Source organism: Dipteris shenzhenensis, chromosome 24 (assembly GCF_047967505.1).
Source record: "Dipteris shenzhenensis isolate YYH24624 ecotype China chromosome 24, Dip_SZ_1.0, whole genome shotgun sequence".
In the NCBI taxonomy this organism is placed as follows: Eukaryota; Viridiplantae; Streptophyta; class Polypodiopsida; order Gleicheniales; family Dipteridaceae; genus Dipteris; species Dipteris shenzhenensis.
In genome coordinates this window covers 21218843-21279790 of record NC_141619.1, presented here as the reverse complement: position 1 = coordinate 21279790, position 60948 = coordinate 21218843, and the positions used below count along the sequence as shown (strand labels likewise).

The 60948-nt window shown below is 45.0% G+C and overlaps 1 protein-coding gene across 2 annotated transcripts; it reads right to left on the bottom strand.

Moving 5' to 3' along the window:
• Positions 1–1460: 1460 nt before the first annotated feature.
• PI-4KBETA1 (phosphatidylinositol 4-OH kinase beta1) lies at positions 1461–52581 on the bottom strand. Of its 2 annotated transcripts, XR_015543363.1 has the most exons (18): positions 50202–52581; positions 26866–27057; positions 26665–26713; positions 26240–26372; positions 24592–25261; positions 23859–23939; positions 17490–17612; positions 17247–17316; positions 12468–12565; positions 12169–12273; positions 3530–3583; positions 3251–3394; positions 3108–3161; positions 2942–3016; positions 2357–2440; positions 2062–2142; positions 1677–1955; positions 1461–1630 (listed from the first exon to the last, which is right to left on the bottom strand). XR_015543363.1 is itself a non-coding variant. In XM_087395996.1 (16 exons), the coding sequence occupies exons 1-16, from the start codon at positions 51756–51758 to the stop codon at positions 2041–2043; spliced, it is 3591 nt and encodes a 1196-aa protein (XP_087252122.1). In that variant the 5' UTR covers positions 51759–52581; the 3' UTR covers positions 1461–2040. The 2 variants fall into 2 exon arrangements, 1 of the variants encoding a protein (XP_087252122.1); XM_087395996.1 differs by having other exon boundaries at positions 1461–2142.
• Positions 52582–60948: the final 8367 nt, after the last annotated feature.

Sequence of the window (60948 nt, the reverse complement as noted above, 5' to 3'; positions counted from 1 at the left end):
AAAACATTACCAACAGCCTTTCAGACCCCCAACCAGACCTCTAATAAACTCCGAGCCAACAATTTTCATAGGGAATTTTCATAGCCAACAATTTTCATAGGAAAGGAAGAAAGGATTCTGTCGTAAAATCCAAGCAAATCCATACCATGACTTGAGAGCTATTCTTTTTTCTTTTCAAAGGACAATGTGGAGGATTCTGTAGGAGGTGAGGCTATGAAGCGGCCGGGGAGACAATGAGGGCATCTAAAAAAGGCAACGAGAGCTTCTTGTGAAGCACTGTGAAGATAAGGATACCACTTGCAATGAACTACAAACATTGCAGTAACACGCAATCAATTCATGATATCTCATTGAATTTCATCCTCTCCCAAATAAAGCCTCAAAAACGTGTAAAGCGGATGCTTGAAAGACAACCAAAGAAGCATAGCAAAAGCACAATTCATTCAAATATATGAGCATTAATTCCTTGTGATATCATAACAAATGTGAACCCCTTGAGACTTATGCGTCACTATAAGAGCATCTTTCGTGCAAGCTTATTATTAGAAAGGAACAGAGCCTTCTCATGGTGGGATAGAATATGCATTGAAGCACAAACATTCCGAGAAGACTCTCAGTTATGATCTTTGATCAAGCTTCAAGACTTGTCCCCTACATGAAGTTCACAAGAATTTAGGCCTAATTTCATCCTCTAAATGAAGTTCACAAGAATTTAGACCTAATTTCATACAGAAAGTATCTAACAAACAAAGTATAGCACTAAGAAGAAAAAAAACCACAATTCAAACAAGAATGTGACCATTTACTCCTTGTATCACTATGAGAACATCGACCCACTAAAACTTTGTGCATCCATATAAGCTGCTTTTACCAGCAGAGAGGGAAATTTGTATACCAAAAAGCGGCCCTTAATCTTCTTTGCAACTAGTTTTAAGCAAACTCCCAACTATTTATGTATTCAACTATATTAGATGATGCCTGAATATATAACGTACACCAAATATTACAAGTTTCAAAAAATTGTTTCATATTCAGTTATCACAAATGCAACCCAAATGCCATATCGCAAAGTGGGCTCAGCCTTGTACTGAAAAAGTATAGTGAATTTAAAAAACTTCAGGCGAATCCCATTAAACCCTTCTACACACAGAAAACTTCACAATAGTTTCCACATTAGGCCATAGATATAAACAATTTGTTCAGGGACTCAGTAAGATTATTCAGCTCATACAAATCCCATGTAGAAGGCCCCAAAAATTTGAGATCACAACAATCCTGCAGTCCATGCTTTTTCAACGACCAAAGAGCTTAACAGCACCGTAACGATGAGTACAATTATTCATTATGAAGGTTTGTTTCTCCTTTCCCAACGGGTATTTGGATCTTCCATTGAAACGACATATTTTTGAGCTTCTATATCATGTAACATTCGGAACATTGAAAATTTACATTACGCCTGCAACCAAATTTTTAAAAAAATGCTTAACTTTCGAATGGCACCAATGCCTTTTAATACAACTATCCCCATGAGTGGGTAAAGGGCAAGAAATCAAAGATGCAAAATGGCAAAGCTCTTATGCATTCATCTTCAGCGATGCCCCATCTTGTGGCCAACACTCAATCTGAGCATCTCATATTGCTGACAATTTACAACAATCAAAACTGATGTTCTACACCATGAACAGGATACAAGGATTGGTGGGGTGGAGTTGCCGGTGATTATACCAGACCTTTCTGGAGCACCGATATTAACAAAAGCAGGCTGCTATTCTCTCACAAAATGATGAACAAATCATCACCTGCCTTTCTAGAACCCATGCTGTGTGGAATTCCACACGTTCCCCTTCCTATTTACCACATACCCAATCACCAAACAATCAGACCTGCCAGGATGTGTCAAATAGCTTCTTTGACAGAGCTCATAGAATACAACTTAGCTCAGATACATTTGGCACCTGAGAATCAGAAAAAGAGCCTTCAGAGCTCTCAAGAAGAGAACCAAGACTGGGAAAGAATGATGGAGAAGATCTACATGGAGCATTAAAGAATGCCATTGAGTACGCGCTGGTAATAGTCATATTGTCGAGTTCTCCAGGAATCCAGACTGCTGCTAATGAGGGATAGCACCAATGACACGCATTGCTGTTTCACCAAAAGTACAATGATTCTTCCATGTTAAATGGTAACTTCCTGTGAATTTATCAACCTTTCAACTACGTAAAAAGATACCAAACATAACGTCCTAAGGATTTTCCTGTCTTGGTCCAGTTCTCAAACAATATTCATCCATAAGCACTGAAGTTATTTGTAAAGCACTGCAATGAATTCATTATTTCAATGATGTATATCAATTCACCTCTTCAGTCAATGTCAAATGAAACCGTTTGCGCAGATTCTGAATCGTCTTTGCTCCACCTTTGAAGCAAGGAAAGCCAGAATCCTGGAAAAAGAGAAGAAATGAGGCAAGTTCCTTTGCTTCTTTCAAGCTAGCTTTGGGAAGATAATGGTCACTTTTAAGCTAAATTTAGCAAACTTTCAAAATAAAATCTATTTCCATTTCAAACAACAGTTCAAAGATGAAAGAAAGGACCATGCGGAAGAAAAGAACCATTAAACCTAAACACGTTTTGCTTCTTGGTAGAGCCATTGATCAAATCGGTCATATGAAACACAAGCCACGGTTCCCTGAGCAGAGTATTCAATCCTAAAGATACTTCGAACTTTCAAAAGCATCGCCAATGTAGCACATCAGAAAGAGTGTGGTTGTCTGACCAAGACCCATCCTACCATAGATACATCAATGCACAAAGAATTTGTAACCTTTCTTGAAGTCACCCATACACATTCTGATCGTAATTAATGGACACTGATATAATTTACACACTTTATAAAGCAAGACCATATTAAAACTCATAGCAAAAAGTTTCCTTAGCACACGCACCTGCATCATTTCCACCAAAAGAATTATGCGCTCAGCATGTTTTCTGCAGGTCAAAAACCCTTGTATGCACAAGACCTGCAAAAGATAAGGCTCTCACTGAGCAAACTAGACACAGATCAACAGCCATGAACTCTCCAAAACAAGCAGAGGCTTTGGACTAAATAACCTTGAAATAGTCAAAGAATTCACTAGCGTTTCCTTCTGCATCTGAATCCATGATCTGCATTTGCAAATGAAATATCCAAGAAGTAAGATTCAGGTGACATGGTTAAACTATTCCAGCAACTGACGTGCTGCAGTAAAAGTTACCTCTAGAAGTTCGCGAGTTAGCTTGAAAGGAGCACTTTCAAAATTCACTCCTCCTGGAGAATTGGAAAGCATAAAGCCAAAATCAATGTGTATGATGTGACCCTCTTCATCAATAAGCAAGTTTCCATTGTGCCGATCCTTGACCTGAGCAATCCATGTCATGACACCTATGAGGGGGAAAAACCATTGAAAGTATGTCCTAAAAACTAAGTCACCATGTTGTCAGAAATGAAGGGGTGATCGAAATGAATATTTTGTTCTCCTCTTAGTTGAATTTACCTGAAGGAAATAGCAAAGGATAGAATAACCAGCCATGCTCTCGACAAAATTTCTCTGCAAAAATCCCAAAACAAAAAGGGGGGGAAAGCAAATAAAAACTCGACCTCTTGTACCAACAATATTGCTCAATTCCACTAGCCAATAAAAGCGGGAGAAAGCAACTGAAAACTTGGCGTCTTCTACCAACAATATTGCTGAATCTCCCTCTCTCTCTCTCTCTCTCTCTCTCTCTCTCTCATTTAGCTATCTATCTCTAAACAGGTATGATACCACTGGAAGGTGAAACACTGCTATTATCTGGGATACCTCAACAAGATTAAGAAGATGGATGCACACCGGATACCACACAAAGCAATGGAGGCCCCTAAGACCACAGGCTGGTACAGAGATGGGGAGGAATGGATGGAATTATGGGGAATAAATCCGGCTGGAAGAATCAAGTGAAATCACAGACTTAGTCACGCTGATGGTACAACTCAAGGAACAAAATTGCAGTTTTACAAATGCGAAACCAACCCGATGGAGAGCTATGCAATGCAGAAATATCTTGGGGAGGACACAAAATGCATTTAATCTGCACGCTAAGGACCAGCTCACATGATCTAGATTCTAAAAGTGGAGAAGAGTAGATGGATGCGGCCCAGGATTCCAAGAGAGGCAATGTTATGCAAAATATGCCCTACAAGGGGGCTAGAAGATGAGCAGCATGTGCTCTTTAAATGTCGAACATGCGCATGTATCAGGGAGAATGGTGGGAAATCTGAAGAATCCAATCCACTGGAGCAGCCAGCCCACAAGTTTGGAAGCTACCTAAAAGAGACCTTGGAGCACCACAGCAAAGTTCTCGGCCTAGCACAAAAATAGCCCAGCAAATACTCACACTGTAGAAAGATTTGTGAGAGTTTTATTTCAACGGTTGTGATTGACCACTATTTAGTTTAATAGTGGTCACCTTGTTGGGATTGTGATCATCCGAGGTGATTACTACCATGACAATTTATGTAGTATTTGTCATTTTCATATGACTAAGGTTTGTGAGGGGTGGAAAGATCTTGCGGTTGCTTTGGATGGCTCTTGGAGTCAATATGAGGACGTTCGACGTGGCTACTTCATGGAGATTTGTCATGAGCACGTGTTTCATGGCATCAACCAATCAGCTTCGAGTGTTCTTGACGTTTCTAGAGATTTGGTGTCGCTTGGAAATCCTTAGAGGTCTCAAGGCGGTGAGCAGGAGAATATAACTACGGTACTCGGCTGAGTGGACATCTCTCTTCAAGCATCTCCTATGAGAGTCGTTCTAGTGTGCTTTGAGATCTTTTCTTTAGGTGCCAGGCCTTCACAGCTGGCTGTCAGTACAAAATAAGAGTCATCTCATGTGCGTCAATGGTTTTTAGTGTCAAGCTGTCTAGAGTGTTGTAAACAGCAAAAATCTTTGGGGTAGAGGTGAGCTGCTGTCCATGGTCTTTGAGTCAATAATCATACGAGTCTTCTGGATCTATTGCAGTGTCGTCTATGTTTGGTTTTAGTGTGTACTTCATGTCAAAAGTGTTTTGGGTTTTGGTCTTGGATTGCGCAAGTTAATTAAAGAGAAAGAGGCAGTGTTGTCTTAAGCATATCTTCTTTTCCTACAACCAGTCCCATAGATCCTGAGCATCTCAAGAGGACTTTGTCCTCTCTCAGTCTCAAAGAAGGAGTTAATTCTGATGCCTTAGAGGAAGACGAGAGATGGGTAGCAAGGCCCTGACTGTCCTAGTTAGAGGGCTAACAGTAGGAGATACTCTTATGGCAGATGCTGCAGCACTATTAACTTAATATGACGTGTGAGACAGCTTGGAGGATGGGCAAGGAGGATGCACCAACCACGCCATTGATTGTGAGGCTCCAGATCAACAACAGATAGGTCCACCCTCATGAGCATGAGGACAACACTGGAGGGCACTAGGACTTTCTTGGATGATAATCTCAGCACCGACGGGAGGGGATGGTACATGGCATAGCAGCAAGACAGGAGGAGAAGTGGGCTGTGTACCCTTTTCTTTTGCTTCAGCCCCATGAGGCTTATATGAGCTATCTTTTTCTCGTGTACTTTGTCTCATAGGCTCGCAAGGCCCTCTCTCTCTCTCTCTCTCTCTCTCTCTCTCTCCCCCCCCCCCTCCCCCCCCAAAAAGCAAACACCCAACCCACCTATGCCCTCAACCCAATCACCTTCAATGCGAAGTCGATTGATATCCACAAAAAATTGTGTGTTTGTGTGTGTGTGTGTGTGTGTGTGTGTGTGTGTGTGTGTGAGAGAGAGAGAGAGAGTGCTCTCCAGCCTCGCCAAGGATCCCGTACAGGCTCCCCTTTCGTCCGTACATCTGTACGGTCGCCGTACAGTTTCCGTACGACCGTACAGATCTGTACTTGTCTGCATCGCCGTACTCTTCTGGCGTCTGAGTTCCGTGCATCCATACAACCTTGTTGGTACTTCCGTACAATACAGTCCTTTCCGTGCCCTTTTGCATTTCCATACAATCCAAGCCTTTCCGTACAGTCCCGTTGGTATAATCCCCGTACAGTCTCCGTACAATCTCCGTGCAGTCCAGGCTTTCCGTACAGTCCATACAATCCCGTACCCTTTTCGTACAATTTTTGGGTTTTTGCTCCTGTGCATTACCGTACATTTCTCTTCCGTACAATCCAAGCTTTCCGTACAGTTCGTACAATCCCGTATCCTTTTCGTACGATTTCGGGGTTTTGCTCCTGTGCATTACCGTACAGTTCTCTATCTCCTTTTCTTTCCCTCTATACTTCTCCGTACAGTCTTTCTTGCCTTGCCGTATTTCAATCATGGCTTCAGCTTCGGATGTTTGTACATATGCTCGAAAAGAAAGACCCTCAGATGCCAAGCGCCGTCCTTCACAGCCTGCATCACAAGATGATGAACTCACTATGGAAGCTCAATATGTGTTTGATACACTCAAGGACGACTTTCAGCAGTCACGACAGGAATGAGGCAAATCAGTTCTAGAGATCACATACAAATTGAAATTGCCATCCCTCGTGAATCCTCTCACGAAGCAATCTCAAACTGCGGTAATAATTTTCTTTCCAGGAAGAATCCCAGCAGCCAGTGATGTTGCAAAGTGGATTAAGTCCATCCTTGGAGGATGCTTTGTAGAGGGAGTATATTTTGCATCTAGAGGCTTTTATGAGGTACATTTATCAGATGCTTTGTGCAAGCAGAGGCTACTTGAACTTTCTCCCCTCTTTTACGGGAAGCAGATGGTACATGCTATGCCCTGATCCCCAAACAAGGATTATCAAAGTCTTATACGACATCATTGTCCTGTATGCATTGAGGTTCTTAGCTTCCCGGATTATATGCATGAAGAATTGCCTGGCCTGGTTGCTTCCTTGGGACAGGTCATTTGCCCTCCACGCCCTATGGGAAACCGTAACAGGTTCTGCATTCTCTGAAACACTGATACACCTACCCCTCCTATTGCAATGGAAGTTAAGGGAGTGCAATTGGGAAAAAAGTATTTTGAATTGAAATGGGGTGTGTTTGAAGGAGCTTGTTTTGCTTGCCATAAGTTTGGGCATCTAGTCTCTGAATGCCCAATGGTTCTGCATCAACCCCCTCCCAATGCCTTGCCGCCCCAGACACCGGAAAAGAATGAGAATTTGCAAGCTAAGACAGCAAATAGAAATGGAGCAAAGAATGCCAAACCAATTAATCAGGTGCAATCACTTGCTGGAAAAGGAAAAGATAAAGAAAAAGAGAAGATGAAGGAATCTGCAGGAACTGATCGGGATGGTTTTCAACAGCCTAAGAAGGTAGTTGTATTGAAGCAACGCCCCTTTCAACCTCGTCAATGGGATGCTTCTTCTCCCTCACCAGGACAGACTTCTACTTCAGCTCCTGCTGTCCTTCAAAATTGGGTGGGGGTTTTGAAGAAGGGCATCCCCATATGTGATTCTGAAGAAGGGGAGAATGTTATTTCTTTCATGGATCATGAGAGAATGCAGCCCATGCAAGCAGAGTCTTTCCTCTCTGACATCTTGTTCTATCCTTATACTTTACTGTATATACCTCTTTCATGCATCAAACACTTAAGTGCTTTACATACAATGTACAGAGCCTCTGCAATGTCTCAAAGTGGAGGCTTTTATGGAATTATGTACATAAAATGCAGCGAGATATTGTTTGTTTGCAAGAGCATAATCAACACTCTAAGGTTGGTCATCATGATTATTTTGGCGGTTATGACATATACTATGCTGGTATCACCACCTACTCAGGTGTATGCATACTGGTTAGACATGAGCTGGAGCCTCAGTTAGCCTTCAATGACAGCAGTGGCAGATGGATGGTCATACAATGTAATGTCAATGGTGATATTCTTGAGTTTGCATCAGTCTATGCCTCCCAGACCTCTGCCATGAGAACTTCTTTATGGGATTCTTTAAGCAAATATCCATCGAGATCTAATGCATTCATCTGTGGAGATTTTAATAATTCCCCTCTGCAAAGAGACAACACCACTTCAAGATCTCATATGCTATCATTGGAAAGGCAGAAATGGGATAGCATGCTTCTTTCTGTGCAGGCTGAAGATTTATGTGCTCCTCCAAGGGTCAGTGCCTGGCTATACTTTTCATCACAATGCACTTACTACATAATGGGCAAGGCTTGACAGATGGTATTTGTTCTACCCACAACAATATGCAGATTTTAGCCCTCATCTCCTCGTAGATTTCTCATTGGGCTTGTCAGATCATGCCCCATTATGGATGAATCTGCACCTTGGTATGCCACTGGATGATTTGCCACCCCTTTCCAATAGATTATTACATGTTAATCAGGCTTATTTCCGACATCGCTATTTTCAGCAAATGATCAAACTAGCAATTCATCCCTTACCTTTGCATGCCCACGAGGACATGGATTATGCTTGGGACAGCCTTGTCTCTCGTATACAGAATGTCATTAGGGAGTATGGAAACTGGCATATGACTAAATGGAGGAATGAGGTTAAATGGGCAAAAAGGACAGCACAACAATTGACTGAATTTTCACATTTGAGGCCTCTCTCTGAATCAGAAAATGATTCCCTTTCACATGCTCGGATTAAATTGACTGCTAATGATCAGAGGAAATTGCACAAATGGCAGATTAGAGCAAGAATGAAGCCCCTCATGGATAAGGGCTGCTCATCAAAAGCCTTTTTCCAAGGCCTGCATGCGACTCGAAAGAAAAACTCATGTCTAAGGGTAAGGAAGCTGGATGGCTCTTGGACGCACTCTTTCTCTGATCTCCAAGATGAATGCCAAAATTATTTCCAGAAACTGTTCTCTGCTCCTGGTTCCCCATCAAATCAAATGACTGATGCGAGGACTGAATTCCTCCAATATGTTTCTGAAATAGTGGAAATGGAGGATGCTCTTACCTTGGAGAGGCCTTTTACTGATACAGAACTTGATAATGCATTGTTCCACCTCAGCAAATACAAGTCCCCTGGCTGGGATGGCCTTACGGTGGAATTTTATATTTCTTTTTGAGATGATTTGGAAGATATCCTCTTGCAAACGATCAATGTTGCCTGGCAAGAGAATCAGTTACCGCACTCTTGGAAGCATGGCATAGTCAAACTTGTGCCCAAAAAACATATGTGTGACCATATGTCAGATTGGAGGCCTATTACTTTGATGTCTGTAGTTTACAAACTCATTGCCAAAATGATTGTGTATAGGCTTCACGGGATACTGAATGCGAGCCTTCATCCTCATCAATATGGGTTCGTGCCGCGAAGACAAATCCATGACAATATCTCCAATGTATTGACTGCAATCGAATATGCCAAGTACTCGCATCAAGATGTGCTCATATTGCAGGTAGATATTGCTAAGGCATTTGACATTGTTCAATGGGATTTTATCTCTCAAATCATGACAAAGTTGGGCTTTGGTCCAAAGATAGCAAATGCAGTTTACTGGCTTTATTCTGGCTCTACTTCTCAGTGCATTCTTGGGGGTCATCTATCTCGGTCATGGACATTGGGTAGATCAGTTAGACAGGGCTGCCCTCTTAGCGCTCTCTTTTATGCCATTGCGACCCATCCCCTCTTAATGTATCTTGATCATCTTACAAACACAAGACAGATGACTGGTCTTGAAATCCCTGGGGCTGCATCTTTTTTGGCACAAGCATATGCTGATGATTCCTTCTTTATGCCACAGAATTCTCCCCGGGAAGTTCACATGCTTATGACCACTCTATCATTGTAAGGATTGGCAGCGGGATTACATGTCAATTTTGACAAATCCAAATTGCTTCCCCTGAAACAATGTGACTGGCATTCTATTCTTTGGCCAGGTCAGGTGGTGCATTCCAAAGATGTAGTCAGACATTTGGGATATCCTATAGGATGGCATATCACCAGGAGGCAGCAATTAAAATGGATCTTCCAAAGACTTCAACATAAACTGGAATACTAGAAAATTTATACTTGGCCACTTCATGTCAGGCTCAGAATAGTACAGTCCATTGTAATGTCCTCTGTTCAGTTCTTTTTGCCTTTGCTACATTGGTCATCCAGAGATATTTCAGCCTTTATGTCTCAAGCTATGGAGATGTTATGGAGGACAAAAACTGCTGTGAAAGCATTGAGACTGATGAAGATGGAAATGGTGTGCTCTCCTAGGATGCATGGTGGACTTAATATCCTCAATATAAGATATCATGTACTTGCAAGGAAGGCGACTATGCTCCATACTTTTTTATGCCAACAACAACCATGGACTTGTATGATAGCATCCATGTGTGTCAACATGAGGACTTCTCCTTATGGTCATTGGACTACAGATCATTGGGAAGTACCTGTTCCCCCTGTGGCTGACACAGACAGGCTTATGGATTGGCAATTGCAACCCTCTGCTACATGCTCTCATCCTGTTCCTCTACCTGCCTTGACCTCCATCAAAGCCTACAGGCTTCTTCAGCCTGCTCCATGGATTCAGCAATATGCTAATACTCTGTGGCATATCAGGAAGCCCCTCTCATGGTGGCGGAAGAATCTCCAGATATTATGAAAGTGTAAAATGCCTTTGAAACAAAGACTTTTTCTTTGGGGATGCATGACAGGCACATTGTCAGTGGGAGTCACACTTGCCAAACGTCGCATTACACCATCCACATGTTTACGATGTCAGGCTCCTTCAGAGACTGTCCCTCATATGCTTTGGCACTGCCAGTGTTCTAGAAACCTCCTCGGAAGAATTTCAGATCAACTTCGACTCCGTTTCCTGAGTCACAGATTTGGGAAACATTTCTGGCTGTTTGGCAGATTTATGAGGTCTTTGTCTCAATACTCACTATTTCTCTCTTGGGTGAGATATTGGGCTCTTTCGACAATCTGGAGTGAGCATAATTTGGCATACTTGGGTCGGCAGATTCACAAGTCATATGAATCTTTCCGAGCCTCATTGCGGCAATCCTTATATGATGCCTGCCATGAGGGTGATATAGATGCTTCTTGCATAGAGCTTTTCTTTTTATGTTTCTAATCTTTGGGATACTCTCTATTTTGGAGACTTCCCATCTTGTAAATTTATGAGCATATAAATACAGCACTGGATATTACCCAAAAAAAAGTGTGTGTGTGTGTGTGTGTGTGTCTTTGGTGATCCCATATTTTCCTTGTTTGGTTTTTTTAAGTGTTCTCTGCAGCAATCCTTCTTTGATTGCTTGCAAACGCACTACATAGATCATGATGTATATTTAGCACACATTGAGATTTTCAGTTGATGTACTTTTGGCTGCCTCGTTTTGAGGTTGCTACTCTTGTAATATAATCAATCAAAAGTTTTTACTTTTTTTATTTTATTTTATTTTTAAATGTGTGTGTGGGGACGGGGGGCGGGCGCAATCTCTTTATCTCCTCATGGGACAATGAAGGCCTCCTTTGAGATTCGCACTCAGTGGTCCCTATAGAAGTTGAGCTTCATAGGATATTAGGATGCTCAATGGGTGCCAACCAAGTCCTAAATGTGTGCAGCTATAAGAGATACTGTCAAGAAACTTGGTGATCTCGTGATATGTGAGCAGGAGAGAGCGGGCCTAAATGCTATACTGAAAGGCATGTGGAGCCCCAGACTCTCAAATCAACTCCATGTATGTGCATACCAATACCTCTAGTCGCCCTAAACATTCATGGTCTAGCCATGGTAACTTACGTTGGCTTGAGGAATAAGCGCCATAATCCATGACTTAGTAGAGGTACGTGATAACCTAGAATGTTGCATCAAGCTCTAATGGGGATGCTCCAAACTCAGTCAAATCTATCTGGTGTAATAAGCAAAAGGTTCATCATGTGACTGTGATGCATTTGCCCTCTCTTGTATTATGTGAAAGTTTGTTGAAATTATATATCATAACCATTTGTTCCCAATAATGGCATGCTTCTCTTCTCATCCCGCTCTCCCCCCCCCTGAAAAAAAAAGTATTTCAAAATATTAAATAGGACTTTCCAAGTTTTGAAAAAGATTGCTTCTCATTGGAAAAGACATATACCACAAAGCATACCAAACCAATCACTAAACCTACAAATCAACGTGCTCGATGGAGATGACATAAAAAAGAGTAAAAAACTACTAACCTGTGCAAGCTTAAAAGCCGGTGAATCTTCCTGATATTTGTTGCAAAAAAATTCACGCATGCTAGATAAATTCGGATTCCTACTCTTGATGGCATGAATAGAAGCCTGTAAATCAAAGAAACTATCATCACATCACTTACAGACACAACTCCTCCCTCACCCATCGTCTAAGCGGATGAAACACCAACAAACTACTCACATAGAGAAAAGGGATTCCCAACAGAGAGAAAGAAAAGAGAGAGAGAGAGAGAGAGAGAGTAGGACAAGCAAGATGCAATCGATAACCATTCGTCACTTACAGTGTCTGGAATTGTCTCAATCAAAGCTGTATAGGATGATGTCACAAGAACCTCATAAGGTCGTAGCCAAAGAGGCAATCCAGCTTCCTGAAATATATCTGCAAGTACATGTTCAAAAAGAAATGTGCTTATGAAAGAACTACAAAAGGCAATTAAACCATGACCATTTCCACCCAACAAAATGCAAAAACATCGAAGCTTTAAAAATCCCAATCAACCATATCAGAAATCTTGTTTTGAGAGGAGAGTTAAAAACAAGGTTTGTGTGCATTGTCAACTTCAATTCCTTTACATTCTTGCATCCACAAATCAATTTATTTCTTTTAAGCGTATAGGCTCAAAACTCCACATGTCAATACCTCAACAAAATGAAGCACACATACATATGTACATATGTAGGTACATGTGTGTGTACCGACGTTATCAATGCCCAACTGTGAGTGTAGACCATAGTATACATAAATGCTCACACATTTAGCAAGGGCCACATGGGACAGCCAGCATAGAACGAGAAGAGCATGAGGAGCAAGAGAGAGCAAAGGACAGCAACGAAAAGTGACCAAGGGCAGCAAGATGCAAAGTAGAGTAGGTCTAACTTGAAGGCAAATGGAGGCAAGTATGCAAGGATGTAAGGAGCTGAAGAGAAACTCGTCAGATTTAGAATTGTTCAGAATGAGAGAGTAGTACAAAAGGGTGCCAGCATGACCAAAGTTTAACTCAACCCTTAACTATGGCTTAAAGTGTACACACGGGCGCGCACACACGTCCTAACTCAACCATAGATTAAGAAAAAATTATAGTAAAGACACTCACATTATGAAGCGGTTAGGGACAAAAATACTTTGCAAGACAAAAGTATCCCCAAACTTCCTAATATTTCCAACATCCCCCTGTAGCGACAGTGACGTGATATACAACGTGTGAAGTCGATCACCAAACCGAAATAAGCCTGAAGCTTTTCTGACAGTTCCAAAAACTTTTCTCTGGAATGTGCTTTCATGAAAAGATCTGCCATTCTGGTATGTAGGACAATAGATCAAGCTGATCTCTTGCATGCAATCTCTCTCTGACAAAATGATTCTGTACTTCAATGTGTTCATGTGAACATGAAACACAAAATTCTGTGTTGCGAAACCCATGAAGCTGTCATGATCCATACGCACTCAATAGTAATTGTGAAGAGGTGGCTACCATGATAGAAAGAAACAATTCCCACTGGTGGACTGTTCTATCATCACAGTTACCTGCCGCATAGAACAATCCAAGATGCGAGTGGCCTTCAGGCTGTCCACATATCTACTCTGTGACAGCCCAAACTGTATAGATAAATCAGGCACCTGATTGTATAGAGTGACATAGAATCATGCAACATCATCATTCTAAGAGAGTTTAAGCCCTGGTTCAACAGGAGTTAAAATTGGCTTACAATTCTGGATGTTGAACCTGTGTGACATGCCTTGTATATGTTTCATGACAATGCCCTCTCATAATCTAAATTCCCAAATAATACTGCAACAGGCCCAAATCCGACATTTCAAATAAAGCTTCAACGTTTTTCTTCAATACTACACGTTCGTCTTCATTGGTGTATGTGAGCAACATATCATCCACATAAAGGATCACTATCAACAAATTCCCTCTGTCCTTCTAGAGTACTTTCAGTTGCACAACCTGTGGAGCTCATTTGAGTCCATAAAGTGGCTTAAGTAGCTTACTTTATTTTCCTGACCAAGCATCTTGAAACCAATAGGTCAACTCACATATAATTCCTCATGAAAGTTCCCATTCAACAAGGCTATTTAAAAGTCCCACTAATGTACTTTCCCTCCATGATGAGCAGCCTGATCGTGGTCATCCTGGAAGTGGGTGCAAAGGCTTCATCATAATTGATCCCCTTTTGCTGAGAATAGCCTTTGGCAACTAACCTTGTCTTGTATTTGTCAATGGTACGCCCAATAGCCTTTTGTCAATGGGCAGATCCGCTAAATCCCATGTGTTGGATTGAATCCAACTTTGCCTTCATGGCTCTCATCCAATGCTCATTGTCTTGAGCATCCTCAAGCTGTCAGGTTCTTCTGCATCAGAAATCTTCTGCTGAATCAGCACATTGTGCTCTTTCTAAAGCTCTTAAACGAGCCCTTGTTCTACTAGAAAGAGGAGCTGCAACTTATTGTCTTGCAATGTTTGCATAAGCCAGCCCGAATTGATATAGCTTCTTGTACAGCTGTTCTCATGGGAACACACGTATGAGCTGCAATTTTCTAACATCTCTAATTGATCCATCCCTTGGAAAGGCATTCCTGTGTTCCAAAATGTATCATTTAAAGAACAATGGAAAAAAGGGAATTGACAAGCGACTTTAGATAACATGAGTAAATGAGAAAATTAAAGACTAAAAATAACTTAGGCAACAAAGCAATGCTTACGTTCTCATCAGTACACAAGCATATGCTATAATGATGTTTTCTAGCAAATGAAGATAATAAAGAACCGATTTGTAAACATTCTATTTTGTTGTTGATAATGAATGAGAATACTGTCCTCCGTCTTCACACGAATGTCATGATGCAATTGGGCTAGCGTACATCACTGTCCTATTGAGATTACACTTATCAATATTCCATCTTGATAGACCGAATACTTTGTTTTCAGGGCCAAACAAGTTAAGGTCTTGGTCCATTGGGAGTGCTCTCTTAGGTCTTGGATCTTAGTCAAATGCTCTAACAAACTGTCACCCTCATACATATTCAAATTCTCAAGCTCATCCCTAAGAGATGAAACCCTTGCGTCATTCGTTGCCTGATACATGGTTTGTAAGACATGTCGTGCACACAAAGAAGTCTGGCAAGACCTAATGTGTGAGCCTTTGATTGAGAAAAAATCAAGGCAAGAGCCTCAGCATCACAGGCATCTCATCATCTTTGATCAGCTGCAATTGCTGCAGGTGTCGGTCGATTGCAGCCATATACTACCAGATTTGGCTGGTACATTAGGTACAGCATCTGCAGGACGGGGTTCATCCCCCTTTATAGTCACAATAAACCTATGGCAACCAATACAACTTTAACCATAAGACTTTATAAAGAGTAATCAGTGCCGTCAAGTTTGTCCTCCTGGGACAAAGCTCCACCAAACTGATTGTCATTCTGAGCCATTATCTTAAAAAAGCATAAACTGTCCATAAATTTCACTTGCTGTGAATGGTTTCTGAACCAAAAATGCACTTACCCAACAAGCCAATGCTTAGCTAAACAATTGTCAACTGACTATACTTGCAAATAACTAGACTATACTTGCAAATAACTATCCCGTTGGCACGAAGACCAACAAAGCAAGCAAAGGAGCAAAAGCCCCAAATTTCATAGGGCAAAGGGACACTCCAAAACCGTAACTGTTGTCCTGTTTTGCAGAAGCTATTCTGAACAGCAATGGCAGAAGCTTTAGGGTTTCCCATAGCTTACAACAGCAACCCCTCTTCAAAAGATTGTAGACAGCAAGGGTGACCTTAAACTGGTCATATTCGTGAAATAAACAGTAAAATCACAACATGGGCGGCACCATGTACTTTACTGAATTTCAGCCTGTGTTTGCTTAAAAACAACCTGCAGCAGATTGTTTCTTGACTGAAACTAGCCTAGGCAATGAAAGAACAAATGCTTGACTAACAATGTGCGCGGACAGGTTCCAAAATTGGCCCGAGTACAAAAATAATGGTGGCCTGATGAAAAACAGTCAAACTGAACTGGACCAGGTTCAAACTGAAGCAACCGAGCTGGAAACGATAGTGGCCAGGCCTAATACAGAGGCGTCGAGGTCCAAAACTGAGGCAACAAGGCCAGACCAGGTAGTGGCTGAACCAAACTTGCGGACCAGCAAACGTTCTCGAGTAGTGTGTTCCAAAGACTAGAAACCAAGGCAGCTGATCAAAACTGAGTCAAACCGCACCTTCCTTCACGAGACAAAACAGTTACACGAGACTGGAGATGGTGCGGCCAGGTGCGGGAGAGCAAGGTGCAACCTTTTCCAATACCAAATGAAGGCAAATGGAGGCAAGTATGCAAGGATGCAAGAAGCGAAGAGAAAACTAGATTAAAAACTGTCCACAATGAGAGAGAGTACTACAAAAGAGTGTCAACAAGACAACTCAAACCCCCTCACCCTACTAACTCAGCCAGTAACCATGGTTAAAAGGTTATACAAGGGCTTTTTGCCCCCACCTTTCTAACACTGACACTGCCTTTATATTTTTATATTTCCAACAAGACTCACAAAGACCAAGGACCACACAGGACACAACACGGAGAGCAAGAGAAGCAAGAGGGAGAAAGGACACAGCAACAAAAAGCAACCAAGGGAAGCAAGATGCGACACAGACCCACAGATCAAAAGGACTACTTGAAATTCAGTCAGCCATGAAACACCACTGAACAGGCAAGAACTTGTGTTGCATGAATTAAATATATCCTCTAAAATAACCATTCATGGAACATCCCACGCTGAAACATTCTGCACAGTTGCTCATCTCCAGCATGCATACAGTTGGACTAGCCTTCAACGATGTTACTACACCAATCAAGGTGAATGCATCAAAAACTACATAGTTCCAGCTAATAAGATTTAATTTCACTATAATCTTCTGCATGACTACCATTTCATGCAACAGATCCTGGTCAGGCTATTTAGAAGTCAAGAAAGTATGATTGATCTTGCAATCAGCCTCAAAAGAGCAGGAACGGTCTCACAAATATGATGTCATGAAAAGAAGACATGGACACTAACCATAAAAGTGAGAAATCAGCTGCACTGCCAGATGTTCCTGTCTGCAATCATCACCACTTTTGACAATTACCTGTGTCATTGTTTGAAAGGACTCATCAGCTCAGCCTATTGTTTTGGAAGTAAGATCTAAAACTTTTGCACAAAATGCTTTGACTTCATGAGCACATGATGAAGGGAGCTAGCAAGTCACCATTGGCATACAAAATGCAGTAAAAAATCTGACAAAAAAGTTCTAGTCCTTACAGAACAAAGGTCCCAACCAGGAATGTGCCCAAACTTGGATGTCCTTTGTATTCGTTCCTTTTTAACCTCCCACAGCTCTCCGGCAAGTGCATCCGTGGCTTTCCCATTTCTACCACCAACATCCTGTAATCCATCAAGCATTTTAGCAATAAATACTGAAGGCATATATAATCTCTAATATGCAACCTGATAAAGTTGCATTTTGAGCCACTCTGCAGGAAGCATGACGCACCGCTTACATGCGAAGGAGCCAGGTAGACTGTTAGATGCTAGCAAAGTAGCTTATAAACAGCCGACCCCACACAAAAAAAGACTCAATCAATAACAAATAAAATATGAACACTACCCAATGGGCATCCTAATTTGACAATCATCTTTGACCACCAACTATTTTAAGCACACAAGCAACCCTTTGAGACCCTCCTCTCCAACACAAGAGTATGCTTTGATGGAGTAAAGAAATAATAATAATTTGGCTTCACAAATCCATTGAGAAAAATTGACCAATAATCCTCTACTCCGTGAGATTTAAAATTAGAAAGTTCAAAAAGAAGTATTGGAGTGTTGGTAAAGTATCTTAGAGAAGTACTTGAACTCCAGACTAAACACTTTCCGAAATTTATCTCTAATAGCACGCATGCGTGCGATCGCGCACACACACACACATGTATGTATAAAACCAAAACCTCATCCAAAAAGCAGCCATTCAACAATTGGAAACGGAACAAGTTTTGTAAACGTAGGCAAATGACCTCAGCATTCACACCCCACCCCTATTTGTTTCAAAACACCACAGTTGCCATCTCCAAATGTTCAAGACTGAAGCATTGGGAGGGAATATGGGAGAGAAGATGGCTACCTCTATCTGTACTAAACTATTAAAAATTATTCATCCCATTGGATACTACATGTCCTTGAAATGGCCCTCTCATCAAGGATGACAAAAAAGGTGGAGTCATCGTATTTAGAGCCATATTAGATTAGTACTGAGCCTAGAGCCTAATCTAGTCATACCTTTGTAGAAACAACTTTAAGGAGGAGATCGATATGGATAGCTTTGTGTACAAAATATACCATTAGAGCCTTTTTTCGAACGCCGTCTATGGGATGAACAGTTGGTATTAGCATATGAAGGCCCAGGCTCTTGGACGTACAGCTAATTTGGTAGACAACCAGTGGCCTTCCATCATCTCCTTTTACAACGGACAACATGATGTATCTATTTTATTGTTTCAAACACTAACCTTGGGGTATGAGTGCTTGGTTTTAGTGGCCCACCCCTTAGCTCTCATTGTATCTGGGTTTTTTTAAGTCTCACAGGCCCTACAGTCTCTTGTAGATGTTGATAAAATCTCTCTCTCTCTCTCTCTCTCTCTCTCTCTCTCTCTCTCTCCCCCCCCCTTGACAACACCAATACAATGTGGTCAGTGGTCCACATATAAGTCGCTCTATGCTTTCACGTGGATTGAAAACTTCAGTCCAAAGTTGTGTCTTCAATCGGCTTGTTTATCCTTCAATAAATATTATTAAGAGCCTGCATCAAGCTGCACTTTGCTGATTATAAATACATGATTATTCAGAATCTGAGTCTATAGCTGATTACAAATACATGTGCTTCATCATTCCCCCCTCGTCGCTCAGCCCATATAACATTTCCCAATAAAGCATTCCATCCTTAAACGTCAGAGGAAGGATGCAAGATCATTGATGTGGTGAAATCACAGAATGTCAAAAAGGAAATGGAAGCTTTGCAAACAACGGGACAAGGGAAACATGCTGAGTTCATACAGCAAATCATGAAGGGGAAGGCAGATATGCTTGCATGGAAAGATGTACTAAAGAAAGATACAACACCAAAGAAAAGGGAGCTCTTCTGGATGAAGATCTGATACTCCTACAGCAGGAGCATAGAAGGGAAGGAATGGTGCGGGTGATCGCTGCAAGACGAGGGGAAATGGGCAGTTTACAGAGATGGCAAGGTGATCATTCGAGAGAGGGCAGAAAAAGAAGTACAAGATGCAGGAGCAGCGGACATGGCGGTGTCTGAACAATGGGACGAGTATGCAAAACAAATTGAGGATGGCAGGGGAATTGTAATGGCACCCTCTGGTCCGACCCGGGCCCCGGCAGGGGGGGGGGGGTTCTTGGAGACATACAGTAACAGAGACATGATCTTCTACACCGAGACCCATGAGAGCCAGGAGAGAGAGAGGGCTAGGGCTACCCACAGTGGCAGCATACACCTGAGGAGGGATAGTGGGGTACGAGGATATGGAGGTATGGCTGTTCTCTTTAGATCACATCTGAGGCCACTCCTCTCTGTGATACGAAGGGAGGAGCATGCATGGCATATGTGGATTCGACTTCAGCTACCATATGCACAGCCGATCTTCATTGAAGTGTGTTACTTTCCCCCAGACACATCATCTTATGGTGGTTTGGTAGTCACAACATTCAGATGGACAGACTTCCCTCCTTTCAGTACAATTTGGATGCACCTCCCGAGATGATCCCACGAGATGAGATCAACCATATCATACAGTTGGGCAGCCTTCGACTCCATACATCTAGGGCTTGGTGGGGAGAGGAGTTCTCCACCAAGATCCAATTCTACCATGACCACTTCCTGAGGATCTCAGAGCACAATCTTGTCATCAACCCTCAGTACCTCGAGGACAGGACATGCACTGAGGGTCGCCATCGGTCAATAGCGAGTCTCATCACATCAATTGCAGATTGAGGCACGGAGAGCTACAGGTATACCCAAAGAGCAGAGGACTTGCACACTATGCCAGATGGAGGAGATCAAGATAGAGGAGCATTTTCTATGTGTCTACCCAGTCTATTATGAGATCCGAGGACGATATCACTGCCTCTTTCAGGAGGGGCATGGCTTTGGTCCACTTACACGGCTGATCCATTCACGATTAGGTTTGTGTTGAGATGCGATGACAAAGAGACATATTGATGTGACATACCAGAGACCAGCAAGGACTCATGCCACAGGTCACCGAGATCAATAGATCACATACTTTTGTTACTGACTTCTATGCATCTGAGTCAGTTGCCAGTAAGACTGAGGAAGAGGAGCTTGGTGAGATGAGAGCATCATGGATTAGTAGTGGGAGTGTCCACCACAATGCTGCCAGAGGAGGGACACACACTCCACGTGCGACACAGAGAGGGACCAGAGCACGCAAGATCGAGGTTCGGTCTATGTCAACCCTCTTCAGAGGTGACCGCCAAAGACAAGGCATCACCCTTGACAAAGATTTGAGAGACTAGCGGAGATTTGAGAGGCTACAGGTGAATATGGGATCCAAGATGATTCAAAGTAAACCCTCAGTCCCCCATCAAATTATTCAAGCAGAGTTCACCATAACCCCTCTCTAGGATGATGCCATCTTTCAGACAATGACGTTCCTCCACAGAGTCTGGGCCTTCCCCCAATGGAGATTACCGAGGTTAGCATTAGAGTCCTCCAGGCGAATAGCAGAGAGCGATGTTGATACGGCATGGTATGCACGGATATCCACGTGGTTTGGTAGTCACGGCATTTAGATGGGCAGACTTCCCCCCTTTCAATATAGTCTGGATATAGCACCCGAGATGATCGCACAAGATGAGATCCACCGGATCATACGGTTGGACCTCCTCCAGCTCCATACATCTAGGGCTTGGGGGGGAGACGAGTTCTCCACCAAGATCTAGTTCTACCATCACCACTTCCTGAGGGTCTCAGAGCACAATCGTGTCATCAGACCTCAGTATCTCGAGGACAGGAGAGTCTCACATGCACTGAGGGTCGCCATCGGTCAGTTGCGAGTCTCATCACATCAGCTACGGATTGAGGCAAGGAGAGCTGCAAGCATACCCAGAGAGCAAAGGACTTACACACTATGCCAAATGGAGGAGATCGAGATGGAGAAGCATTTTCTATGTGTCTGCCTAGTCTATTATGAGATCCGATGACGATACCACTACCTCTTTCAGGAGAGGCATGGCTTTGATCCATTTACACAGCTCATCCATTTTCACAATCAGGTTTGTGTTGAGGTCTATCTGATTGAGATGCAACGATGGAAAGACACATTGATGCCACAGACCAGAGAGCAGCAGAGACTGATGCCACAGGTCACCGAGATCGATAGATCACAAACTTTTATTACAGACTTCTATGCATCGGAGTTAGCTACCGGTGAGACTGAGGAATAGGCGCTTGGTGAGATGTAATGATGGGATCTAGGATGATTCGCAGGAAGCCCTCAATCCCTCATCAGCTAGTACAGGCAGAGTTTGCTATGATCCCTCTCCAGATCGATGCCACCTTTCAGACAGTGACATTCCTCCATAGAGTTTGGGACCTACCTCATGAGAGACTACCGAGACTGGCATTGGAGTCCTCTATTCGACTTGCAGAGAGTGGATTTGATACAGCATGGTATGCACGTGTCTCCGTATGGTTTGCCAACCATGGCCTTCAGATGGACAGGCTCCCCCCCTTTTCAATACAGCATGGATGCACCTCCTAAGCTGATTCCACAAGATGAGATTAACCGCATCATACGGTTAGACCTCCTCCAGCTTCACACATTTCGGACTTGGGGGGGTACCAGGAGTTCCCCACCAAGACCCAGCTCTACTATGACCATTTCATGAGAGTATCAGAGGATGGTCTCATCATCAAACCCCAGTATCTTGAGGACAGAGGAGTCTCACACGCACTGAGGATTGCCATTGGACAGATGCGAGTCTCCTCCCATCAGCTGAGGATTGAGGTAGGGAGAGCTACAGACATACCCAGAGATCAACGGACTTGTAGGTTATGCATGATGGGTCAGGTCGAGACCAAGGAGCACTTTCTCTGTGTGTGCCCACCTTACTATGAGACCCGAGGGCGCTACCATTGCTTCTTTCAAGAGGAACACGGTTTTGAACCACTCTCACGACTGATCCACTTTCAGGACCAGGTCTGTGTTGGACTCTACTTGATGAAGATGCAGCGACACAGGGAGACACTACTGCGGCAGATCAGAGAGTAGCAAGGTGTGACCACCACCACGCCACAGGACACTAAGATAGACCGAGCGCAGAGACAGGTCACTCACTTCTACGCATCGAAGTCAACTCCAAGGCACTCAAGGATGGAGGAGGAGGAGCTAGCTGACATAAGAGATAGATGGATCAGTAGAGGGAGCAAGCATGACACCACTACTAGATCTCACATACGATTAGGAGACCAGAGCATGCACGATTGAGGTTCGACCTATCTCAGCTCTCCTCAAAGGCGACCGACAAAGACGTGGCATCATAGTTGACATAGCCCATCGGATCCAGAGATCGAGGAGACCACGCCCTCCACCACAGCATCAGACATCTCGACATATGCAGATACGTGAGCTCTTTGCGTCACATCAGAGAGCTATCACGGAGCCTAGATACATGGAGCCGGATCACGTTCTTGGAGCATTAGCTTTGAGCGCCTAACGCCCTCATGCCTCACTCCTATAGCACACTACTTGGCTATTCTGACTTGATATGTTGTACTACATTAGTATTTCAGTTTGTGGGTTTTTCTAGAACTCAGCGAGGGCCTTAGCGAGACCTTCGCTCCACCCCACAGTGGCTTGTATGAGTTTACATTGCTTTCCGCACTTTTGTTTCATAGGCCCGCGAGGCCTGCCACGGATCTCACGCTCTCTCTCTCTCTCTCTCTCTCTCTCTCTCTCTCTCTCTCTCTCCCTCCTCCCCCCAAATGCGACCCCCACAGGCGACATAAGGAGGGACCAAAGCACACACGATCGAGGTCCGTTCTACCCACATGCGACACGGAGAGGGACCAGAGCACACACGAAGAGGGACCAAAGAATGCACAATCGAGGTCAGCCCTCCTCAAAGATGACCGTCAGAGACGAGGCGTCACCCTTGACGTAGCCCATCAGATACAGAGATCCAGGAGACCATGCCCTCCACCACGTCAAGAGACAGCTCGACAAACACAGATACGAGAGCTCCTCACATCTCATCAAAGAGCCACCAAGTTACCTGGATATATGGAACCTGGACATGTACTAGGAGCGTTAGCTCTGAACACCTGTAACTCTTCTGATATTTTGCTACTCTACCCTTTTTGTTCACTAGCTTAGTACTTTAGCTTTCAGCAAGCACACAAACAAACACACACACACACACACACATATAGATAGAGAGAGAGAGAGAGAGAGAGAGTATAAAACTAGTTTAAAAGACTTTAAAAGATAATGGTCTGTAGACTACTGAGAAAGCTCACAATTCATTCCAAAATCATTTACTCCTTTAAGCGGATCGTAGCCCCGATTGTGAAATCATACTCTGATGGTAAGATGATACCTCTGATTGTGCTAGGGTAGTTCCTGTCGAGCTTTTCTTCACATGAAGACCAAGAGGAGACTCTCCTTTAGCAGCAGCAGCCTGCACAAAAGCACATACGACATTTCAGCAAAAACTTTCCTTAAACTGCACAACCACCATGGATTTTGATGTCCAACTCACCATTATTGGCAAGAGGAAACTATAGGCAAAAATACTGCCTCAATATTGAGTGCACTGTCCAACTAAGCTCGTACATCAATACATGACTGAAGCAACGCACAATTACCCATCATTATAATCCTCTAGTGTTTTCTTTCAGTTTGATGTTTAATAAGCAGTCATCCTTCGTGTAAATAATTAAATAAGGAAAACACAAAGTTCTCCAAGGTCCAACATAGTGGAGGTTTTCTACACTGGAATACTGAAGACCGGCTAAGAAATTTAATCCCTGTAATACTTCTACAGCATCAAAACTTAGCAAGATTTAGCACCGCTTAATGTTCACATCTCTGTAGACAGTGAGCTTTTGTAAGCTGGCACAGTTCTGTTCGGGAAAACAAAGATACAGTTGGGCAGCTATCATTTCAAAATATCTCAACTCATAAGCTCTTGAAACTGCTCTGGCTGTTTTCCACAAGACATAAGGGTGTGAAGGCACCTTTACTAAAACAATCATACATATCTTGAACAAATTTCATGAGCAGCATGAGGCTGCAACAACAGGTTAAACAATGTCCCTTCATCACGGTACCTTGACTTGAGCCATTGCAATAGTGCTAGGCACGCGCCGATGATCTTTCCTTTTGACAGGCTCCTCATCTTCTATATCCTCCATATTCACACCCGGCACAGCTGTCAATAGCACGCTCACCCATTCTTCCTCACAGGGCTGCTGTGCAGCTCCATCCTTTCCACCTATCAGAACTGCATTGGCATCTGCAATGCCCTCTCCTTTCCCAGCACAAACCATTAGGCTTGCACCTCCATTGTCTCCAACTTGACAGCATTCAGTAGACATCAAATCAGGATCCCCTGATTCAGACAAGCCCCTGCCATTGCATTTGCAACCTGAGTCCTCTGTGGCATGCATACGTTCTGCTCCAGAAACAGCAGACCTAGTACTGCATGTATTCTGGGGCTGTCCACTAGCCTGATCCATAACAACTGTCAATCTCTGTGTTACAGAGAGACTCACATGCACAAACTTCACTTTTGTCTCCCACAAATGGGTCATTGCCCGATCAATAGCCTGAGAGGCTGCCCTTAGCATGTCATCAGTATTCTTATGTTGCAATTTAGATTGATTCCAAACAGGATAGGCCCAAGGGGGTGGACGTTGCAATTGTACATCTCCATTGGCAAGCGGAATCCCTCCATGAGATAATTTCTGTAGACCTGCATCTTTGGTGTCTTTATTGATGCTGCAATAACATATGCTTCTGAGTCAGACAATAGTATAATTGTAGTAAAAGTAATGGGAATCCATCTAAACCAGTTTTTGTACTCTAAACTCATCAAAACCAGCTTTAATTTTCATCACCTTCGCAAAGCAAATCATTACACTAAATTAGGTTTTCAACAAATTAACATTTTGTCAACTTATTGTATGTAAGCCTTATTAGCATAAGAGCATGGGCGACTGGGAGACCTTTGTAAAGCACACAGTGCACAACATGCGTGCACACACACTTTTTATCTCCATACGTGACCCAAAAAGCCATTAAGACAGCCAAAAAATCAACAATACAAATTACTACCTTCAGCTCCATATGGCCAATGCTTTTCACATACACCACTCACCAATCCATAAAAGACTTGCTAATACTAATTGATGTGATGATTAAATTCAAACCCTAGTACCCTTAGAGTACGTACTATCAACCTCATCCAGAAGAGTTTCCCTAAACACAAAGATATTATTTAGAAAATTACAAACTTGATCGCTACCCTTCATCACAAAAAAATGGTATTCCAATGGTAAGACTTTACACATTGTGTATTATCTCGTGATGAACATTGAATGAATTAGACATGTTGCTTATCACGACATCTTTCTTGACCTCAGCTAGGTGACAGTAGATCCTTTATTGCTGCAGATTCCACTCTTATATGAGCCACAAATCAAAAACTTCCAATCAATGAACCAATCTTACGCAATAAGGTATAAGCCAACGACTCATCAGCATTCACTTATGAACTCACGCTTAGAAGCTTGGGCATGAAAGGCAACACACGATAAAGATATCTACGGAACAACTGATTAACTTTGCCTTAAGAGAGACACAGAGAGAGAGAGGGAGAGAGAGTGCGTGCATGCGTGTGTGCGTGTGTGGAGAGAGAGAGAGAGAGAGAGAGAGAGAGACTATCCCTCTTACAAGGAGTTGCTTAAGTAAGCCCACCTTTGTTGATCACATTTGAGAACCTCTATGCAGATTAGGTAAGGTGCCTTTTCTCTTGAATTTAAAAGAGTGGCCTCATCCTCAGGAATATGCACTACTCGATACAGCCCCTTTCCCAAAGGAAAGCATACACCTGCTCCACAAACGAACCGAACATGAAGGCACACACTATGACATGCATGCTCTAGCAATCTAATGGGTAGGTCTTAGACAATAAATAAGTCTCAAAATTATTTATTAACTACTGAAGAGCACAGAGCAGCAGAAGTTATTAGGGGTATGCATTCGAATTAAAATTATTTCATTAAAAACAGCTGAGAAGAGCAAATACTAGATTCCACTGTATGGAGTATCATGTTAAGAAAGTAACAAAGTAAAAGCATAATATGAGGCTGTAGCCTGTAACAGCAACCACTGAATCATACCTCCATCATTTTGAGCAATAACAAGATGTGTATTAAGCTCCACAAGACACTGTAAAACATGCCATTTAAAAAAGTGCAGGAAAAGATATCAGTCAATAATAAATTCACAACTTGAAATCACAAAAATTAAATAGGCCAGGAATACAACTACTGTAATGACAACTATGATAAACAAGAGGAAAATATTTTTAGAAAATTGACCTCATGCAAAGATTTCCGTCTATCCTCCATTGGATAAACATCAATAAGTCCAGTAGACGTGTCACACAATGACTGAACAAAGTCCAAAGTTGCATGATATGTCCCTTTCCTCAAATGAAAGGATGAGTACTTAGGAAGAGGAGGCTTTGCAGCTGATTTCTCAGTTCTTTGCTTCGGTGAACCTGGTCGCTTCTGTAAAAAACGTGCATTGTCTTCATATGACGCAAAAACAAGCTTTGCTCAGAGCTGCTGCAACAAGAAACACATTGAAAACCGAGCACTTTCGAAAGGTAACACATATTCAGTGGGTCTATGAGACATGGGGTCCAAGTAAACCATTTATAGATTGATAAACAAACATATAACAAGATAGAGCAACATTGCCCACCCAGAAGACATGCATGAATATCATCAACGCTAGAGCATAAGCTTCCCTATTTGTTTCGAGATGAACACATCAACGATTACCCTAAGGTTAAGTCCCAAACTGAGCACAATGACTACAAACTAGGAAAGCACTGATGATGGAGAGAATAATATCAGCTATATTAAAAAGTCCCACACAGAGATGCAAGTGACCAAACAGAACACCTAAAGATGTACGAGCAAATTTTTAGGGTGTCTTAACCTCCTCGGAATCCCTAACTTTAGCCTTAGACTGCCACAGACACAATGCTGTGGCAAGAAGTCATCTGTAGACACACATTTCCAATCTAAAGATAGTTCAACACACTATCATCATTTACCCCCTGTAATACTATTTGATAGGAAGTTATACATAAAATGATCACATGATTCAGTGACACCAACAGATTGACATGACAGTGTCCTATTGGCTTCAGAAAGATGACCCATTTGGATCATAGAACATTCTAGTCACCCCAATAACAATAAGAATGCACCATAATGAAACAAAAAATTCAACAAGGCATATCCCCATATTCCTAATCTCCACTTTTATTTCTGTCTTGCCTTCTTGACTACTTTGCTTTTCCTCTGCTGGATATATTTAACTGCTATTTGTCAGAAAGTCAGAGAGGAAAAGTTGGTCTCTGGGATCCTGAATGCAGTATCATCTGCAAATGACGAAGATGTCACCTCCCCACCAACTAAGGACGCTATAGGCATGAAGGAGTTGGAAATTTTATTTAGAAGTAGAAATGGTGACAAACAAGGACGAGCAGATAAGCAAGAGGCTCAAAGAGAGAGGGAGACAGGACACTTTGATAGACATTCCAGGGATGCAGCAAGCAAGAGGCTCAACAAGAGGAGATACGACAAGAGGTCTAGACATTCAATGGATTCCAGCAAGTGTACATGGAGAAAGATAAAGAGAGGAGCTCGGATGTTAGGAAAAGCTTCTGTTGGAATCTATCTTATTGTAGAGTGCCTTGCCCCCTCCCCCCCCCAAAAAGAAACCCCAAAAATATATGATAAGCTGGCAGCCAGTAAGCATGATATTTGTTTTTAAAAAGTGGCCTGAAAAAGTAAAATGAGTAGTGTCTTGGTGCAAAGGCAATCAAATTCAAAAGCCTGAATAGGATACCTTTTATGAGGTCTATGTTGGAGTTTGGTAGGTGACCTCCCCAACTGTGAGCCCCCGAATGAGGAGAGCATGGGGGAGTTCCACCATGAGGGTCTCAGAGATGCCACAGGCAAAACTGAGAGGGCTTGCAGGGCTGCCAGATGGCAGCCTAGGGAACATGAAAAACAGGCTGACACTGGAGGGATGGGCACACCCTCATGAATGGACTCATCTATCTTCCGCCGCGGGGAGCGTTGGCTGCAGCAAGCAACCTCCAAAACTCTTATCTTTTCTAGCAGTCCCACATGGCAACAAGCTGAGACATGCAATCCACCCCTCCATGGAATTTCCAATCTTACCTATGATGTGGAAGTTGAAATCTTGTAAAAAAAGAATCCAATGCACAAGGTGTCCGTTGATGATAGTTTTGTTAATAAGATATAATAAATCCTGGTAATGAACAGAGCAATTAAAGGGATTCCCAAGTAAGTAGTGGCAAAAGTTTTGCACAGGAATCCAGGATACATGATCCTTTGACTTATGATGCTATACTTGCACTTTGGTGGGGTCATCATTTGGCTTGTTACATATATAGGGTAGTCAAGTTGCGCATCTAGTTTTACCAATTGCATAGCCAGAGGCACCAATTGCAAATGAAAAATTACATCTTACCATAGCTGCTAAAGGATGTAAGCTATTGTTGCTCATTCTTTTAACGCCTTGAAGGTTACAGCACAATATTCATCCGAGTGGACTCTCTCTTGGCAGACGCCTGCATCTAGTTCCTTCCCCCTACTTCTTGCTACAGGCCATCCCACCCCACGGCCTCCTCATTTAGGGTCTCACAAGTGTGGAGCTAACTGCTAAATCCCAACACACGGAATGTATTGTCTCATGCAAAGTTGTGTGATCTCAGGGAAGTCTTCGTCTGCGGGAGTTGACTATAGCAAGCAAGCTCTCATGTTTTGACTTGGTATCCAAACCTTGCATGGTAGTGGATGCATGGTCTTGTAATCCCTGAGAAATGCACCTTATACTAAATGGATATAAAGATAGCAATGCTACTATCTTATTAGCAGATTGATATCAAGATGTAGAGAATGGAGTCCTCCGAACTTTAACTGATTTAGTAAATCCACTTGGTGCCAATGACCGCACTTCGGTGGCTCCACCAATTCCCAAATAAGTTTTATTGTAGATGGAATCGTGCTCCTCCTACAGAGCAAATTCTCTTGGAGTCGACATGACCTACATATAGCGCCCATACTAGGACTTGAGCATCCCTTAAGTCATGCATCCTCCAAGACCTTTATGTGGCATACAAGCATTCTTTCTACTCGTTGGAGATATTGGGTTAATGCCCCCCTATGAGCCCCCAAATGAGGAGAGCTCAGGGGGTTGAAACCTCAGTATGCATGAGGGTAAACAAGGAGAGGGGATAGAAGGGGAAAGGCTGGTAATATTGCTGCCACATGGGCAAAAGATCAGGATCTGACGCGTGAAGTACTGTGTATCCCCAACTCCAACCCAATCTGAATCACAAAACCATTGAGGTCACTTCTACTGCAGCAAATGATCCCATGACTGTATGTACCTTTCAGATTAGAACCCTAAATCTCACCTTCATGTGATTCTTTCTTGGCTTCTATGAGAAACTGACATAGTAACCCCACTGCCAAAACTATACCTGGCCAAGTATTAGTCAGATACAACAAGATTCCAACCAACCTTCGATACAATGCTGCATCAATCAACTAAGACATGTCCTCATTACTCAGCTTTGTCTCAAACTCCACTGCAGTTCGTGCTTCCTTACATTCCTCCATCTGGAATCTTGTCAGCACCTTCTGACAATACTTCTCTTGACAGATGAAGATGCTGTCGCTTTTCTGCTTGACTTCTATTCCAAGAATATAGTGAAGGAGCCCTAAATCTGTCATCTTGAACTCCTTTATCAAGAACCTTTGACTTCCTCAATCTTCCTCCTATGATCACCTGTGACAGAATTATAATTGTAGTCTTACCTTCTTATGTAAAGAGGTAGAGGTTTGCATCAAATAGACTGCAAGATAAGCCTATCTCAAAGAAGTAGTCATCTATCCTCCGGTACCACGCTCTTGGGCCCTGTGTCAGCCACCGATAAACAACTCCCTTGGCCTATGCACAACCTTTGATGGCAAGAATCCGTTGTACTTACCCAAATTTGCTCTTCTAAGGGTCCATCAACCCATCCCATTTATGTTCAGAATGGCCTCCATTTTTGCTTTCATGGCAGCCCTCAGCCCACCACTCTGGAATTCCCTTTGCTGCCTCAAAGTGTTCCTCCGTTCCTCATGCCTTCATCCTATCCTTGATTATACCCCTAATAGAAAGCAGATTCTTGCATGGATCAAGTACATAGAGAACATTTGTAAGTATAGTTTTCTCATCTAAATCTGTGGTGATTTGAATGCTCCCAATCCATTCAACTGAGCACTTCCTGCTGTCTCTAACAGTCACCAACCACTCCAGATATGCACCGTTCTTGTTGTTGGATATGTCTCAAGGCACCGCTATCAGAAAGAGCTCTTCTTTTGCAACATTTGTTGAATCTAACTTCTTTGGATATGCTGTCTTCCTTCCTCTTTTGATCTTCTTTCTGCAGTCGTTAGCAATGTGGCTTGGCTTGTCGTAGTAGAGACACTTTCAATCCCGATTCCTATTTTTCTTGTCCCCAGTATCCTCTGACTTGTTTTCCTTCATGTCCTTGTCATCATTGGGGTTGCCTTTTCTGGGCTTACCATTTCCCTTTGCAAGGAAGGCCTTATCCGCATCATACTGCTTCTCTCAAGCTTCCTCGAGCAATAAAGGCCCAAGCTCCTCAAACGTCATTGGAGTAGACCGTGGTCTTTCTGTCACTGGCATGAGACACCCTCTGAAGCTTCTGAGGAGAGAGCCTAGCACAAGCATGGTGAGCTGACTTGCATCCATGTTGTAGCCAATTGCAGCCAACTGGTCCCTCACAACCTTCACCTTCGCGAGATGGTCATGGATCTAGTCCCTATCCTCCATCCTCATAGTGAAAATTGAATTTGGAGGCAAAAGATGAGTGGTACGTCATTTATTTCCTGACTGGTTTGTGAAAGATGCCGACCTGCTTGCTGGATACCAACCTCTTGCCAAGCCTATAAATAGGCCCGGGCACTCCTGTCAGCGTTGCACTGCTCTGCCACAATGCTGCCACATTTATGCCCATCAGGGACATCCTCAGCCTGTCGCATACCAGCCTGCCACTCAGGCAACCACATCAGCAGCTGTGCAAGCAGCCATGTGAACTACACGCAGATAGCAACAGGTACAAGCATGTGGAATGCCATGCAAGCAGCCATGTGGACTGCCACGCAGATAGCAGCAGGTACAGGCATCAGGCGCAACGCCGCACCACATCAGCAATAGAGCAGCGCTGCCACATTAGCACACCACCACCACATCAGCACATCAAGGACTGCCACATGGCAGTCAGGGTTCCAGCAGCCCCAACCTAATCAGGGCAGGGCAAGGAGTTGGTTGGTGAAGAACCAGCCCTAGTCAGCCATTTCTAGGGCCCAAGGGGCCTATAAAAGGCAGCCCTTGGCCCTCATTTCTCATCCAATTGCAGAGCTACTAGCCTTCAGCCACCAGCAGTTCTAAAGGCCAGCATCAGGGCAGGAGAGTCTGCAGCAGTCCAGCAGCCTCTTCCAGGCCCTCCTCAATTAGTCCTAAGCCTGCTTCAGTCCCGTACAGCAGCAGATAGGGACTGCATCACAGCAGCCCTCAGTTCCGTCTCTTCCGTGAGGGTTTCCCCCTCTTCACAGTACAGTTTGATTTCCTTTAGTAGTAGTGAGGATTTGTTCCCTTCATACAGTTCTTAATCATTCATTGTATTCAGCCCTATTGGGCAGACAGATATTCAGTTATTTATTCCCTCTTCGGAGGCTCCTTTTATTTTCCTCCCTCAGAGTCTCACACTTACTCCACAGTCCCACATGTGTTTGAGTGCATACTTCATCTCAGTTCAGTTATTGAGAGGAGAGAGAGAGTGAGATTATGCTCTCCCTACTACATGTTGAGACTGGCATCTCCAGGGGTGGCTGGCTGACCAGCTCCCACGCAGCAAGGGAAGCCAGAGGGGGTAGGCTGGCCGACCAGCCCCTGGCCGACCAGCTGGTCAGCCCAGTTGGCTGACCGACCAGGCTGGTCGGTCTAGGCCATCTGGCCGACCCCCCCCTGGCCTTCCCTATAAAAGGGACTCCCTCCCTTTCACATCCCTCACTTCTCCCTGCACCTCCTCAAGGCTCATGTATACAGCCTGCTCCTGACCATCCCCATCAGAGCCTCCTCTCAGCTGCTCAGTTGGCTGCCCACGCTCCCGCAGCAGATCTTCCCTCTTCGGGGCTCCTGCCTCCTCGCTCCAGGCCTCTACAGTTCCCTTTGTTCCAAGGTTCCTGCCTCTTCGCCCAGGCTCCTTCAGCCTCCTCTTTTCTAGGCTCCTGCCTCCTCGGTTCAGGCTCCTCTAGCCTCTTCGCTCCCAGGCCCCTGCCTCTTCGCTTCAGGCTTCTCCTACCTCCGTGCTCTCAGGCTGCAGCCTTCCTGTGCCCCTTTCTTCTGCTTCAGCTCAGCCCCTTCTGCAGCCTCCTTGTGCTCCCTTTCCTCTCCTTCAGTACAGCCTCTCCTGCAGCTCCTGTATCTTATTCAAGATACCTTGTATTTCAGTTGCTGCCCTGGTTTGGGGGCTGAGTTACAGCAGATCAGTTGCAGATCAGTTGTGGCACATTTTGTTATCTCTTGTTCTCTGTGTGGTTCTATAGCTTCAGTTTATTTGCATCTTCCGCTGCCATTTTTAATATGGTATCAGAGCACCAGAATACTCTCTGATCTTGGAACTCCTGTATTGATGAAGTTGAAGAAGCTTGTCCTCGTCAGCAACTCTCTTTCCCACTGACTACAGAGCTCTCTTCTTCCCCCCTATATTTTTTTTTTTGCTGCCTGTCGGCAGCCCTGTTCTAGACTTTGATCTGTTCACCAGCCCCGTTCTCTTCAGCCCTTGGTTGCTGTCCACTCCCTGGTTTCAGTTATGGCTGATGAAACAAAGGATTCTACTCCGGATCTTCGCGTTCCCCCTATGTCCAGTTTCTAAGTCCCACAAGCTCTTGTTCGTAGGCTACAACTCCGTCTCCACTGGATATCGCCTATATGATCCTCGCCGCCGCATTATCTCCGTGAGCAGGGATGTCCTTTTCGACGAGCAGGTCCTTCCGCCATCCTCCGACTCTCCTCCTGTTCTTGGAGATCCGTCCGATGCCCCGGAGCCCTCTCTCCCTCCACCTGCCTCGTCCCCCGTTACATCACCTCCCATTCTCTCTCCTCCGCCTCCTTCTCCGGCTCCACCCTCGTCTGCTCCTCCTTTGGAACCCCGCTCGGTACGTGTTCCGCGATGGCTCATTGATACTCTCCGCTCCTCCGGTCTTGAGGATCCCTACTCCGAACCACACCCTGATGATGGGCCTCGTCGCTCTCATCGCCATCCCCCACCGTCCTCTTCTGATCCCCTCCATGTCAATTACGCCCTTATGTCTCGCATCCTCGCCACTCGCGAGCCCACTACCGTTCCTCAGGCTCTGGCCCAGCCTCATTGGAAACAGGCTATGGAAGCGGAAATTCATGCTCTTCTTCGGAACCACACCTGGGACCTTGTTCCTCGTCCCTCACACCGTTCCGTAATTGGTGTCCGGTGGATATTCAAAACAAAATACGCCTCTGATGGTTCTGTCGACAAGTATAAAGCTCGGCTGGTGGTGGCTAAAGGCCATGCCCAACGACCCGGCATCGACTATGGGGAGACCTTTGCACCTACCACCCGGATGAGCACACACCCGGATGAGCACCATCCGAACGATCCTTGCTCTTGCAGCCCACCATCAGTGGCCCATCTTTCAAATGGGCGTCAAATTTGCATTTTTGAATGGTGATCTTCATGAAGAGGTATATGTGGATCAGCCACCCGGCTTCATTAATTCTCGTTCTCCTTCCATGGTCTGTCGCCTTCGCAAGGCCCTCTACGGTCTCAAGCAAGCTCCTAGGGCCAGGAATCAACGTATTGATACCTTCTTCTGCCGCCAAGGACTTCATCGCTCTCTGGCTAATCCCAATCTTTATCTTTTTCATGAAGGACAGCTTCATACCTTCATCATTCTTTATGTGGATGATCTAATCCTTACTGGGAGTCATACCAATCATATCCTTGCCATTAAAGTTGCTCTTCAGACTGAATTTGACGGATATGGGCCTTCTCCATTTTTTCTTGGGTCTTGAGATTTGGCAGACTAAGAGGGGGTATTTTGTCTCTCAGCAACGCTATGTTCACGAGCTCCTCGAAACTTTCCACATGGCTGACTGTCGGCCCATCACTTCTCCCATGGATCCCAACTCTAAACTCTCTGCTTCTGGGTCCACTGCTTATCCTGATGCCTCCCTCTACCGCCACCTTGTTGGTTCTCTTCTCTGGCTACTTAACACTCGACTAGATCTCGACTTCTCTGTCGGCACCCTCAGTACCTTCATGCAAACCCCTTCGCTTTCTCATTGGCAGGCTGCTCGACGTCTCCTCCGCTATCTTCAGGGGACCTCTACTTTCGGGCTCCTATATACTGCCGGTGGTTCCTCTCCTTCCCCGCTCACTCTCCGAGGTTGGAGTGACTCCGATTGGGCTGGCGACCCCAATTCTCGCCGCTCTACCACGGGCTATGTTTTCTCCTTTGGCTCTGCGGCTATCTCCTGGTCCAGTAAACGCCAACCCACGGTCGCCCTATCTTCCACCGAGGCTGAGTATCGGGCTATGTGTAGTGCCACCTGTGAGGCTGTGTGGCTTCGGCGCCTTCTTCTCGATTGTGGTTTTCAACAACCCGCTCCTACCACACTTTTTTGTGACAATCAAAGCTGTATTGCCCTTGCTCGCAATCCGGTTTTCCATGCTCGGACAAAACACATCGAAATTCAGTACCACTACACGCGAGAGAAGGTTCTTGACGGTACCATTTTGCTCCTCTTCAGCACCACTTCCGACAACGTCGCCGACATATTTACCAAACCTGTTTCCCCTCCCTTCTCCAACGTCATACCAGCTCTCTGGGTCTTGTGCCACACCCTGGAGCTGAGAGGGGGTGTTGAGACTGGCATCTCCACGGGTGGCTGGCCGACCAACTCCCACGCAGCAAGGGGGGCCAGAGGGGGTAGGCTGGCCGACCAGCCCCTGGCCGACTAGGCTTTAGCCGACCAGCTGGTCGGCCCAGTTGGCTGACCGACCAGGCTGGTCGGTCTAGGCCATCTGGCCGACCCCCCCTGGCCTTCCCTATAAAAGGGACTCCCTCCCTTTCACATCCCTCACTTCTCCCTGCACCTCCTCAAGGCTCATGTATACAGCCTGCTCCTGACCATCCCCATCAAAGCCTCCTCTCAGCTGCTCAGTTGGCTGCCCACGCTCCCGCAGCAGATCTTCCCTCTTCGGGGCTCCTGCCTCCTCGCTCCAGGCCTCTACAGTTCCCTTTGTTCCAAGGTTCCTGCCTCTTCGCCCAGGCTCCTTCAGCCTCCTCTTTTCTAGGCTCCTGCATCCTCGGTTCAGGCTCCTCTAGCCTCTTCGCTCCCAGGCCCCTGCCTCTTCGCTTCAGGCTTCTCCTACCTCCGTGCTCTCAGGCTGCAGCCTTCTTGTGCCCCTTTCTTCTGCTTCAGCTCAGCCCCTTCTGCAGCCTCCTTGTGCTCCCTTTCCTCTCCTTCAGTACAGCCTCTCCTGCAGCTCCTGTTTCTTATCTTATTCAAGATACCTTGTATTTCAGTTGCAGCCCTGGTTTAGGGGCTGAGTTACAGCAGATCAGTTGTGGCACATTTTGTTATCTCTAGTGTTCTCTGTGTGGTTCTATAGTTTCAGTTTATTTGCATCTTCCGCTGCCATTTTTAATACTACATTGGTGTGAGAGCTTCAAAGATTCTTTCCTGAGATAGGGAGGTGCAGTTCAGGGATAGCCCACTCTTTTATGGTACAGACAAGATCCCTAAAGGACACCATTAGTACTAGTGGCACGTCCAACGCTGGTACACAGAGACGCCAATAAGTTAACTCAGGAGTCCATACAATTGCAACCGGTGGAAATCCACAAGCAAAGCAAGTTTCTCCATGGACTGCCTACAGACATCCAATGGTATGTTGTAGTTTCAAGCCACAAGAGTGTATATGAGCCTGCTCAGAATTCGAGCTCATGCACAATGGTCAAGGGTCCAAGCAAGTCAATAGTAAGAAGTCTCGGGACTCCCCGTCAGGAGACGGTGGGAGGAAGTCCAGCAATGGGCAACAGGAGAAGAACTGCACGGCGAAGGACAGTAACGGTTATGGTGGTTACTAAGATGCAGCAATCCAAGCGACGTATGCCAAAGAGAACTGGTGCTTCCATTGTCGTATGCAGGGCCACAAGAAGCAACTTCAAAAGCTCCAAGCAGAAGGAGCCATGTAAAGTGGTTCACTACGGCTTTGACTCCGGCAAGGAAGGAGTTCCAAGGACATCACCTCCACCATAGCCGCCCACAGGCCATATTGACTCTCACCCCCACAGATACCATTGCCTCAAATGGCACTTTCATGGGACACCAGGTGGAGAGCAACATGGCGGCCACACTAGCCACTCTGAAGATCTCAGGGTGGGCAGATACCTATTCACTCATGGTCGCATGTGCTCAAGCAGTGGATATTACCCTTGGGCATCAAGGCCTCTGATTTCTGTGAGAACTGCTAGATCTGCAACTCCAAGACCTAGCACAAATAGCAGGAAAGTAGTGTGATGCATTCAAGGCAAGCCTCTGTCTGCTTGTATAGATCTGAGCATCAAGGCCGCTGCTTCTGTGAGAATGGCTGAAGCTTTCCTCTTAGCCTTCGACATGCCATTTCTCAGGAAACTGTGATGCATTCAAGGCAAGCCTCTGTCTAGATTTGAGCATCAAAGCCTCTGATTTATATGAGAATGGCTAGATCTGGAACAGGCTGCTTTTCTTTTCTTTTCATGTCAAGACGAACTTACCTTCTAGGAATGAATTCCTTTTAGCCTACAACTTGCCATTGCTCAGGCTAATCTGAAACATTCAAGGCAAGCCTCTGTCTCCGGTTTTGGAGAGCCTTGTTTGACAACTTTGGTACAAAGCTTAGCTTCTCCAACAGTTTTCATTCACAGTCAAATGGCCAATCAAAGTCTACAACCAACTCTCTTTCGTGCTATGTTGCATGCTCAATCCAGCTAAACGACACCTATTCCTCCAGTATGGGTAAGATTCCCTATGAAGCCACCTTTGGCAAGACATTCAAGTCCCTTTTCACCAGGACATCCGAGAAGATATACGAGGCTGATCACATCACAGAGACCTATGAGCAGATCATGGAGTCAGTAAAATAGCGCATTGCCAAAGCACAGGAGGCCTACCAAACGCAAGCCAAGAAGAACCAGTGAGATGTGGGTTACAAGGAAGGGCATCTGAAGCACATTGGCAAGAAGTGCCCGAAGCCCTCTCATCGCAGCTTTCGCACCATTTCGGTCATCAAAGTTATGAATGATGTGGCCATCAAGTTGCAATTACCTTCGACATGGACCATGCATCCAGTTTTCCATGTGTAGTGGCTCAAGCCATATGTGGATCTGGCACTAGCAGCAGTTCTAGATGTGGAGCAGCCCAATATTGTTGATATGAGGCAAAGGTGGTTGAGCCCGAGCAGATCCTTGCTTCATCAGTTCAAAGGTACAAGCAATCAACAACGCTTGTATGCAGTTAAAGGGACTCCCACAAGGCACCATGGGTTGAGCAGGATTTTCTCACAGATTATCCCAACCTCCTCTCAGCATACAAGGAGGCATTTTCGATACCCATCCTTAGCCCGTGGCATACTAGGCTGCCACGCAGGCAGCCACATCAGCAGCTGCACAGGCAGCCACGCAGACAGCAGCAGGTAGGCAGCAGGCACAGCAGTGCAGTGCTGCCACATCAGCGGTACGGTGGCACCACATCAGCAGGTCGGGGACTGCCACACGGTAGTCGGGGGGATCCAGCAGCCCCAACCTCAGTCGAAACGGCAGGTGGGGCAAGGAGCTGGTCGGTGAAGTATCAGCCCCGGTCGGCCATTTCTAGGGCCCAAGGGGACCTATAAAAGGCAGCCCTTGGCCCTCATTTCTCATCCACTTGCAGAGTCCTCCCTCAGAGTCTCACATTCACTCCATACTCCCACGTGTTTGAGTGCATATTTCAACTCAGTTCAGTTATTGTCAGTAGAGAGAGAGTGAGTTTAGGCTCTCTCCCTGCTACATCTCCAGTCTAACGCAGTCTTCTAGGAACGTCACATTGTCGAGGCTGCATCTTAGACAGGTTAGTGACCTTTCCTACCACATCCCTCAGCCTATATAAAGGGTTCATATGGCCCTCAGAGTCTCACATTCACTCCATACTTCCACGTGTTTGAGTGCATATTTCATCTCAGTTCAGTTATTGTCAGTAGAGAGAGAGTGAGTTTAGGCTCTCTCCCTGCTACATCTCCAGTCTAACGCAGTCTTCTAGGAATGTCACATTGTCGAGGCTGCATCTTAGACGGGTTAGTGACCTTTCCTACCACATCCCTCAGCCTATATAAAGGGTTCATATGGCCCACAATTCTCCAACCAATTCAAACCACAGCAGCTCCAGCAGTAGCATGCAGCAGCCAAAGGAAGGAGGCAAACTTAAGAGCAGCGTTAGCCGTCACGGGGACGTGAGGTTACGAACCGTGACTTACTTTGGCTTAGGGGGCTAGCCCACGGGAAGAGACACTTCCCAAAAGTCCCTAAGTGCACACACTAGGCCTACTTGCTAGGGGCAAGGCAAGGTTTAGAGGGGACTTAAAGTTAGGCCCAAGGAAACCAATGTTTCATTGGTTAGAAGGGGTTAGGATTTTAATGTGAGGGGCAAACCAACGTTCCATTAGTTTGCAAGCGTTAGAGCTTTAATGAGGGGGCCACGTGGTGTTCCCTCATGCACTACCTACCACCTCTCCTTTCCTTACTCCTCTTCTCAACGTTACGAGATGTTCTTCCTACGTTTTTTGAAGGAAAGAAAAAGGTTTGGCATGCTTTCCAAAGCTGCCCCGCTCACATTTCTTGGAGTTTTGCGCATTTCAAGGCAGCCCGTATGGCTGTACGGACTGCAGACACTTCATTAAAGGCCTCGTACAGACTGTACGGGCCATAAGTGCTGCTGTACGGATCATTTGGCACATATTTCCACGGCTCATAATTGCAGTACGGGGCGGTTTTTCTTGCTATACGGACGATTCAACGCTTGTACGGACGGAGTTTCCATCGCTGCTGTACGAGCTGTTTCATGACTCCCAAGGCAGGTTGTACGGGCGTTTATTTGTTGGCTGTACGGACGTCATTAATGCTGCTGCTGCTGCTGCTGCACGGATTCCAAAGGCTGCTGTACAGACGCTTATTCACTGTTGTGCGGCCCCTTTCCCTTGCTGTACGGCCTGCTCATCTTCTCTTTCCTGCCCGTGATCCTCTTGCTCTTTCTCTCTCTCTCAGATTCCAGCTTGTAATCCCTCTCTTCCTTCCCCTCTCCTAGCTGCCAGTTCCTCTTGCTAGCCTCAACATTGGATGTGTTGTTTTTGGAGGTGTTTTCGGAGCTGGATTGAAGACAGTTGAAGATGGTTTGAGTTCTCTTGTCGCTATCCTTTCATGTGATTGCATTTGGAGATTTTTGGGAAGTGTCAGGATGCCTGGTCATTAACCGTGGGTTACAATCTTTATGGCATGCTTGGATACTTTTACAGTTGGTCATGGACAAATGGTGAATGCCTTAGCTTTGCCTTGGCACTTGGGTGCTAGTGTGTGCACTAGGATGGAATGCAAGTTATAGCCAAGGTTTGGCTTGGACAGTGGAATTGCCCGTGGGGCAGAGCACAAGGGAGAGCCCTTGTTGTATGTACCCATTTCATTCCTAAAGAAATAAATAAATAAATACCGGAAGGGGCGCCAAGTGTTTGGGGCCAATGTGGTGTCTTGTACTTGGTTTCATTGAGCAGGGGCACTCTAACCTCCATCCAGTTAAATTGTTTTCTAAGTGGTATTGTTTAAGTTAAGTGGTTGGAAATGATGCAATGAGGCTGTGAATAATGAATATGCAATGCAAGTTATGGTCTACTGCCCTTTAGGAAACTGAAGTCCGGTTACAGTGGTTCCGTTGCCGAGACATCACCATCTTCCTACAGAGGTGAGCCCTAGGAGTGTTGGGTGAAGAAAGCCCCATTGCATTTTTGTTACCGCCATACCATCAACAATCATGTTGCACCGTGAGAGATCACTGACTAACTCCGAGCAGAAAACAGACAGCTTTGATGAGGAGCACAATACCAGTGATGGTGAAGAAGAGCAAAATGATGACGGACAGCATGTTTCTCTTGAGCATGCCACTGAGGATTTGCAGGACGAGGTGGATGAGACAGAGAAGCTTAATCCCAATGCACTTTTTCAGTTACAAAAAGTAACTTGGTCATCCTCTGATTTGGGAGGACCAGTTGTGGCAAATTCAGCAATTAACCGCTGGTAGTCTGCCAGTTTGACCTTGAGATCATCGTCAGCAGTGATCTGGAATTGCTGGAGATCGTGGTCAAGATTGATGCGACGAGTACGATCTCGGGCTGCATAGCGGTCAGTGAGATGTGCCCATCGCTCAGAGGCAAGGTCAAAATGCTGTAATTGAGAGTGAAATTCAGGCAAAAGACCTTGCATGATTTCGACAATGGCAGTGGCATTATGATGTCGCCACGAGCGAACTACCTGATAAGGATAAACATGAGGATCGGGTTGCGGTTCAGTACCTTGAACGAGTTCCCATAGGTCTTAAGAATCAAGCACATGGCGCATGAGATTTGACCATGTGGTATAATTAGACCCGTTAAAACGAGTCATATCAATAAAAGCATGTTTGGATGTTGCAGAGACAGGGTGAGAGGAAGAAAGGGAATGATAGGAAGAAGCAACCGGTGGATGCATGAGAGGACTCAGAACAAGAGCGGAGTGAGAAGGAGAGAGAAGCACCACCGGAGGAACAAAAGGATTCGGAGAAGGCCCTGAGGGGGAGGGATAAACATGAGAGGCAGGATAGGACATGAGAGGGGAAAAAGGGGCAACGCGAGAGATAGAGGGAAGTAAACTATAGGAGCCCAGTGGCATGGGAGAAGATGGAGAATGAGAAGCCACTGGAGGAAAGATGGCAGCGGAAGATATGAGAGGGATGGTGTTGGAAAGGTCACCTCCCCATCTGTAAGCCCCCAAATGAGGAGAGCGTGGGGGAGGGAGACCTAGGGCAAGATGTGCCCAAAGAGAGATTACATGGATGTGTGGATCTGGGACAGATCTGGAGCATTCATGGTTGGTGGGGTATCCCAAGGATGAAAGGCTGCATCGGGACACAATGTCTTGGATCAGGCCTGGCATGAGGCACTCAGTGGACTGCAGCAGGACCCTATGAAAGGCGCGCTGACATTAGCATGTGTACGGAGCAGGGTACAAAGCTGTACGGATCTGTACGGGCTGCTGCAGGGCAGTGTACGGAAGAGGTACGGCCAAGACAAGGCACCGGCAAAGGGCTGCAGCAAGGCGCAGTATAGTGGGGGTCCATGGGCAGGTCTATGGCTTGCAAGCAGGGCTGGCAGGTGGCAGGACAGCAGCAAAGGAGCTGGACCCTGCATGGAACAAAGGGCCAGCAAAGGGCCCTTATATAGGGCTGGTTGGGCTGAGCCAACCAGGTCAGTTGGGCCAGCCAACCTAGTCTGTCCAGTCGGCCCAGTCAGGGCAGACTGGTCGGTATTTTTGCCAGGCCTTAGGGCCTATAAAAGGAGAGGCTTCAGGCCTCATTTCTCATCAAGCAGCGCAGCTTTGGAGGAGCAGACAGGAGCAGCAGATAGGGCTTCCTTGGGCCTTTTCCCAGGAGGTGAAGGAGACCTAAAGAGTGCTGCAGACTTAGCTCCAAGGAGAGGTTGAACCTAGACTGTCTTCTAGGGCAGAAGGTTGCTGAGATCATCATCTTCTGGAGCAGCCATTCACAAGCAGGTTGGAGCAGTGGAACAGGGATCTGTGTGCTGCAGACAAAGCTTGGCAGGGGCTGCCCACCTAGGCTGATTCACAGGCAGTAAGGTGGAGAAGAACACACTGGACGGAAAGTCTACAAACGTGAGCACGCAGACTCGAGTCTAGAGATAGCCAGCAGATAGGAGAAGGACCTTGTGGTAAGATCAGAGGACCACATCATTGGTGGGACTCTAGATCTATCTCTTTTGTATTGTGTCCATAGTTTTGGACAGTAATATATATTTTGGTGGTTTCTCTATCTGGCTGGTTCATTGTCTATTGATGAGTCTGCACATCTATTGAATGCACATAAGTAAAGAAGTTTGTGATTGCACACCCACACCGCACACTATGTGAGTTTCTGGGCATTACTATAAATCTTCCGCTGTGTGTACCCTCTGTTGGGTATTTTCTAACAGATGGGAGGGAAGGAAGAATGAGAACCGAAAGCAAACTCATTGTCTGACGCATTTCTCCTTTCTCGTCTACGAGTGTTCACATGCATGTATGGATCTGTGTCCTCGTGATTACTCGTTCCTATGCCTTGCATAACAGATGGAGTTGCACCAAGGGAATAGGGCAACATACCTTGCACTGATTCTTGTGGGATAGGCATTGTCCAATAACCCATTGTCCTCATGCCGGCTTGTCCTCTTTCATCAGGGTATACTTGTTCTTCGTCGGCACCGAACTTGAGATGTTGCTCTGCTTCTTCCGAGTTGAATAGAGGTCCTTGTTGACGTATCGGAGAAAAACGTGGAGAAGAAGAAGCACGAGGTGTGCGGGTACCTTCTTCAAGTTCCTTCCATTTCTGAAATTCAGCAAATTCTTTAAAGAGTTTGGAGAGATATTCATCACCTTCGATCCTTGCAGACTCTCTCTCGACATATGACGAGGGTGGTGGTTGAATAGAGGTCGATTCAGGCTGAGATCGCTTCGGGGAAGAAGGAGAAGACATCTTCAGTTGATGATCTATCTTCCAAGCTTTCCAGGTCAAGGCTCACGTGTCGATAGGCACACCTTGCTCTGATACCATATAAAGAAAGTTCTTGGAGACAAATAAAACAACACTAATGATAGCTGAAGAAGAAATATATATCACCGAAGGAACTCAATACAAGATAAGAAATATCTGAGATAGAAACTATGGAGGGAGCAAACAGCAGTCCTCCAGAACAGCCAACTGATGTGGGCTCTGCACTAGCTCCACTAGCTGGAACTGAACCAGATCTGGGTCAGTAACCTATTGCCAGAAGAGCAAAGGTTTGCTGCAGATCTGGAGAAAATAATACAGCAACAGTAGAGATATAAGACGATGCTGATCTGGAGCAGCAGCAGGAGAGGATGATGGAGCTGAAGCAGAGGAGGCAGAGATGCTGAAGCTGAGGCAGAAGAGGCAGAGATGCTGAAGCGGAAGCAGGAGTGGAGGCAGAGGATGCTGGAGAGGATGCAGGAGTGGAGGCAGAGGAAGCTGGAGAGGATGCAGGAGTGGAGGCAGAGGAAGCAGAGGCAGCAGCAATACGGGAGCGCAGGTGTGCAGCAGCCTGTTCCAGAAAAGGTGAATTAGTAGCCAGGGGGCTACAGCCTTTTATAGGCCTGACCTATCTGGTCGGCCAGATCTGGTCGGTTACCAGATCTGGTCGGTTAGGTGGGCCAGTTCTGGTCGGCCAGATCTGGTTGGCCAGTTCTGGTCAGCCAGATCTGGTCGGCCAGGTTTGGTCGGCCAGTTATGGCCTTTTTGGCCATTTATTTGGCCCTGACCTGGTCGGCCAGTTATGGCCTTTTGGGCCATTTATTTGGCCCTGACCTTGGTGTTTGGAGTTCTTTTGCCATTGTTGGCCTTTCTGGCCAGTTGTTTGGCCCTGGCCTCTGCATTTGGAGATTGCTTGTCTTAACAGAATGGTCAACCCCACCATGGGCACAGGTGATATGGTACAAAATATGGGATCTTTGATGCCTCCACCATATTTACAGCCCCCAGTTTATGATAATCTTACTCCCAAAGGTAAGCTGAAAGATTATAAGGAGGGAGGGGCAGCTGTGAAGTTTGAAACCTTCAATGGGATGCAGGATAGATTGAAGGCTCTAACACTTGTACAACAATTTGATGCTGCCTATTCCGGTGGTCATTTCACAGAGTCTTCCAAGGTACGAAAGGCAGCCACCTTCTTGAAGTTTAACGCACTCCAATGGTGGACCAATTTGCTTTTGCAAGGTAAAGCCCCTAACACTTGGATTGAGTTCAAGCAAGTTTTCTCATCTGCTTGGCTCACCACCAGTTTTGAAGTGGATATAATGACAGCATGGCATAGGCTGGATGCTGCAAACTGTAAGAATCTTGAAGAGTATAACAAAAAATTCTGGGAGGCCTTATTGCCAATCAGTTCGTATAGGACCGTATCATTGTCTGAGCAGGTGGAAAAGTATTGTTGTGGGCTGCCAAAGGAGCTACGTGACTATTGCACCAAGACAAAGGTCTCCAACATCTCTCAGCTGATTGAGAATGCTACTACAGCCTATGCTCTCATGCAAGGGATGACTCCAGGATTCAAACGTAAGCAGCAGGATGAAAAGGAAATTTGCCAAGACAACCAAAGTCAAGTTTGATGTGGACCAGCGACCTAATAGTAAGCCCATTACCAAAGAGAGATTGTCTCCTGAGGAACGACAAGCCCTATTTGAAGCTGGAAAGTGTTTCCTTTGCAAAGAAGAGGGCCATCAGGCCAAAGATTGCCCCAATCGTAAACGGAAACAACCTATGGGAGCACAAGAAGCGAAAAAGGACAGCCACGCGTGCTAGGAGATTTGTCTTCCTTAGGTAAAAAGCAGTAATACTGGTATGAATAATTGTAACAGCCAGAAATTGGAGAGTCTCCTCTTTCTAGGCTGCTTTGTTATTTGCAGGATGTTTATTTCCTACTAGTTTTGCATGGTAATTTGCAGGATAGTTCTGCCCTGCTAGTTTTATTGATTTTTGTATCAGTCAGAAGCTGGAGAGTCTCCTCTTCTAGGCTGAATGGTAAATTGCAAAATAAGTAGTCCTTGTTACTGTTGGATTGCTCTTGTTGCCCGGCATGGCTAAAGCACACATCCATGTATCACATGCCTGTTTTGGATGCTCTTGTTGCCCGGCATGGCTCGAGCAGTAAATCCATTTAGTACATGCTAGTTGGTTTTTGATTTGAACCATGAGGCAAGGGTCCAAGTCTAGCATAGATGGGCTGAACCGATTCAGCTTGCGGTGATGCAAGTCTGCAAGGCTATCGAGTACCGGCATCTAAGTTCCTAGGATCCATTATTGCCATGCGTGTGTGGTTCAAGTTATTGGAGGCGAGTGAACTAGCAGATTTCACTCAGAGTGGTGTAGTCCACTCAGTTGTTGTGCTTTGAGCTGACTTTGGTTGTAGCTCCTTCAGGCTCAGCAGAGCATAGGTCTAAAGCATTGCCTGATGCTCAAGAGGGGGGTAGTTCCTCCACCTCCTTGTCAACAGACAGGCTCACGGTATCTAGAAGTCGCTCGGTGACACTATATGTCTCACCCAAGGTATTGTTTGCTGACAATACATCTGCTACGGGACTTCTATGATGAGTGTACTAGTCACTCCACACGGATGATGCATTGTATGCGGATGGACACGTGCGCTCTCCTAGACCATATCATCATTGCTGGTGGTTTTTGTTTAAAGCAGCAAACTTGATAGTTTGCTGTTTCAAGAGGAGGGTATGTCACGAGGACGTGAGGTTAGGAACCGTGACTTACTTTGGCTTAGGGGGCTAGCCCAAGGGAAGAGACACTTCCCAAAAGTCCCTAAGTGCACACACTAGGCCTACTTGCTAGGGGCAAGGCAAGGTTTAGAGGGGTCTTAAAGTTAGGCCCAAGGAAACCAATGTTTCATTGGTTAGAAGGGGTTAGGATTTTAATGTGAGGGCAAACCAATGTTCCATTGATTTGCAAGGGTTAGAGCTTTAATGAGGGGGCCACGTGGTGTTCCCTCATGCACTACCTACCACCTCTCCTTTCCTTACTCCTCTTCTCAACGTTACGAGATGTTCTTCCTACGTTTTTTGAAGGAAAGAAAAAGGTTTGGCACGCTTTCCAAAGCTGCCCCTCTCGCATTTCTTGGAGTTTCACGCATTTCGAGGCAGCCCGTATGGCTGTACGGACTGCAGACACTTCATTAAAGGCCTCGTACGGACTGTACGGGCCATAAGTACTGCTGTACGGATCATTTGGCATGTATTTCCAAGGCTCATAATTGCAGTACAGGGCTGTTTTTCTTGCTGTACAGACGATTCAACGCAGGCTGCACGACTGTTTCACATTGTACGAATCCCAAGGCCATAATTGCACGTTGTACGTAGCACTTGCTACTATTGTACAACCTTTGGCTGTTTGTACGGACGGAGTTTCCATCGCTGCTGTACGAGCTGTTTCACGACTCCCAAGGCAGGTTGTACGGGCGTTTATTTGCTAGCTGTACGGACGTCATTAACGCTGCTGCTGCTGCTGCTGCACGGATTCCAAAGGCTGCTGTACAGACGCTTATTCACTGTTGTGCAGCCCCTTTCCCTTGCTGTACGGCCTGCTCATCTTCTCTTTCCTGCCCGTGATCCTCTTACTCTTTCTCTCTCTCTCGGATTCCAGCTTGTAATCCCTCTCTTCCTTCCCCTCTCCTAGCTGCCAGTTCCTCTTGCTAGCCTCAACATTGGATGTGTTGTTTTTGGAAGTGTATTCGGAGCTGGATTGAAGACAGTTGAAGATGGTTTGAGTTCTCTTGTCGCTATCCTTTCATGTGATTGCATTTGGAGATTTTTTGGAAGTGTCAGGATGCCTGGTCATTAACCGTGGGTTACAATCTTTGTGGAATGCTTGGATACTTCTACAGTTGGTCATGGACAAATGGTGAATATTGTACAACCTTTGGCTGTTTGTACGGACAGAGTTTCCATCGCTGCTGTACCTGCTGTACGAGCTGTTTCACGACTCCCAATGCAGGTTGTACGGGCGTTTATTTGCTGGCTGTACGGACGTCATTAATGCTGCTGCTGCTGCTGCACGGATTCCAAAGGCTGCTGTACGGACGCTTATTCACTGTTGTGCGGCCCCTTTCCCTTGCTGTACGGCCTGCTCATCTTCTCTTTCCTGCCCGTGATCCTCTTACTCTTTCTCTCTCTCTCGGATTCCAGCTTGTAATCCCTCTCTTCCTTCCCCTCTGCTAGCTGCCAGTTCCTCTTGCTAGCCTCAACATTGGATGTGTTGTTTTTGGAAGTGTATTCGGAGCTGGATTGAAGACAGTTGAAGATGGTTTGAGTTCTCTTGTCGCTATCCTTTCATGTGATTGCATTTGGAGGTTTTTGGGAAGTGTCAGGATGCCTGGTCATTAACCGTGGGTTACAATCTTTGTGGAATGCTTGGATACTTTTACAGTTGGTCATGGACAAATGGTGAATGCCTTAGCTTTGCCTTGGCACTTGGGTGCTAGTGTGTGCACTAGGATGGAATGCAGGTTATAGCCAAGGTTTGGCTTGGACAGTGGAATTGCCCGTGGGGCAGAGCACAAGGGAGAGCCCTTGTTGTATGTACCCATTTCATTCCTAAAGAAATAAATAAATAAAGGGGCGCCGAGTGTTTGGGGCCAATGTGGTGTCTTGTACTTGGTTTCATTGAGCAGGGGCACTCTAACCTCCATCCAGTTAAATTGTTTTCTAAGTGGTGTTGTTTAAGTTAAGTGGTTGGAAATGATGCAATGAGGCTGTGAATAATGAATATGCAATGCAAGTTATGGTCTACTGCCCTTTAGGAAACTGAAGGCCGGTTACATTAGCAGCCCCAATTCGGAGCTAGACAATACAGCAAAGTGTTGCAGGTGTATGCCTTCAGGAGGGCACCTGTTTTATAGAGAGATTTGCCCCATTTTGGTGCTTTCGGTTATATTTATGCAAACATCTTCTATGCGTGAGCCTAGATGTTGCTTGAGTCTGGGAAAATTCTTCCAATTAGGCCTAGCTGCTCAGAAAGGTAGATCCTGTGATTCTATCATGGTATCTCATTTCATTGACATTGGCTACATAAAATTTGACCGATTTCACCCCTTTGTTTCTTGCTGCTTTGCTACCAGATTCCTAGGCACGCATGTGTCTAAGGACCTTACATGGATCTTCTTGAACTATAAACGAAAGGAAACATTTGTTTTGGGTGGTGTGACCCTGCTAGTCACATAGCCCTATCCTTGTAGCCACACTCCTTCTAGAAACACTCTATCACACTAACGGCAATCTGCCTACAAATGATTACTCTGCTGATCCTGCCTGGTAAAGTGAAAAAAGATTTCCGAATCACTGATCCAAGTGCCATTGTCAAGTAGTTACAGAACTGGTGCTACTTCTAGCTGCAACCTTGTAGCATACACTTCCACCATGGACTGGAATCAAGGTAGAACTACTTGTTATCACTCACATGTATCTAAATACTGTGGACAATTTGGGCCTGTGGCTCTGTCACCAGAAAACGCGTTTCTAGCAGTAGAAACGTGAAGAAACGTTTCTGCCCAAAACGTTTCTAAGAAACGTGCGAAACGTGAAAGTTTTATTGAATTTTTTAAAATAAAAAAAACACTTTTTATTATTTATATAAAATAATTTATATAAAATACACTAACTTTACACGTTTCTTGACAAAACGTCTGTCAAAATCTCGAAACGTTTCTTGTGACTATGGCCCGGCCCTGTGGCAGAAGGGTATTGCCATGACAATGTTTAACTAATGCCTAGAAAAATAGAGAGAAAGACTTGGCCCAGGATAGAAGCTCACAACCATGCACTACTCAAGTTCAACTCAGCAATCCACTCAGAAAACACATGATAAACTGAACGGTCTGTGTATTGCAGCAGCAGTGTGTGTGTGTGTGTGTGTGTGTGTGTGTGTGTGTACATTGCTGCAACAGTACTCCTGCTACACACACCTCAAGGCGAGGCCTCAGTAGGCAGCAGTAGGCAGAAACAAAAATGATGGGCACTGGAACAGCCCCTAAATTGGCCGACTGGCGCTGCAATAACGCCTAAATTGGCTGACTGGTGCTGTTCCAAGCCAACCCTGTTTAGGGTTTGGCCAACCTGTCCAGCTAACCAACAGGCTGCTAACCAGTCGACCTGTTCACTGGCCTATAAATGGCCCAATGCAGGGTCAGCTGCCTCACAGTGGGGGCTGTTGTGCTGCAGCCTCCAGCAGCCATTGCTGCGTCTAAACACAGTGGCTCAAAGCCCTGAAAACTATCCAAAAAAGGACTCCCTCCAGCCCTGGTGCCTGCTCTAAATCAGGGTATAATAACACCAAGTCAAAATTTCCCAGCCAGGCCTCATGTCCCCTGACAGGGCTCATAGGCTGGCGCTTCCTTTTTAAACATTAATCGCCTCATAAGCAGTCACTACAGGACTTGTGTAATAAAAACAGCAAAACTAGTCAAAACCCTTCATTACCCTAGGGACCAGACAAAGACAACAAAATCCACTAAGTCAGATTTGGTTTTTGTATCAGAATGTTACATAATGTATACAAGAAATTATAAAGGTTTGGAACAATTAGAGCAGCACTAATCAATGATACAGTTGGGAAAATGAAGCATAGTATCAATAAACTAGACTCATTTTATTGGTAGAGCGCTTACACTGAAGAACCCACTAGCCACATTAGCGATCATTTCTGCTGGTTTCTGCGCTGAAAACCTCAGAGAACCTGAAAGAGAATGCTCATCGCAGCTTGACTTGGCATCAGCTTCAAATGAAGATGAGTCATTTGTAGCAAGCACCAGATCTGTGGCCCGATTCTCAGCCTTAGGGTCCACCTCATGGAGCCTCCTTGCTTCATAAAAGCCATTCTTCACATTGACCTGTGCATCCTTTTGAGGCTCCTTTTGTTGCCCTGCACTGTCACTGCCTGCCTTCACCCCATCCTCTATTGTAGTTGGCCCAGTGTCATCAGTCCTCTCCTTGAATAATTTTTTCAAAATGCTTGAAGGGCTCATTCCATCTTCTCGTCGCATGTTAAAAAATTTAGAATCCTCCATATTCCGATCTTTAAATAACCTTTTGAAAAAACCTTCTGTGCCAGGACTGCTTTCTGATGTAGGAACTTCAGGCATTGCCTTGTCTTCATCTTCAGGGTGAACTCGGAAAAATCTTCGGAAAAGAAAAAACTCGGGCACATCCTCTTCATCAAGACTCGTTGTACCTTTCTCCTCTTCCTCGGGTCTCTCTCTGCTGTCATCAGCTTTTTCCTTGTCATCACTTTTATCACGAAATAGCCTCCGAAAAAAACCCTCGTCGTCGCCAATTTTGTTTCCAACTTTGTCTTCACTATCTATTTTGTCCTTAAATATGCGTCGGAAGAAACTCTCAGAGTTGGCGAGATCATCACTGCGCACACCCTTCTCATCATCATCCTTCTCCCTCAAGAGTCTGCGGAAGAAACTGTCAGACTCACCTTCCTTGGGCCGTTCAACTTCATCCTCCTCCTTGTTCTGAAATTTTTTAAAAAATGCATCCCGCACTTTGGTTCCAGGCATTAGCTTCTTCTTCAAAGCATTCAAGGATGAGTCCATATCCTCAGACGGACTGCGAGTCTCTTCCTCGCTTATGGGAGTTGGAGAAGCAAGTGGTGATGAAACTTTCTGTGAAGTCGGTGATCCACTGAGATTAAGAAGGCGTCGAGACGAGAGAAGCTTGAACATGCGAATTTTACTGCCTGGGCTTGTTTCTGTTTTCTTTGGTCTGACCAGTGGGGGCCAGTCTCCCATCAATGCTGCTGTTTGGCATTTTTCCAGTAGCCTTTCAACTTCCTTTGCATCGGCAGCCTCTTCAGCTTCGGCTAATAAATACCAGTGTACTTTGAGGGCAATTTTAAGGGACTTGGAACACCCATCCACCATGAACTTCTCCAATGAAAGGCTGGACTTATGCACAAGCATGAAGCAAAGCTGGAAAAGATAGTCCTCAATCCCGGGCAATGGCAGTGTGTACATCCTGTTACAGAGATAATCTCTAACACCCTGGTGCTCATGCTTAAACAAGTAGCTAACTGCGATCCATTCACAAAAAAAGGCCGAATCAAAGAAACGAATGAGCCATCCATTGTCCCCCACTGGGCTCGGTGTCTTCACTATCTCTCTAGGAGACTCTTCAGTATCTAACCCTATTTGTGAGTTATAACCGAGAAGACGCACCATGGCCCCGTTGTGCACGGAATCCTGAAATAACCTGTCTCAGGCCGCCAAAGACGGCAGCCACATCGCGTTCTTTGATCCTCTGCCGTTGATAGCATCATGCCTATACATTTCATCCGGCCCGCGTGGAAGAACTATTAAAGGTAGAATCGGGCGCATGACTGGCAACTCTGTAGATCGTAAGTAATTGGACTTTGCTTCCGTTCAAACAAGCGACCCTGAGCACGCTGCTGCAATGATCATCAAGATTTCCCCGAAGTAAAAGCCTGCGATCGTGCTGTCGCGTGACGATCACTGAAAACTAGCAACAGCGCTTCTGGCTTGCTGATCGTTACATAAGGATGACGAGCTTGGCGTCAACGATGCGAGGCACGAGGGAGATTGAGGAGAGTTGCTAAGGAAACGGCATCGCTTGGCAGGCAGGCGACGTGCTGATGCACAGAAAAAGAGAGAGTCATGCAAATCGCAGGAGGGAGGGAGCGTCGAGCGGGAAATCGCAATGAATTGAGGGAAGGAAATGCGAGGGAGGGGGAGCGGAAGCAGGAATGGGGAGCAAGAGCGAGGAAGGGGGGGAGCGGAGGAGATCTACGGGGGGGAGAAGAAGGGGGGAGAGGGGACAAACCGAGGGAGGAAGATGACGATGAAGATGATGGTGGTGGTGGTGCTGCTGCTGCTGTTGTTGAAGGAGGGATGGATGGAGCTGGAGATGGTGCTGTGGTGCTGAGGGAAGGGGGTGCTACTGAGGGAGCTCGGGGGAGATGGCGATGGCGATGGCGATGGCGATGGCGATGGAGTGCAAGCTCCGAAGCCCAAAAAGCTCACGAAAATGAAGCCGAAGAAGAAGACAGGGATGATGAAGCCTATGAAGAAGAAGAAGAAGAAGAAGAAGAGGAAGAACTTTAAAAAAAAAACCCCAAAAAAAAAAAAGAAAATTGCACACTTCCTTTTTTCTTTTCCCTTTCTTACCTTCATTATTTCCCCTTTTTTTTTCCACCTCTTTACAATCCACCCTCAATTTAAATTTTAAACCCCCCTCCAAACCGCGAAAGGCTTTAGCTATTTTTATTTTTTTCCCCCTCGGGTTTGCCGCGTGGCATCCGCTGACTCCTCCTTTACAGGACACGGCCCTCCCGTTGCATGTGTAAATCCAGGTAAAAAGCCCCATCTACCCCACCTTTCCTTGCTTCCCCCCAAAACAAAGGCTCCCATGGCAGGTCAAATCTCTCTCTCTCTCTCTCTCTCTCTCTCTCTTCTTCAAGTCTGTGTGGGGTCCAATTCTCTCTCTCTCTCCTTCAAGTGTGTGGAGGGTTCAATTCTCTCTCTCTCTCTCTCTCTCTCTCTCTCTCTTCTTCAAGTGTGTCTGGGGTTCAACTCTCTCTCTCTCTCTCTCTCTCTTCTTCAAGTGTGTGTGGGGTTCAATTCTCTTTTCGAGTGTCTCTTTTTGTGTGTGTGCCGCCCAACCTCTCTCTCTCTCTCTCTCTCTCTCTCTCTCTCTCTCTCTCTCTCTCTCATGTGGGTACAATTGTCTTTCAAATTTTGTGTTTGTGTGTCATGGGCCCTCAAAACAAAATAAACCATGGGCCCTCCCACCCCCCCTTCTCTCTCTCTCTCTCTCTCTCTCTCTCTCTCTCTCTCTCAAACTAGAGATGTGCCTTTGTGCTACAACTCCAAAAACCAAAGTCCCCCATCTCTCTCTACCCAAGTGAATCATTCAAGATTCCATCTCCCCCCACCCCCCGCCAACTACTTCAACTTCCAAAACTAAGCTTCAATGTCTATCTCAAGTATGTCCCACTCACTCTTAAGGGGCCCCTCCTTTCCACAACCTATTCCCATCATAAAAAGTCATTCTTCCATGTCTTCACTAGTCATTTCCACTCTCAGATGAACATATGCTAAAAGGCCAACACGGTCCTCATATCATACATTCAATCCTCTGGAATATGTACTGTACTTTTTGTTTGAAATTTTCAACACTTGACATTTCTTATCAAGACTTTGGTCCCCATACTACATTAAATAGAATTCCCATCACAATGCTCATCTCTCTTTCCTCCAAGCACGCACATATCTTCAGACTATGCATAGATAATGCTATTCTCATTACCTTTAGGATTACAAGTGTACACTACGATTTAACATGCCACAGTGTTTACTTCCCTATGAGTGATGACATGGTAGAGTGCTTGTGTCTCTTATACATCAGAGACTTTTTCCAAAAATGGTGAGCAAGACATAAAATCATGGTAGCTGGCCCAAGATATCACCTAGTGCCTAGGCATCCAACACCTTATAACACTTTAATGGTAGTTCAAGAGCACCCTTTCCTCCACTTAAGAGAGGCTTCCTTTCCACTCTTCAAGGAGTTGCACTTAATGAAATGTGGGTATATGGGTGGTAGGAAGTGTAAATGAGTCTTTGTGTTATGAGAGTTCCAAATAGGAAGCATTTAGTCAAGCACATCATGGACACATTCAAAGATTAATAAATCACTATTGTCAAACATCAAGAACTTGAGAGCTATTTTAGTTTGGTTTTGCTTCTTTGTTACATCAAGTGTTGAAATCACATATAGTATGGAATCTCTCTCTCTCTCTCTCTCTCTCTCTCTCTCTCTCTCTCTCTCTCTCTCTCTCTCTCTCCGCTTTAAATTGCAACCACTGAAAGAGAAAAACACAAGCTCAAAGACTAATCTAGAAAGGCCAACCCACACACTTGCTATGGCCTCGATTACATGAAGAGACATTTTTAGGATGGTTGTTGGCTTGCATGTGTGTTGATATCACATCAATAGACATATTCATGATGTTTGTTAGGATGCATGTTGAGTGTGTGGCTTGCATATCGGCATAGATCACCTTGATGGACATGTTCACAATGGCTATTGGTTCGCATGTTGAAAGTGTGGCTTGCATATTGGAACACATCGCCTCAATGGGCATATTCATTATGTTTTTTGGCTTCCATGTTGAGTATGTGGCTTGCATGTCAATGCATATCACATGCAAGGACATGCACACAATGGGTCTTCAAGTGTGCTTCACCTCCATGTACATGTGCTTCATTTTTGGCTAGCCATACATGTTTGCAATGGGGCTATCATTGTGTCCATCATCAAGTGTGTGCCTTGCTAGGCCAAGTCATGGTGGATGTGTTCTATGTGTTTAAGATTCTTGTTCTAGTATTGTGAGTCCATCATTCTACTAGGTTTGCAATCATTATAGTCTAGCTTCTTGGATATGCAGGTATTAATTGCAATATTTTAGTATCCTCATCGTTAAAGTCCCAGTTATGAAATGCATAAGCATACCAATTTAGTATCATCCTTTTTGTAACCATCTCCAGAGTGCACTCAAATGGATGGGAAAAGCCATGTGAAAGACTACATTTTTCAATCTCATTCTTGGGTTGTCCTATAATATCGGTTCTCATCACAAGATCAAAGCTTTCAAAGGGAATATTGTTTTGTTTTGAAAGCCGACTTTTTGTGTAGGCAATTACACCTACCAAACATCTATCTGTGCCCCCATCTTATGCATTCAACACCACCTCAAGTTTAAACTCCCCCCATCTCATGGGATCAGAGAAGATTTTAGGGGCTTGATAGACCCAAACATGTGGGATTTGTTGCCTTGAGCCCTAGGCCCTCAACTCACCACTCTAAAACTCCATTAATTGTGTGTGCTTGAATTAATGGTAGAAAGAGAGATACTAGGTCACTTTGTGGTCTCCATGACAAAGCTTTCAACACATTTCTACAAGTTTTTACTACAACATGCATATTTCCCATTAACCCCAACTTAAGAATAACTATTAAGTTCATGGTCTTATAATGGAAACAAAGTAAGAAAGACATGAAGAACAAGAATTGGGCCAAGATGAGAAGTTAGATCCCCCATCAATGAAAGCAATTGAAAGTGGAGTTGAGGATGAGAGGAGCTGAGGAGCTCTAGCGAGCTCTGTCGCTCACTCAACCATGCTTGACAAGAGGAGGCCTCCTGAGGCTCAGAGATCCCAATCTCTCATTGATGTCGCTGCTACCAGAAAGCTCCAAAAAGTAGGTGAAGGAAATGATGGTGTCAGTGAGGAGACTGGCATGTTTGCCGATGTTGTCAAGTCAAGGCTCCACAAATATCAATGCAGTTGAGCTCGCATGTCTTGAACAGGACCTACAATGAATTAATCTTAGAAAACGAGAAGGATTTCAGAATGGAGAAGGACCCTCACTTTAAGTGGTGTGCATTCAAGTTGACATCCAACTGGAGAGCCTTTGCTGCGAATATAGCAGACTCCTTGACTGTGGCGTCGTCATGCTCTTTCTTGGACGCATCCCCTCGGAGGACGAGTTCCCAAGGTGGTTCGGTTCATTGTATCAAGGGAGTGCCTCATTGGTCGACTTCGGGTACGTTGGAAGAGGATTTTTCAAGCCACGGTGCAGTCTGCAAGTGAACGCGAGTGGCTCCACCATCTCGAGCTCAGTTGGCTCTGGTATACGCCATTCCCTGGAGTGCGTCGTTTACTCTTGAAGACTTCTAACAGCATGAATGCCCTGTGTGGGTGCACTTCCTCGGACTCAACCAGCTTCTCATTCCTCAACTTATCACAATCCCTTGGCAAGGTTTTTTATCTGCCTCCTGTGTAACCCAAAAGAGCATCCCCCAAAGCCTGCCGCCTTTGGGACAAGAGAAGGGATATACCTGAGGCGCTGGAGTTGGAACTCCCTAATGGATGGAGTGTCTTTGTTGAAGTCCTTTTTGGAGTCTTCCATGACACATGCTGCTTTTGCAAGAGAAGCGGCCACTTTGCAAGAGAATGCCCCGAATGTGGCGGTCATGAGAAGAACAAACCCGCGGCTCCACTAGAGGGGAAGGAAGAAAATACGGTGGAAGGTCTAATGGCTGAGGACACGGGGCAAATGCAAGTGTTGCATGCACTTCCATGGGTGGCAAGTGCCCAAACGGAGAAGTCCTTGGGCGAAACACCTCAAGAAGGCAAAGTTCCTAAAGCAAACCCCGAAGGTAGATATGAGACGCACAAGAAGTTCACGGAGGTGGCATAGAAGAAGAAGTTTGAACGGAAAGCTATGCGCATGTGCTCTCTGGAAACAGCAAGTGGTCAGGAGGTTACTTAGTGTACATAAGCCGAAGGTGATGGCCTTACAGGAGCTCAAGACAAGAGACAGAATTCTCAATGGAATCTATATTCGAGGCTATAATTGCATTAGCAAGTGTCCTTAGCAGGAAGGGGGGGGATTGCCTCGAACAACTCTCGATGCTATCTGGGAAAACTGCTCCAGGGGGAATACGTAACCGCGAAGCTCTCCTTTCAAGAAGCCAAGTTTATGGCCATCTCAGTTTACACCCCGAACTGTTCTGCTGAGAGAACAGCCTTATGGGGAAGGCTAAGGACACTTGTTGAGGGGAAACAGGCCTTGCTACTCGAGGACTAGAACTCGATCCTCAGTGCTCGAGACCACTCTCATGAAAGTGCTGAAGCTTGAACCAACGAAACGGATGCCTAGCAACTCTTTGAGAGGAGTTGCAACCTGATCGAATGGGTGTCGTTTGATAATCTCAATAGCCTTCAAGTCTTCACTTGGAATAATAAGCAAGTAGGCAGCACATGGAGAGCAGCTGGCCTCAACAGGATCTACTTTTTGCAGGGTGCGTGGTCGATAAAACCTAGAGTTCATGGTAAGGTTCTAGCTGATTCGTTCGCGTCTGATCATCTCCCACTTTTGGTGTTTTTTGATCTGCTACATGCAAAAGCCCTGGCTAGAGGGCCTGTGCCCTTCAAATGGAATTCGGCTATAATTGGACATAAGCACTTTGATGAGTAGGTACTCTTGGCTTAGAGAGAGGCTACCGGATCATCCTCACATCTTGTTTAGGTGTGGAATAGGTGTATCTGATCTATAGTATCAGTTGCAAAAGAAGTTGGCAGGGATAGGGCAAAGCTCCACAGACTTGCAGAGCACAATGCCAGTATGGCAAGGGAGGCTTTACTCTATAAGCCCTTCAAGAAAGCCCTAAGGATCCACAGCTATTGATCTTGCTCAATGCAAAAGACTTATTTCTGAGAGAGCATGAACACCGAAGACTTGCAGCTGCTCGAATACAGTTTAGACTCAAATGGCTTGAGGAGGGAGATAGGCCATCAATGTTCTTTTTTAAAGTAGTAAAGGAAAAGAGACAGAGAGAGACCATCACCGTGATTAAAGACGAGGAAGGCAAGATGGTTACCAGAGATGAGGATATTTCAAGAGTGTTTGCTAATCATTTGGCAAAGGTTTCGGGCTCAAGACCCAACAAGCCAATCAACTTCGAAACCATAATGAGGTCCTTTTTGGGCTGATACGCCTCGCAAAGTGCAGGACTTTGAAGTGACTATGTTGCAGATACCATTCTCTGAAGGAGAGATTAAATTCATGATCATGCAAATATCCAAGGAGAAAGCCCCTAGCCCTAATGGGATTCCTGCTGAATTCTTCCAAGTCTATTGGGACACATGCAAAACACAGCTGGTTAAGCTCACAAACTGGTGCAGGGTTAAGGGTGTGATGCCTAGAAAGCTAAACACGGGTGTTATAAAATTGACTCCGAAGTCACATAACAGGTTATCTCCGGGGCAATGGAGGCCATTGTATACGCTCAACACGCTCTATAAAGTGAAAGCCAAGCTTCTGGCTAATAGAATCAAGTTCCTGTTGTCAAGGCTCATACACCTGCATCAATTTGGGTTTGTTACTGGCAAAAACATCCATGAAGCAATTCTGAATGCGATGCTAGTAGTGGATTATGCCTTGGCAATTAAAGAAAAAATAGTCATGCTAAACCTAGATCTAGAGAAGGCCTATGACCTCGTAAGCTGGGAATTTGTCTTTAGTTGTTTAGATGCATTGGGGTTTGGTAGTGGATTTTGCAGGTTAGTAAACATGCTGTTTACGAATGCATGGGCTACGGTTTCAGTAAATGGCTATCACTATCAACAGTTTGAATTGAATAGATCAATAAGGCAAGGCTACCCATTAGCCCCATTGCTGCCCGGATTACGATTGCAAAGCATATGCTTGAGTCTACCTTGGTCTATGTGCTTTTTGTTATTCCTTTTTCCAAAACAAATTTAAGGACAGTTGTTGACAGACTTATTACGAGCTTCATATGGGAGAGGAGGTGGCACTCAGAATGGTGGCATAGGACTGAGCTCTATGAAAGAAAAAAAATACGTGTTGTGCAGCAGGTGGTTATTACAGCTAGGTAGCAGCCAACCATGGGCAACAATCTCAAGATTCTTCATTTGCCTGAATGCTCCAAAAAAGATTGACTACCCTTGGCAAAATGTGATGCTATCAAAGTTTGCAGAGTTAAGATTCCCTAATCTGAACTTCTTGCCAGGCTAGTGCAAATATGGGAAGGGTAAATCGAAGGGCTATCGATGGGGGGGACTAAGGTCACTTCATGGTGATGCATCTCTTGGGAGGTCAATTTGGTTGTCTGACTTGCCATTAATTACAGGCCTAGCTCTCCTTAGGAGCTTCCCTCGACTGGCTACTAGAATGTTCAAGAAAGGGATTCAGACCTTTGTCCAAATTTGGGATCCTGGTGGGCTAAAGAGGTTAGATATTGAGACCATTGTATAGAGATATGGGCTAATGGTACGGGAAGGTGAGGTGATCACTCTTTTGCTGAGTAGGATTAAGGGGGATTTGCCCACTAGCTAATATTTTCAAGAGGAGCTGGGTTTCAGAGGGTTTGTTTGGAGTCAAGGAAAACCATTCTCTAAAGTATGCTTAAGAGACTTTAAGGAGAACTCTTCTCTTGAGGCCCCCCTGTCTACAAGTAGACAGTGGAGGTTCCATACCCCAAATGACAAATTGCCTGTATGGGTCGCGCAGCTTAATAGGGTTTTGGTGGGCAAAATGTCGATGAGGTCAAGAATTGCTAAATGGAATCCAAATGTAAGTCTGACTTGTCTATTCTACAAGGAGGCCAAGGAGACTCATATGCATTTATTATGGGATTGCTTCTGTATCAGGGATGGATGGAAACATATCGGACTCAGCCTAGCAAGAGCTCACATTACCTTCATAATGAACTAGAAGCTAGGGGACAAATGCAAGCTAACTGACCCCATGTATGAGGTCTAGCAGGTGATCAGAGGACACGTGATAACCCATGTGTGGAGGCAGAGAAACAATCTGGCATTTCACAAACCATACTTGGGGAGACTGGTGATTACAGCCATCATAGAGGACACGAGAAAAGCATTATAGTTTTTCAGGAAAAAGAATGATGCATGTCACCTTGCAGGAAAGATTTGGAACTGAAGGTTTCTACCTCATCTCCTTGAGGCCGTTCCATTTTTGTATATCTCCCTTTATCTTCTTTCTACTTTTTTTTGCTTTAATACAAGATGATTGTTACCGCAAAAAAAAGGAAAAGATGAGGAATTTAATCCATTCTACAATTCAATGTGTGATAAGTGCAAGATGTGTAAACATGATAATGTCAAAATTATGGATGATGAAGCACTCTTGAAATGTAAAATAAACGTCCAATTGAAATTAAGAGACATTGTACACATTTCCCTTTCAACCATGGAGATTTTAAAGAGACTTGAATCCAAAGTAGAAAGTTTTGAACAACTAGTAAAGGTCATAGGTGTTTATTGAAGGAAAAGAGAGAGAGAGATGGGAGCTGAATGCTGGTGTGCTACTTACAAAGTATGATGCTCCACTATCCTTCACTAAGTGGAGTGAACCCAAAGATAGGTGTATATACAAGTAGGATGAGAAGGGATAGGATCCCATGTACATATAAGTGGTGGAATTCACCATTCTCAATGCTCGCTCTTAAGGTGTACGCACAAGTGAAGGTGGAGTGCATAATGAAAAATTACTCTGAAAGTAGAAAACCAATCAAAAGAAATAACTAGTAGAGAATCTCATACTTATGTGAGCATGAGTGCAACTTAATGTATGGTTTCCCTTGCTGAATTCAGTTGTTGCAAATCATCCTTTCCTTTTGGACTATGTTGGATTTGATCTCCTGCCATTCATTGTAATTCATGTCTACACTCTTTTCTCCTACATAGCTATGCTCATTATTCCTTTTCTTCTCCTATCATATTCATAAACTTTGTCATATTCACTTCTTTGAAAGCTATTTTATTTCTAGAAAAGGTTTGTAATAGC

Coding starts and splice junctions, on each gene's coding strand:
- PI-4KBETA1 (XM_087395996.1), bottom strand. CDS start 51,758: ATGGTGCGTCTTCTCGGTTATAACTCACAAATAGGGTTAGATACTGAA. Junction 26,714..26,865: donor GACGGAAATCTTTGCATGAG/GTCAATTTTCTA, acceptor CATGTTTTACAG/TGTCTTGTGGAGCTTAATAC. Junction 17,317..17,489: donor CTGGTTGGGACCTTTGTTCT/GTAAGGACTAGA, acceptor ACAATGACACAG/GTAATTGTCAAAAGTGGTGA.